This window comes from Lactuca sativa, chromosome 4, assembly GCF_002870075.4.
Source record: "Lactuca sativa cultivar Salinas chromosome 4, Lsat_Salinas_v11, whole genome shotgun sequence".
Taxonomy (NCBI): domain Eukaryota; kingdom Viridiplantae; phylum Streptophyta; class Magnoliopsida; order Asterales; family Asteraceae; genus Lactuca; species Lactuca sativa.
In genome coordinates, this window is record NC_056626.2 from 75,716,061 (window position 1) to 75,788,149 (window position 72,089).

Consider the following 72,089-nt stretch of genomic DNA (forward strand, 5'->3'; position numbering starts at 1 on the left):
CATCCAGAGTTGTTCGAGGAATGGGACTTCGGGGGCGAAGTCTGGTTCTAGTGGGGGAGAATTGTAACACCCCGAGATTCAGGTGCATTCTTTCACCCTTATTCTTTGTCAATTGGTCTTAATTAGTCCTTGAGTGGTGGGAACCTAGCAAGTGAGTACGCTGGGCGTACCAGAGGGGTACGCTGCGCGTACTCATGCGCTTAGTTTGGACGCGGAGTCGCCAAGGTACGCTGGGCGTACCTAGAGTTACGTCGGGCGTACCCGGCCCAGGTGCAAAAACCCTAATCCGTCTTGTGCACTATTTAAAGGGTGCTAAGGCTCATTTCTCAGCCTCCATATCAGTGAGTGAAACCCTAAGAGAGAGCCTCTCATCGTCCTTAGTGTGTGTGAGTGTTGTTGGAGCTAATTGTGTTTTGGTGACTTAGTGAAGAAGAAGGAAAGGAGCTCTTGGAAGCTAAAGCTTGAAGTGTCAATTTTGATTTGAGATCTACAGAGAAAGGGGCTACACTTAGAGGTATAAAGTTCAAAACTTTCCTCTTCTTTTGGTTGTTGTTGCATGTGCCATTTCTAGGGTTAAAAACCCCAAAGGTGGAGACTTTATGAGTGTAAGGTGCTCCATGGTCCGAGATCTGTCCCTTTTCAGTGGTATTAGTGATTTAGAACCATAAAGTTTCCATCTTTGTTGTTAGTTTGAGGTCATGCTTGAGTAATAAGCCTTCTAGAGTTAGAGGATGGAATATTATGGGAGTTGGTGGCTTGTTCAGCCATGCAAAGGCTTAAAGTCATCAACTTTATGGATTAAGAGGCTTAGATGTGGTCAGATCTAGAAATTGGACGTGATTCTTAACTGTTTAAGACCTCAAGAGCTAAGGGGCTGAAGCTGGGGAGTACGCCGGGCGTAATCCCAGTACGCGCCGCGTACTGGGTGGCGTTCCCTGATTATGAGAGGCAGCCGAGTACGCTCAGCGTACACATCTGGTACGCGCAGCGTAACCCGAAAAGTTGACTTTTGGTTGACTTTTAGGGTATGGTCTATTGTGGGGCCTTTTGAGTTGTGAGAGGGGTAAAATGGTCTTTTACCCTTATGAGAGTGTCATAAGAGGACATAGTCTAGCCTTTGAGAGTTATATTAAATAGGGTATTTATTTCATATGATTAGGCGGAGGCTAGACCAGCATTTACCGGGACAAAAATTTACCGAGATACCAGAGGTGAGTCTTCTCACTATACTTTACCTAGTGTGGTAACAGATTTATGTGACAGTGTATGTTAGAGTTATGTGCTAGTGTATTTGCATGTTATTTATGTGTTGTGATTTGTTGTATGTGATATGCGTGATTCATAGTTTTTACAGAGTAGGACCAGTGGGTCCATAGAGTTAGGACCTTCAGGTCCATAGAGTTAGGGCCAGAGGGCCCACAGAGAATTGGGGTTGGAGGTTCCCACTGAGACACATTGACCAGAGGGTTAACAAAGTTATAGCCTCGAGTGGCTAATATATGTTAGAGTGGTATTTTGGGGAACTCACTAAGCTTTATTCTTACAGTGTTACGTGTTATGTGTTTCAGGTACCAATGATGGCCGCGGGAAGGCGCCGACATGATTCGTACACACATGGGATTTTATGTATTTTGATCTTGGGGGATGTTTTGTGAAACAAGGATATGATACAATGACATTTTATTAATAAATGTGATTGAAAAATGTGTTTTGAAAATGCGTAAAATTGTTTTAATTTTTACAGTGTTACAAAAATTATCATCTAAGGTTATAATAAACATGTTACAACATAAAACTCATTTTTGGGCTATTTTTGTCAAATACACAAAAGTTGGGTTAAAGGTTGTCATTCACGGTTTTTATAAGGACCAAAAGGGTCAAAACAATTAAAATAGAAGTTTTTACGAATATTATGTTCTTCAAAGGACTGTAAATGTAAATTGTAGTCTATTGGGCCAAACTTTGGGCTTTTCAGCCCATAGGCCCAAATTTGCGAAAAAAAATGGGTTTTAAGGGACTAAAATGGTAAATTTCTCAAAACAGTGGGTAAAAAGGTAAATAAATCTACTTCAGGGTTTAAAATGACCCTTTTTGCCAAAAAGGATAAAAAATGCAAAGTTTTTGGATTTTGGGTCAAATTTGTAAAAGTTGCGAAAAGTCTGGACTATAAATGAAAATCTTTTTACTAAAAGGGCTGAAACTGCCAACAAGTAAACTTTGGGCTGAAAACGTCTTTTAAATAAGTCTTTGGGTCAAAATATCAAGAAAAAATAGTTTAAGGACCTAAAATGTCATTTTTTTATAAAAAGGGACTAAAAGTGTCATTTTACTTAAAGAAGGGTTGAAAAGGTCAAACTCATATTTTTGAGTCAATTACTTTATTATTAAAATATTGGGTCAAAAATACCAAAATACTAACTAGGAAATTTGAAATGGAAAAGTATGCATATACTTTTATTAATTTAACTATTGTTATAAAACGATTGACAAACTTCGTGCCTTTGCGATTCAACAATTGGCCAATCAGACCTTCCGACAATTATACCATACTTAAAACAAGTAAATATTCAAACTGTTGGGCTTGAAAGATTCAAATCATGCCTAATGGGCCTTCGTGACCCATTAAACGTGACTTTTGGGCCTAACAATAATAATATATGTTATTTGGGCCTCCTGTGACCCAAATTACATGCTTAAGGGACCCTCAATGGCAACTACATGATGTTGGGCCTTAGTGGCCCACTAGTATTGCTAGTAAGGTCCAAATAAATCATATTGCGAAGTAGGCCAACGCGCCCTTCGTATCCTCGACAGCCTTAGATAACACACGCGATTAGTGGAACCTCGCAGTCCTCTTCTCCTCGTCTATTAGGCTTATCTTCTATTCAAGTAAACAAAATCAGGACGTTAATCAAGGGTAATCAAATTCGTTTAGATTAAGTGAGTAATACGGGCGACACCTTTAAGTGTCGGTCGTAGTCTGTAGTTATAATGAAAGTCTCCTGGAGGGAGAGTGAGAGTTTGTGTATAGATCTATACGGAGGTGACTCCCCCACACCTCAACTGTTCGCTACAGTTAGACTCGGCCAGTTTAGGGTGACAAAATCTTAAGATCAAATCTGGTGTTCACTAGAATGCCAAGACAGACGAACTATTCATTATCATGCATGGTTATAACGACTCACATAATAAATCCAATAATATCTGAGTAATCAAGGGAATTCATAATCATTCGTTGTGACGGTATAATAATTCGAAACAATCATATTATCTTATCGGAAAACATCGGGTTTTTCGGGGAAATCAACACTATTCACTTGTATTTTCAATAACTATAATGCAAAACTTCTCATTTATACACGCTTTGAAATCATTCATGCATAAACCTATGGATCTTCACACTTTTGTATAAACAATTGTCGTTTCAGAAAGTATCGGATTTTCTGGGTTTTATAAACTGCACAAACCATTTTCATATCAACCCTGCTTATGAACTCACCAACATTTCATATGTTGACGTTTTCAAAATAACTTGTATTCTCAGGTAACAGATAAGCTGAAGAACAATACCAAGTGTGTTAGGATGTTATGTTTTGAAAACTCTCAAACAATTTATGTTATGGATATGTAATATTTAGACAATGTACTTGATGTGAACAAGGTCAGTTGTAATGTATTAATGCATTGTGATATTTATGTTATGTTTCATTTATATTCATTGTGATGATATTCAATTTAAGTCACGCGAGCCCTCAGACGTTTTCGCCGTCTGGTTCGAGGGTGTGACATCTAATCATGGTCTGCTTCTTTAAACCTCTTCTCACATGGCCTTTCTTTCCACCAACATTCCATTAACGATGGGTACTCCTCTGATGCTTCCTTGATTAACTGCTACGCTAACTTTAGGTACACCGATGTTGCCAACAAAGTGTTCGATAATATGCCTGAGAGAAATGTTGTTCTCCGGATTGCCATTATTGGGTGTTATGCTTTGATTGATGATGTTAAAGAAATTTCACAAATATTATCTAGAATGTTTGTTAGTGGATTGAACCATAAGAAATTTACACTTTGGTCCAGAAGGCGATCAAGAAAATAGAATTTGATTCGGGCAATCCAAAAGGTGATTTAACGGGGAAGAAGATAAGAAATTTACACTTTGGTCCCTAGAGTTTCATAAATGTGGCAATTTTGGCCGTGTTATTTAAACCATAGCTGATAAGGGACCAATTACGAAAGAAATTTAAATCATAGGGATCATTCTTGTAATTTAGATAACTAGTTAACGGATGAGTGGTTAAAAACTAACAATAATGACTTAATTGACATATACAGTAAAAATTAAATGACCTATTGTGCAAAAAACAAACAAACAAACAAACATAAATGGTCAAATCGAACAAACTCATAACTCTATTGTGTTATAGTAACATTATCCCTGATTGGTATCCAAACTATATCTAAATTGTTGAATCAAAATAATTTTATTTAAAATTTTATGTTTGTGGGGATGCAATATTGATGTTCCATCATGTTTCATTGACACAACAAATATGATATATTCGGTTTGAAAGTAGGCAAATAATTTTATTGGAAAATCGGTTGTAATTGTTATTTTGTTAGTTCAACCACTCTAGCAACTAAATTTCAACTGATTACCATGTTTGCTTAAAATATTGCATATTTTAGTCATGAAATAAAACATTATTTTGGGTTTCATATCAAAACAAATTCGTTACATTAATTAGGAAAAAGAGTAAACGAAGTACACATTTAATCCTCAATCTAGAAGTAAAAACTAAAAAGCATGAAGTTATTACTTTAGTTGGTTTGATTTTAGACTTGCATACACACATATACAGATTATAAACCCCATTACCAATATCGTGCAACATAGATTATAATTCAAACAAGATTCACAAATACACCGGGAGCATGTTTCAAAAACATTACAATGGAAGTTTGCAACGAAGAAGTTCAGATCAAACTTAAATGCTGCCTTGCCCTAAAAGTAGATTCTAATTCAATCATTGATCATTGCCAGTTGCACTAAAATCAGAAAACGGTGGTTACATTCACCGGGGATTAATAAATATAGTTCAGCGAATCTAATATCACAATAATTTGGGGCTTTGAAGGAAGAAAACGAGAAATCACGTAAATCAAGGTAGTAGTTGGAGATGAAAAGCACAGTAAATTACAGAACAACGAAACATGAACATTACAGAAATCTCGACAATCAGATCTCCAGATCCCTGTATTTGTGTCGAATCATGTAACAAAAACGTAATTATACTGAATCTAAGGAAGAGAGATGATTATTACTTTATTAGTATTACATTAGCAAGCGAATATATGAGAAGGCAAACGCGAAGATTCAGATTTAGAGAAGCAGGTGTCGTCAAGGACGTCGCTCTGGCACCATCGGCAATCGGTGTTTTTGGAACACAGAGATCTCGACACAATTTCTCCACACTCTTCTTGGATCTGCTTCTTCTTCTTGTGTAAAACGACACCGTATAAGGGTGTTGTTCCAAGTAGCAGGAAGATGATCAGAATAGGGACCAGATGCGAAGGCCTGAAAGGAGCAGTAGTAGCCATTTTTGGAGAGAAGCAGGGTTGAGATTTGATAGGGGTTATATGCTTATGCAACTCGAAGGACCAAACACGATTTAATCAGAACATTAGGGGGTAAAAAGAAATACCTCAAAATTCAGAAATTTAGATTGTAGAAGGACCAAGGAGAATTTAATCAAAACATGGGGGACTAAAAAGGAACAAAAAAATATAAATTTAATCAAAAAATGGCCCATGCAGGTCTCGAACCTGCGACCTTCGCGTTATTAGCACGACGCTCTAACCAGCTGAGCTAATAGGCCTTTTTGTTTATATTGTTCACACTTAAAAATAAATAGTAATTTTTTATGTTGATAATTAGTTTATCAAATCACTTTCACAATTTTTTAATTTTACATCTTTACCATGATCCTTGTTGTTTATACGCGAAATACAATTTACACATGTAATTCTGTAAACTTTCGTATCTTTTAAAAATTTTAATTACTCCTTAATAATAATAAAAACCCATGCTTTTTGTTCGTTCCTTTTGAAAAACATCATATGCATCTAACAGTTTCAACTTCCAAGGCAAAATGCTTTAGTTGTTGACAGAATTTAACACTAAAAAACCTATACAAAATTTTGGTAGATGTGAATTTATGAACATTATATTATAAAAAATTACAAACAAATTTGATTATATGACACCAAATAAAAAATAAGGTCCACAAGCTACTTCGGACTTACACGGGTGTTTCGCGATGAATAATTATTTACAGAAACACCCCTCGTCCACGGAGCAATAACAGGCGTACAACATAGAAGAATAAACAACTCTACAACAAACATCACAATACTAACCCACACATAAATCGTCCCTTTCCAATACCACAAAATCCGTTTAAAAAAAGGCGGTTGAGATTCAAGCTTCAATGAGGCTTCATAGATTTCCGGTACACCGGCACCACGTGTGAATTCGGCTCGTTGTTCCAATATTACCCTCAAACAAGAAGTGGGGTCGTTTCCTTCTGTGTATCCTCTAAATTTTATTTTTAGGGTTTGTGATTCTGATGAGTAGCCAGTGATGAGAGGTGCTAAGTTTAAAAAGGTTAAAATAAGTCGGATCGGTTGGCTTTTGAATTGGAGCATACATGGTTGTCTTGTGCTTGCTAGGCGGTTACCATTTTTAGAAAGAAAATCTATCCTCACCTTCGAGAAAAAAAAAAATAATAAATTTTGGGCCAAATGCAAAACATAACAATGTACTTTCATCTGCTTCTGTAAAAGGGTTATTCTTCTTTACATATCATGTCAGATGTAAATCAGGTAAAACAAAACTCTGACAAGGAACCTAATCCACATTCGAATTGGAACTCCCATACTGTATTATCCATTATACCTTCCGAAACCAATTGTTTTTATTTATAGCATTGTACTTTCAAAAAAAAAATCTTATTACGACATTATACTTAGAAAAAACTTACCCAATTATAGAAGTGAAAATTTGTTTGAATCTAAATTGCATTTCCATATAAACAAAATCAAGGAAAGTACTTTGCTATTTTGTAATAGGATGAAATGAATGTATGATTTTATTATATACCTGAAAGATTCCAAGATCTCGATTGTAGTAAGATTCGGGCAATGTTAAAGAAAGAGTAGCATGGACTTTGTGATAAAGAGGGATAACCCGTGATTCATCACTACACCCAGGCTCAATCAAATCAGTGCATTCAAGAAAAGAGGAATCTGGGCAAGACATTAGGGGTACAAAAGCCATGGGACTATCTTTTGTGTAATCAAAATGCAATTCTTGTGTTATTTGAATCGGTTCTTCCATTATGCACTTCAAGGTGATGCCAGAAACAAGAAACGCAAAAACTAATAAACTAATCAGAATGAATCCTACATAAACTGACCAGAAGAATCCCCACCCGAATCGACCACATAGCTTCCATGTAGATTCGTGTTTTTTAATCCACGTGATGATGGTCGATTTGAAGGAATTGCAACAGAGACTGAAGATTTTGGAGATGTTTCCTAGTATATAGTATTTTGCACGACTTGTGATCCTAAAGGGATCGAGAACGAACAAGTATGAATAGTAGATTAAGGATATGGGAAATGTGACTGAAGTGACTAACAGATTTAATTGAAACCCTATCATTTTGATCACTAATCCCGCTAAGGAATAAAGAAAATTCGAACCAGAAACGGGTGAATTTGCTGTAATGGATTCATCGTCGATTCTTTGATCATCATCACTAACACTCGTAATTGCAGAATAACCACTAGTAGTGTCTTCGTTTAACGACTTAAGATGACTGCTTGAACTCGAACGAAACCTAGTGGATTTCGATTTAGTTTTTGATTTCTCATTATCCTTCGTACTGGAGGAAATTTTGCAATCATTCCTGGGAGAAGTAGCGGAGTCATGAGAATTCAAATCTCCCAAACTGTCAGGTTTATTGAAGGAATAAAACGAGGAGATTTCTTTCAAACTCTGCTGGGAATCATCAAGTTGCGTGTGATTAAGGTCAGCGGAGGTTGAAGAAGATGGCGTTTCTTTTGATTGGATTGGACTGGCAACATTGATATTATTAAGGTCGGAGATTGATGAAGATTTGGCGATGAAAAGGGGGTTATCGGACTCAAAATTGTCCCAGGAATCGACAAAGAGGGATTCTTCGCAGAATTGAGTATCGGCGTCTTCGATGTTGTTGTTTATGGTCGATTTCGTGTTCTCCTGTTCCATTGTAATAAATCAAGAGCTGGAATATCGTGCTAGGGTTAGGGTTAGAAGAGGATACATTGGAGAAGAAAGAACGAAAGGAGTAACGGATTCTGGTACGATGTAGAAAATTATAAAAAGTTTGTCTCGAACTTCAGAAAAAACAAAAATAATAGTAATATGATATAATAATAATCTTGTTGTTTTCAAAGCCACTTCGACCTTTACAATCGAACAACACGTTTTGACTAAACTAGTAATAAAAAAGCTAATTCTATGTTTCTTTACCCACATGAATACTAGCATTATAGCTTCATGAATCACAAGCAGCCTTTGATGCCCACCAATCCTTAATTTACAGTCTAGCAAGTCTCGACATGAGCTATAAGAGCAATCCAATAATCACCACCATTTACACACTTGTAGCCATACTTCACTTGAGACTGGGCAACCCACAAAAATATAATCCAAGATTCTGGAGCCACGTTACACATTTTACACAAGTTTGTAGAGCTGATACCAAATTTGAAAAGATTGTCCATGGATGGAAGTTTGCCCTTACCAGCTCTCCAAGCAAGAATGTTTATCTTCCCTGGTACGAGTGGATTCCAGGTCCAATTTCCGTCGCTATAGGGAAGGATAATATTGTTAATATGGGATCTCAACGATGAAACAGTGAATAACCCAGAAGGGTCAAGTGACCAGGTCCATTTTTGTGAGTCGTCCACGTTTGACACTTGTTGGAAATGGTTCAAAAAAGACACCTGATCTTTATCTAGTGAGTTTTGGATATTGACAATTGTACCCCAACAACCATTTCGCCTTTTTGTTGCCGTCGGCCTAGACAAGCCACCATCAGGACCGTGTATGGACTTAATCACTACCGCCCAATTGCTGTCAGGAAAATTCTTCAATCTCCACCACCATTTCCCCAACAATGCTATATTTTGCGCCTTTAAACTACCGATTCCGAGCCCGCCTCTATCTTTTGCTGCAAGGATTTTGTCCCAAGCTATCCATGCCATTTTCCTTGTTTCCATGGAGCCACCCCAAAAGAACTTCATATGGATTTGTTCAACTGTTTTTATTACCTTCATGGGCGCCTTGTAAATCGAAAAATAGAAGGAGCCTAGACTGCTCAACACTGATTTGCATAGATTCAGACGCCCCCCAAAGGACAAAGTGGAAGCTTTCCATCTTGTGAGCCTCATCTAAAATCTTTCAATGATTTGTCTCCGATGTGTTGTTCTTGCCATAGAGACGCCTACAAGGAGGCCTAAATAAGTAAAAGGTAGAGAGCCAATTGAACAACTGAAACTGCGAGCCAACATCTCCAGCTCACAACTGTGAGTATCAAACCTGTACAGTTTACATTTGGACAAATTTATCTTCAAACCTGATGACAACTCGAAACATCTTAAAATTCTGATCAGGTTCTTTAAGTTCTCCGGTAACCAGATACCCATGAACACTACATCGTCTGCATACTGCAAGTGAGAAATGACTGGACCGTGACGGGGTAATTGTATTCCTTCGAAAACGCCATTCTCTTTTGTCGATTCCATTGCAATATGGAGGCCTTCGGCTGTAATGATAAATAGAAAAAAGGGATAAGGTATCGCCTTGCCTTGCCCCACGCTCAATACAAAATTCTGAAGTTGCTGAGCCATTGAGAAGCACTGACACCCTAGCTGACGATAAACATCCTTGAATCCATGTTCGCCATTTAGACCCAAAGTGCATTTGTTGCAGGATTGAGTCTAGATACCCCCAACTCAGACTATCGAAGGCCTTCTCAAAATCCACTTTAAAAGTGAAAGCTTTCCTTTTATTTTTCTTTATCTAGCTAATTATTTCGTTTAGTATGAGGGGCCCATCAAGAATGTGTCGAATCTTGATGTAAGTTGTCTGAGACTCACTAACTACTAGATGCACCACCTTTCTTAATCTCTCAGCTAGAACCTTTGATATTGTTTTGTACAAGCAGCCAATTAGACTTATGGGGTGAAAGTCATTAATTGTTATTGGATCTTGAACTTTAGGGATGAGGGTGATAAAGGATGAATTGTAGCCTTTATCAATATACCCGGTAGCTTCAAAGTGCTTCACTGCTAGATAGAAATCACCACCAATCACCCCCAATGTTGTTTTAGAAAGGAAAACGAAAATCCATCAGGGCCTGGTACCCTGTCCGAACCACATGCCTATATGGCCGCTTTAATTTCATCCAACGAGAAAGGATCCTCTAAATGCTTAGCCACCTGTGGGGGAAGCTTCTTAAACTTTGGGCTAATAAACTTAGGTCTTGATTTATATGGCTCAGCAAATCTTCTAGCGAAATGATTAAATACCACCTCTTTGATTGCAGCAGGGTCGCTTATCCAGAATCCACTATCCTTAATACCATTTATCCTCTGCATTCTTTGATGCTTATTTATCAGACCATGAAAAAAAAAGCATTATTTTCATCCCCCTCTATAGCCCATTTGGTTCGAGATTTTTGTTTTAAATCTTCATTGCGCCTAGATTCATTTTCCATGATTTTTTGGTAAGCATTTTGTCGATCTCTAAGGAGTTATTTGCTGATCTGGCCCGTCTCAGCCAAGAGATCTATACCATTGATCTTGCTCGTAAGTTCAACCTGCTCTCTTCAAAAATTTTCTATAGTCTCTTTCCTCCATGATTTGATATGTTCTTTTAGATTCCTTAGCTTACCTGCAACAAGGGATAGAGGAGATATATGCAGGCGAGAGTTGGAAGACCTGCTAAATGACCACCCGTTTCTAAGTACCCCCTCAAAACATGGTTCTTTCAACCAAGAATTAAAAAACTTGAATGGGGATGGACCGAAATCAAGCTGATTGGAGGATAAGAGTATTCAGTGATCAGAGTGCACTCTTGGCAATGTTGTGACACTAAGGTTTGGCCATGAATCGAAAACATTGGGTGAGACGAGGTATCTGTCGAGTTTGCTATGTTTATCACCAACTTTGCTCATGTAAGTAAATCTTCTACCCCCCATTTTAACTTCCAGCAGTCCACTAGAGTGTATAAAATTGTTGAAATGAAATGCACCATTATGGCAGAATACCGAACCTAGTCTTTCTTCAGGCGGTCGAACAACATTGAAATCACCAAAAACGAACCAACATAATTCACTATCTGAGTTTATGAGGCAACTTACTCCACAGAATCCTTTTCTTTGCTGGTTCTTGTGGAGCATAAACATTGACAAAGCAAACTTTTTTCCTAAGTCTAAGCCACGTACCCCTGATGACAAGAAAACCTTCCCCTTTAATAGAATCGGTGACATTGAATAAGGAAAGGTCCCATATGGAAGCAATTCCACCAGATAGTCCTATAGGATCAATGACCTCACATTGGAAACTTGGAGAACCCCAAATTTGTCTATCGAGCTTCCCTTTAACCTCTATGGATTTAGTTTCCTGCAGCCCAACAAAGAATGAACGATTTTGAATCAGAGAGTCTCTAAGCCAACAACTTTTTATTTTGCACCCAATTCCACGAATATTATTGGAGAAGATATTCATTGATCTACAATTGTCACGCCCCGGGTTTTAATCATCTTCTTCAGTTGTTCTGCTTGATTTCCAACCTGGAATCCAATTGATTCTCCTACCGCAATTGTTTTGGCAACTTCCAAGGATGTATCATTCGAGTCCATCGACTGTGTTTGCGAGAAATTTTGCTGCAAGGCACAAGTGGCCATGGACGGAAGCTCCTGCGATTTAGATGCGCCATTGGGGATATATGAAGGGAATTTAGATATGGGGGAGGAGACGTTGCGAGAATTCTGAATCACCGGGGAGGCTACTTTATTGTTTCCACTGGGCTTCTCTACGGTGAAGGATGAGTTTGAGTGGGAAGGGGCTTTATTTAGGTCCAACGAAGGATTGGGTTGAGGGGATTTAATCAAAAAAGGAGATTGGGCCCTCCTTATAAAATGGCCCAATGGAGATGACCTACCCGGATGACCATGCGACGGTACCGCTTCTCTTCAACATTCCCCAGAGTTTGACGCAGGAAGAGACTCCTCGACAACTGAGTCCAAGATTTGGGCATGCGACGCTTCCCCTACCCCATCATGTTTTCCAGACCGGTGTGACTTCACCGGAGAAGATTCCGGTGACCTAATGCCCTCTTCCGATTGGGCAGGAACATCACTATTGATACTCTCGTTTTCTCCGATGTCACCTTCATCCCACCACGACATCTTCTGGTAAAAGTCATTTAATGTAAGGACTGGACTAAGCTTTAGGGATTCAAAGATATCTTCCATGATAGTGATCTGCTAAGGCATTCCATCCACCGTAATTGTAATTGAGGAGCTAATGATACCAGGGTAGGATGTGAGGATTCCCACCCTCCCAAAAGCCAAATTTAGAGAATATGTACTACATTTGTCTGGGATAACCAGTGATCCCCAAGTATTCGCAATGGTGCTAAAAGCTTCTTCACACCATGCGTGTTGGGGCACTCCCTGAATCATGAGAGAAGCAATTTGTTCATTGAAGTTGAATTCCGCTGACCATTCAGAGAGATTTTTGAACCATGGTTGCCATATTTCTCTTCCATTGTTTAAGAAAATTTCCTTATCTTTTATATTATCAAACTCTAAAAGCATTTTAAGTCCCCCCCAAATATCTTAATTGAATCATTGGGCATCCTTCAACTTCCTGGAAAGCTTTTACATTCATAAGTGCTTGGAAGTTTTCTACTTCTCCCACCAAGGTGTTTTCCATGCATTCTATTGCTCCAGAATGAGATTCCATCTTTATGATTTTTCTTGGTGTTTTCGACCCTTCAATCCCTGTGATCCTTTTCCCTGATCCATCATTGACAGTTGGTGATGTTCCCCTAACAGCATCGTCGAAAGACTTAGCTTGTTTAAACTGTTGCATTGATGGAATTTCTTGTGTTACTGAGGGATTACTTCCTCGATTCTCATGCTTATTCCGGTCGAACCGCGCTACGTTGACATCTATCTTCTGGGCCCCAATGTAAATTACACTGAGTCTTTTTTCAAAGGAGGGAATTTCCTGGACACGAATGAATCTGACAAATCCAAAAAATTTCTTCAGTCGGTTTATCTTCTTAGCTATGTAGACATCCACAACAGTCCCATATCTGTTGAACATCCTCCATAGTGCCGCTTCGTTCCAATCAACAGGGAAATCCTTAAAATAGAATGTGACAACTTTCCTGTTGATGTTAAAATCTCTCTCGTACTTCTTCCTCCGATGAACTTGGCACCAGCCTTCGTTTTTCTCTCTCTCTCCATAGTTGGTAGAGCGTACATCAAGCGAGAGGACCTAATTTCACACAAGTATCCCTGATTCGTTCCGTATCTCGTCCAATGTGATTGGGTGCAGAGGTAAGAATCGGTTTGGTTTATGGGTTCATCGGTTTCTTCAAATTGGATTTTTCAGTTTGAAATTTTTTAAATCCAATTTGAAAACCAAACCAAATCAAATTTGAATTCTTCTAGACTAAGCTAAAAACAAAATTTGGTTTGGAAACCAATGAAACCGAATACTTTTATGAAAAAAATTCAACGTTGCGGTTTTTCAAACATAAATTACAAATTTTCAAACATAAAAATCTAAAGTATTTATGATTGGAATGTGAAATTGAAAACATAAAGTGAAATGTGCATGTGAATCGCGAACACGTTAGGGTTATGAGTCGTTAAAACTAAATAGTTAAAACCCTAAATTGGATCTAATAGCATCAGAATAAACCTCAATATACACGTGGGTATAAATGTGTATCTAGTCAAAGTCTATAGTTAATAGTCAATAGTCTTAGCGTATGTATAGGAGATTATATATCTTCCTTAGTTAGTATCCTCCTGTATATATACATGTACTCTATTTTTGTATCATACATACAATTTACAACATTATATGGTATTAGAGCTCATCTCTTGATACTCGATATTCTTGATTACTTGCTTCCATGGCTTTGAATACCTCCAATCTTCTTCATCTTGTTACCACCACCAATTCCTTTACCCTAAATTTCCAGATTCCAGCTATCAACATCAAGCTGGATCGCAACAACTATTCCTTCTGGCGTACAACGGTCATATCAGCGTTAGAAACCTTTGATCTGGAAGATTACGTCTTGAATCCCAAACCACCAACTAAAATTGTTGATGTTGCGGCTATTCCGGCAACTCCTGCCACCGCCACATCTCCGGCTGTCGCTGCTATACCAGCTACCACAATACCAAATCCAGAATATGCTGCTTGTAAAAAGAGAGATCGATTGGTTCTTTTGTGGTTCAAGTCGACACTATCAGACAATCCCTCCGCTCTAGTTGCCCGCTCACCCTCCTCTCGAATTGCGTGGTAGACACTTGAAAAACTCTTTCAAACCCAAACTAGGGCTTGTCGTTTACAACTCTAAACTCAGCTTCAAACCCTTACAAAAGGGTCAATGACAATGATTGAGTACATAGAATGGAAACGATCGATTTCTGATTCTTTGGCTGTCGACGATGAAGATCTAATTGGATATATTCTCAACGGCCTTGACTCCTCATACGGAGCATTTGTTACTGCTTTTATGATGAAATCAGAGGTATTAAATGTTGATTATCTTGTTGGCTTATTGTTACAGGAAGAAGCTCGATTAGAGCAAGAGCACCTCCGTCTTGCTTCTGTAACTCAGACATCAGTAGTCGCACTCAATGTAAATCGCTCAAATTCCCGTTCATCTTCTTCCTACAATGGCTCCAGTTCAGGATTATCCAATGTTGCTCGAGGCACATATTCACGGAAGAAGAAATCCATTTGCCATTTGTGTATGAAACCAGGGCACAAGGTACTGGCATCGTGGAAATCAGACTGACTTTCCATCACGCAAGCCAAACCCGAGGAATAACTAACGTCAAGCTCACTTGACATAGCATCATAGTCCCTCGACATTCATTGATCCTTCATGGTACTTTGACATTGGGGTGACTGATCATGTCTCTCTTGATATCTCAAAGCTTAACATTGCAGATGCGTACATTGGGAGTGACAAACTTCAAGTAGGCAATGGTAAAAATTTACATATTTCTCATGTTGGATCTTCTTCTTTGCCTAATCTCAAATTACCAAATGTGCTAATTGTTCCTGCACTCACTAAAAATCTTCTTAGTGTGTCCAAACTAACTGATGATAATGATGTTTACATAGAGTTTTGGCCTAAATCTTGTTCTGTTAAGACATTTAAGTGCAAAACACCGCTCCAAGGGGATAAAAAGGAAGGTTTATATCGATTACCATGTCGCATTTTCCGTTCTTGACCAAAAGCTCTCAATAACATTCGAGTCTCTCTCAATGGATGGCATAAGAGGGTGGCTCACCCACACGAACAACTTCTTCGTCGTTTAGTTTCTATTTTTAATCTTCCTGTTTCAACTAATAACTTTCCTAATGTTTGTGACTCTTGTCAATTAGGAAAAAGTCATAGGTTGCATCTTCCAATTTCACATGTAACCTCTTTAAAACCTTTTGAATTGGTTTACTCTGATGTTTGGGGGCCCGCTCCAGTTTTCTCAATGAACGTCAATCGATATTTTGTTTTGTTTATGGATGATTGTTCTAAATTTATATGAGTTTATTTCCTTTCCCACAAATCACAAGTTTACTCAACCTTTTTACAATTTCGCAAAATGGTCAAAACTCAGTTTTAATGTGATATAAAAAGCCTACAAAGTGACTGGGGAAGAGAGTATCGTAATGTTTCTACCTTCCTCAAGTCTCATGGTATCATGCATTGAGTCTCTTGCCCTTATATACAAGAACAAAATAGGGCCATTGAAAAGACGGAATCGAATCATTGTGGAAAAACGTCTCACCTTGTTAGCACAATCCTTTATTCCTCATGTTTTTTTGGGAACATGCTTTCAAAACTGCCACTTATCTAAACAATACTATTACCCCTATTTTAAACTACGAGTCCCCATACCAACGCTTGTATAAAAAAATTCCAGATTATGCTTTTTTTAAAATGTTTGGTTGCTTGTGCTATCTGTATTTACATCTTTAAATTCCTCACAAAATATATTTTCTTTCTAAACCGTGCATTTTTTTAGGATATAGTGCTTCCCACAAAGGGTACATCTGTTATCATCCACCAACATCAAAAATATACATCTACATACATGTAATTTTTGATGAAGTTGTATTTCCATACGTGCCTTCATCGCCTACTCAAACTAAGGCCACTTCTTTTAATACGAACTCTTTGCCAAATATTGTTGCTCACATACCAAGCCCACATCCTGCAATTAACACTGGCCCATCTACACATCCACCTATATCTTCTCCTTCTACTTCTCTCGAAAGCCCAATCATCCAAAGCCCACATCCTAACTCATCCCAAAACCCTATCACTCCAACCAACCAGACATCAATGACTTCAGTTGTTCCTTCTCCTTCCGCTATTCTTTCTACTATCTCTTCTCCAACTCGTGCCATACCATCCTTTTTCCGTCCTTCTGATACAACTCAGCATCCCATGGTTACTAGGGCCCGTACAAATTCGCTTAAACCTAAGATGTTTCATACCGCTATTTCATCCCCCTATGCCATCGAACCTTCTAATTTTTCTCAAGCAATTAAGCATAAATGATGACACGATGTGATGAAAGTAGAGTATGAGGCTCTCATGAAAAATCATACTTGGTCCATTGTTGAATGTCCCACTAATTCTAATGTTGTTGGTTGTAAGTGGATCTACAAAGTACAGAAAAATTCTAATGGGACAATTGCAAAACACGAGGCACGACTAGTGGCACAAGGTTAGGTTTCAGTCAAGAGGCAGGGCTTGATTTCTTTGACACATTCAACCCTGTTATCAAACCTACAACAATCAGACTAGTTCTCTCTATTGCCCTTTCTAGCGGCTGGAGAATTCGGCAAATAGACATCAACAATGCATTCTTAAATGGGGACTTATTTGAAGAGGTGTACATGAAGCAACCAAAAGGTTGTGAAGATCAATCTCGACCTAATCACGTGTGTCGCTTACACAAGGTTTTGTACGGCCTTAAACAAGCTCCAAGTGCTTGGTTCAATAAGCTCAAAAGCTATTTAGTCACACAGAGGTTTCGAGCATGTCAATCAGATACCTATATGTTTGTTCATATTACACCAAAATCTACTATATATGTCTTAGTATATGTTGATGACCTAATTGTTACAGGTACTGATGATGTCAAACTAAACCAGTTCATCACTGATTTAAATCAGATGTTCTCTCTCAAGGATCTTGGCGATTTGAACGTCTTTCTTGGCTTACAGATTCAAAAGTCAAAATCCGGTCTTACCCTCTCCCAACAGTCCTACATTAAACATATTCTCAATCGCTGCAATATGTCTCTGTCATCTCTAATATCTACTCCTGTTGATCCATATAAATGTCTTACTAAAGTTGGAGATCTTTTTCATGATCCTAAACTTTATCGCCAAACTGTTGGTTCTCTATAGTATGCTACTATTACAAGAACGGATATCGCCTACTCTGTGAATCGTGTTTGTCAATTCATGCACTGTCCGACAAATAATCACTGTTAAGCAGTAAAGCGAATTCTACGCTATCTAAATGGGACAATTCATTACTGTTTGCATTTTTCCCCAACCAATGCAAAAGGACTTGATGTGTTTTCTGATTCTGGGTGGAATCCTGACCTTGATGACAACCGATCTCAATATGGCTTTGCTATTTTCCACGGTTCCAATATCATAAGCTAGAGCTCTCACAAACAACGTGTTGTTGCCCGCTCCAGCATAGAGGTTGAATACAAATCCTTGGCCTACACTACAACAGAATTAATGTGGCTAAAGCAACTCATCACAAACCTTCATGTACCTATTACAACACCTCAATATACATGCGTGTATAAATGTGTATCTAGTCAAAGTATATAGTCAATAATCAATAGTCTTAGCGTATGTATAGGAGAGTATTTCTATTCCTCAATTAGTATCCACCTATATATATATATATATATATATATATATATATATATATATATATATACACACACACACACACACACTCTCTCTATTTTTGTATCATACATACAGTTTACAACATTATAGGATTAAGGGCTAAAATGTATTTTACTTTATATTAATTCCTTGATATTTTTATTTAATATATAAAATATAAATATAAGTTTTAATTAATTAATTAATGCAATTTAAATTTTCGGTTCTTGGCCTAAAGTTTATGAGACCAAAACTCAAACCAAAAACCAAATTCAAAATTCGGATTGAATATGGTTTGGTTTGAAATCGATCTCTGTTGGATTTGGTTTTCGAGTTTTTTGATTCCGGACTAAATAATTCCCAACACTAATTGGGTGGATGTGTGTTTTTGATTTTTATGTAAATGACCATATACGATAAGGGTGAAGGGGGATTGCTAGGCAAACTACCCCTGGGGTGAAACTCGAAGGGAAAATGGTTCAATCGATGGAAAAGATGGCGAAGAGGCGTCGGTCTCCAGCGATTTCAGGTACATGGACAGAGGTCTGCTCCGACAGCTTTCTGTTCTTCTTCTTCTGGTTCGCTAATCCAACAAATAATGGGAAATAATGGCAACACAAGATTGAAATTGGGAAGTGTTTGGTTTTTTTGTTTGTCAGGAAAGGAGAATGACAAATGAGGCTATGATTGTGGCTAACAGGTAACCTTCTTGATTCCTTCATTTTTTTTTCTTTTGTTTTTCTTGACATAATCGATATACCTAAGTGGTTGTTTGAGGTTTGGTTTCTGATGGAAAACTGCAAGGGAGATGGAGGTATTTGTAGTGTAGTGTTAGAGTATTCTAACAAGTCGAAGAAGAAGTGCACGCAACCTGTTCAATTTGATGTGCAGCAACAAGGAAGAAGAAGAGAGAAGTGATGTTGGTAATTGACAGCTTACAATGACAAAGGAAACACAGGAAACACGTTTCCTTTGTGTGGATTTGTTAAAAAAAGATTTGTTTATTTTGTGTGCAGTTTGGGTTTATGTGTGGTTTTGGTTTGTAAGAAGTAATGGTTGTCTAATTCTTTTTCTTTCTATTTGGTAGTTTAAAGAAATGAATTTGGGGGTATATTGATGTATATTCATGTAATATACATATATGTATTTATTTAGGAACTTATAAACAATTTCCTTATATATATATATATATATATATATATATATATATATATATATATATATATATATATATATATAGAGAGAGAGAGAGAGAGAGAGAGAGAGAGAGAGAGAGAGAGCTAGATTCAGGTATTCTAACTAATTATTGTGTGAATGTAGCGATGGATGTGAACCAAACCAAATTTAAAATAAAAATAAATAATTAAATAAATAAATAAGGGTAAATAGGTAACCTGATAATTAGTTTCCACAAATAATATCCTATAATTATGGTAACCATTGATTTCATCTACGTAGGTTTTCTCCATCCATCGTCGGCTTTTTAAATTTGATTTGAAGACCACATCAGAAATCGATCCTAACACCATACTAATGAGGTTGAAGGGCACATCCGACAGCCCCCAACCATTAGAGCATCACTATCACATCTCCGTGAAACCCCAACGTACAATCCATTGACGCCATCAACGACTACAACCTCTGAAGCCTGTACAATTTCATTCATCGAGTCAGCATGGATTCGGTCTTCTTTGAAGCCTTTGATCGCCTAAATTTAAAAGAGGGGGGGGGGGGGGGGGGTAACGACAAATATGTTTCTGACTAGGGTTTGTTTCCCTCTTTTTGTACTCGACGACAGTAAGACGGAACAAAACGCACACCTAAGACCTCCTAATCTCACTGGCTCCTTCTTCGTCTCTCCAATCGGCACCTGTATGGTTTTGTAGGTACGTTGTTCTGAGTCGACTCTTCTGTTGTTCCTATGCCTTCAAATATTTCTCTGCTAAATGATGAGTTTGTTTGCCCTAGGCCTATTATGAAAGGTAAATTTCTCTCCACTTACGATTTATATTACCATGGATGAAAACAATTATGATCAAATTCATTTGTTTGTTTATTTGTAAAAACTTTCTACTTTGACTTGGAAGAAGTTAAATTTCAATGTCTACCATTTGGTTAGGCTTTGGTGATGCTGTATGTGCTTCCATTTCGCCAGATCAACAAATCCTTGATGTTGACACCGGAATAGGTGTCATAGAGTTGTATGAAATTAGCGAACCCATTACACTTATTCGTTATGTTTCCTTACATGATTGGGGGTAAGTTTGTAAATTGTAATTATATCATGGAATTCATTTTTGAAGTTTGTACTTTGTAATGAATGATTGTTTTACCCACGTTTGTTTTTGTAGATATTCAATGGATGATACTGGTGCGGTTAGTTCTTTTTCATGAACACCCAATAGTTCTACTTTTGCAGATGGATGGAAATTAAGAGGGCTTACCGTTTGGTCTATCTCTTGTTTTCGTTTGATGTCTATAATCCGTCGAATTGGTTTAAATTTTGTGTCATCTCCAGGGGTAAAGCAAAACCCAGATGGAAATTATGAACCTTTAATGAGTGGGACCTCATCTATGTAGTGGGATGAATATGGTTATAAACTTTATGTTGTTAAAGAAGACTCTTCAGAGAGAATACTTGCGTTTTCTTTTGGGAAATGTTGCCTTAACAGAGTGGTTTCGGGTAAAACCCATGTTAGACAAGTTATCTATGGTGAAAAAATGTATGAGAGAGACTGAAAGGTGGATATTTTTCCAACAGAATGCATACGGTAATTGAATCTTGAATTCCAATTCTGTCGTAATGAAATCACGAATTTCATTTATGTTGGAATGGAATATGGATATTTTTTCACTGATTTATGCATGTTCTACAATTCTTGGTTATTGGTTTTTGTGTAATTCACAAGTTTTCATATTTTTCCAAAAGAATTTAGTTTTTTATTTTTATTTGCTAATGCATTATTGGATTCTAAACTACAATTGAATTTGTTTTCACAGAAGTTAATGCTTGAAGAACATACCACAATATTGAAAGTGATTTTTAGCAACATTATTCTTTTAGAATGTATTTGTATCTTTGTTAGAGTTTGATGTTTTTTTTCCTGATTTGAAAGTGTTTTTAGTTTTATTCTTTAAAAATAAATGTAATTCTTAGCAATTGTTAACCGTATTCTATAAGAATTAATGTGATTTTTGTTTTTATTCTTTAATTGATGGTTCAAGAATTTGTTATTCTACAAAAAGTTTTTAAAGTCATGATAAAAAAAATAGGTTCAAGAATATTTTTATTATTTTATGATTCAAGAATAATTTTATTTTTGAATATACTCATAAACATATTCTGTCAGCATATCCAAATTAAAAGAATTATAATTCGTAAAATCGGATTTTTAAAATTAATAGAATATATGATCCCTTAAAATATGCAATTTTCTTTTATTAAATATATATTAATTGACTAAAATACCCTTGTAATTAAATTAGATGGTATTGTTTAATTATATTAAATTCAATAATATTTATTAACCATTTTCTAAAAATAACTAAAATGATTGGTCCACAATCATTCTTAAATCCACACAATAATTAGTTAGAATACAATAACCTAAGCATATATATATATATATATATATATATATATATATATATATATATATATATATATATATATATATATATATTTAAACTCATATGTTAGGAAATGTAAAATTGTTAATTTGTTAACCTTTGTCACTAAATTTTAAATTTGACACATATTAATATATGTTTATGAGATATATAAAGAATTGAAGATTTATACATAACAAGTGTCCAAATTTGTCATAATCCATATTTGGAAGCAAAAAATCATCTGACATCATATAATAATTGAAATAAACTTATTTATTTCACATGTACTAAAACTAAAAGAGTCAGATTATCACGAGATTCACAGTGAATTGGTCGGTTATAATTTTTGCCCTAAATTCTGGGATGTCACACGCGGGGAGTACCTCGGCATACGTTGGGCATACTGATCAGGATAGTCACGAGTGCTCTATTGAGTATGCTGGGCGTACTCAAATCAGACCAAAACCCTATTTTAGGATCTTGCACCCTATTTAAGCTCCTTATCTCATAACCTAACCCTAATATCTTTAACCTCCATCCCTCTAAACCCTAGAAATCGATCCTTAGCCCCCATTTTAATGATTCTTGAGTTTCAAAGTAATTTATGTGTGTTTTTGGTGCTTAACGAGGAAGAATGAACTTCTTGAAGAGTCATTGCTTGACTTGGAGCTTTTGGATCCAGACTTTGCTCACCTAGTTCTAACTTTTGGAGGTATAAAGTCTCAACCTTGACAACTCTTTCTTGTAGATCTAAATAGGTGATACTTTGTTTTGATTTTGGTCCCTTTGTGGTGGTTCTTGTGAGTAGAAGTTACTCCCAAACCTTTGAGCTTCATATTTGGCCATTGTTGGGGTTATGGAGTCATAAAGTTTGGATCTTGATGATTATAAACATTCCATGCAAGATTTGGCACTCTTTTGGTGAAGCTTGGGAGTTATTGTTTTGATTTGGGTCCCATTAAGTCATGCTAAGTCATAAAGTCATGAACTTTATGACTTAAGAAGTCCCTTTGATTCAGATCTATAAGTTTGGACTAAGGTCTTAAGGTATTAAGAAGTTTTTTTGGACATTTTGGAGTGATTTTTACCTTTGGAGTTCATATTTGGTGTTGGGCTTCATTAAGCCATGCAAAGGCTTAAAGCCTTCGACTTTATGGATCAAGTCACTTATATTTAGCTATTTCGAGGTTTTAGACGTCTTGGCTTAATGGATTAAGAGCTAGAATTGTGAGTTGGTCAAACAGGAGGAGTATGTTGGGTGTACAAGCCTGTACGCGCAACATACAAGCTCTTAAGCCAGTACGCTTAACGTACAAGATGAGTACACCCCACTTACTTAGTAGAGTGGGATTTTGGAATTGGGGCTTCGGTTTGGGCCATCTTTTGGGCTTTGTTGTTTTGGGCACTGTTGGGCCATCAGGTTTTGGGTTGATATTTATTTGTGAAGGCCCACTATGGATTTGTGCCCAGTTTGAAAATTTGGGCCATGGATTGGGCCTTGGGTATTTTTTGATTTTTGGGCCTTATGGATTATTAGGTTTGGGCCTAAGTCTTGGTCTAAAAGTAGGTGACGGGTAAATTGGTCATTTACCCTAGTAATGGAGTTATGGGTATGGATTGGGACCCAAATGTTGATTGGGTGTTGTTTTGATAGTTCAGGGATCTGTCAACCAACAATTACAGATCGTCTGTGTGTTTCGGCAGTGTGAGGTAAGTCTTCTCGCTGGGTTTAGCGGGTCAAAGGCACCAATGACAGCCCATGGTTTTTATGTTAAGATTCTAGATGTTTGTTCGACTCTTACACGTGTTATTTGATGATATGCTTACCAAGCAATTCCCGATGCCAGACAGGGCCTGATGAGGATATCATATGCTAGTTATCAGTATGTGTTTTTATGATTACCGAACGAGGCCCGATGTCGGGCGGGGTTCGATGACTATATGGGATGCTATAGTCTTTGTGATTATTGCATGTGCTAGCCAGGTTATATGTTTATATGATTATATGGTTAGATGATTATGTGTGTATCGGGCGGGGCCCAATGTTATTCGGGGCCTGGTGATTGATAGATCTGTAATCCAAGCAAGGCTTGATGCCGGGTGGGGCCCGAGGCCATGTGGGACTCGAGATCGCGCGAGGCACGATGGAGGGCGGGGGCCCAGTATGTGATTTATGTATGTGTGGTATGTGGTATCTTGGGAAACTTACTAAGCTTTGTGATTACGGTTTTTAGTTTATGTGCTTTGGTTTTCAAATGGAAGAGTTGAAGATGATTGTAGAGCACACACCACATGTATCTGCATTCTGTGAATTACTCTGATTTAATGATGTTTTGTTAAATCTTGACTTTCTTGGTTTGATGGAGATCTTATGTATTAACGATTTATTAATCTAAAATGAAAAATTTTATGTCATTATTTTTGGGACATTACACAAGTGGCCGAAAATATAGGGTATCAACCATATTTATAGTGTAGTCAGGAAACCCTAAATAAGTCCAAATCCAAGATTATCTTAAACCGGGTAATTATCCATTTTCCTGATTATCCATTTAAGACTGTTCTAGAAACCCTAAGGCACTAGAAAAACCGTCCACAACCTATGGAGGGTTCTAGATTGCCTCTTGCTCAACTATTGCACAATTACAACTCAATCCCTACATTTTTAATTAATTCTTTTAATCCCAAAATTAATTCTAATTAATTTCTAATTAAATATTAATTAAATATTACCATTTATAATTAATATATTATTCTCATAATATATTAATAAATTATTTATTTCAATTTATTAATCAAATAATAAATCTACCTCTTTCTCCATAATCATCCTATCTAGTTGCAAATTTTGAGGGCAACCCAAAATGACTATGCTACTGTCAATTCAAGTATATACCGATTATAGTTATGAGATTAGACATCTAATCCAATAGGAGAATCTTTGGAACCGAAGAAAACAACTTAATTCATTAAGTTGTTGAAAACCCAGTAGCCATGATGTGGAAAAGGTCACCACGACGTGGCGGCTGGGTTGGTCACGACAATTTTTTTGTATCGACACCACGATGTAGTCAAGGATGACCACGACGTGGCGGTCCGTCTGTTGACTTTTGGTTTAACCAGTTTTAACCAATGGTATTTTGGGCATTTTATTAATTTGGGCCATGATTTGAATAATAGGTGTCGGGTAGAGCCGATATTCGGAGCAGGGATTGTTTAGCTTTTGCTCGGACTGAGATGTGAGATTTCCTCACTGTACTTGTAGGTCGAAGGCACCAATGTCGGTCCACTAGATTGTGTATCCTGGTTCAGAGGATGTTAATATATTATAGTGATATGTAGATCGGTATCCAGGTATATATGATGTAGTATGCAACAGTGGTATGTGAGTTTGATAACTGATTATATGCTTATTTATTGCTGGATATATGTTATATCTTATGTATATGTCGACATAGTATGGTTGGGTTGAGGTAGTAATGCTTTGTGCGATAGCCAACAAACCCGGGAGCAAGCCAACCATAAGTTGTGGGCCCTGAGGGCAAGCCAAAGTTAAGATGTGGGCTCGAGAGCAAGCCACATATGAGCTGTAGACCCGATAAGCAAGCCAGACTCATACTGTGGGCTTAGGGGTAATATAGTCTTTTTGCTCTGGACCCAATATATGCTGTTATATGTTTTGTGGTACTTTGGGGGAGCTTATTAAGCTTTGACTTACAGTTTCAGTTTATTGTTTCAGGTACTTCAGATGACCGTGGAAAGGCGAAGACGTGATCATGCACATCTTTCTATTTTTATGTTATTGAGTCTTAAGAAAACTCTGATTTCGGATAATACTTTTGAAACAATGGATTTGTAAAAACTTATAGATGAAATGAGTTAGTTTTGAAAAGTTTAAATTTTATGATTTTTGGAGTGTTACAATTTTTTCTAAGTAACATTTCTCAATTTAAAGTAACTCCTTGCTCTAGTTCTCATACTCGCCTCATATCATTTTATATCTTCCAAAGTGATACGTGGTCAAGAAAAATAAGTATTATAGACAATGACAAAGCTATGACGATGGTGACTAATAATGACTGTTCATCAGAGAAGAAGCCGACGACAAATTAATAGAGAGAGGACTGTGGATCAGAGGCTGCCCGACAAAGAATGTGTCATCGGAGAGACAGGTAGCAACAACATCGGAAGAGGCTGAATTAGAAAAGGGATCCAAAGAAAAAGGCCATCTGAGGAGAGGAGAAGGACCATTCGAGGAGGAGACAAAAAGCTCAGAGGCAAGAGCCGTCCAAGGAGGAGGCAGAAGCAGACAAGATAGTAGAAGAAACAGAGGAAGGAGCTTTGATTTGGTGTCAACAGTTGTGTTATTGTTTAGGAGAAGAAAGAATAAAATGAAAAATAATGAAAGTAATGAAGACACCTACGACAACTATCATAGATTGTCACCATAGGTGAAGGACGGTGACTGTGGATTGTAGACAACAATAGAGTTTTAACTTAGAGTTTTGATACCATATTATTTATAAAATGCTTTGATATTGCTTGATCATAATTGATATTTAATCTACTCTAATAAATGAATGTTTTTTTTTTGCCACATGTCCCTTTCTCCTTCATTTGGACAAATGACATTTTTCTAAAAATTTTAAATTTTTTATTTTCTACTTGTCATTTTATGTATTTTTCATTTTATTAAATTAAAATTTCATATTTAATATATAAGGTAATATATATGTAAGGTATTTATTAGAAATGGTTTATATATGTAATGTATCTGATACATTAAAGACTCATTAATTTTAATAATTGAAAAAATTTCTCATTTTTCTTATAAGTTCAAACTTTTCAAATTGTTAAAATTTTATATTTAATTTTTTAAAATAAACTAATGTAATACATGAGTTTCACACCTAGTATCATATAAATAAGAATGCAAAATGGCTCTTGGCCTAACCTAAATCGTAATGGGTATTAGCTTAACCTTAATCACTTACACTTTTAATGACTTTTTATATTATGAGTTACTATGATCTCTATTAATAATAGATTTATACATTCAAGAATCATATGCATCCATTGATTATTTTAGATGGTGTCGATTTAAAAGAACAATAACATAGACACCATGTTTATTGCATGATACAAACCCATGAAGTGATACACGATCTCGACAGTAGACTAATTTTCATGATTTCTTTTTCCATTATGCATGTTGCCACGTTTTCCTTTTCTTAGAAATGTCATGCTAGCTATTTCCTTCCAGTAACTTTGCACGTCTTCAATTCCTAGTTAGTTGCAATCTTTTCTTTAAATACCTTGTAATTTGCATTGAAGAATATAGCAGAAAATTGTCTCAATTATCAGTTGTTTAGTTGTTTATTTAGCTAGTATCTTCTATCTCCTATATCTATTTCTACAGGGGACTCGCCATCCATAATTTGGCTGTATCATTGCTATGGTCAATAATAACAAAAATACCCCTTTTAGCTTTCGGAACGGGGAAGACGGGACCATGGGGACGTTCAGACAATGTTTTTTATGAAATTGATAGGATGCATAAGTCATACATACTGATATGCGAAAGAAAGGGCGTATAACAATTGACTGGAACTTGTGTCAACCCTCTTAACAAGCTTACATATCAAGTGGTTTTGATATTAATTTCCAGGCCGGTGCAATGTACTATAAAACGTAACAAAAAGTCAAATTAGTCATCAAGGCAAAACCACGTTGAATTATTTTTCACACACGTCGTATAGCAATTGGCCGTAACTCGTGTCAACCATGCCAAAATCATTATTTTGTTTTTGCACTCCCTATTGTTGACTTAGTTTTCAAAAATACCCCCCTAAGTTGAAATTGTCTGAAATAAACCACAAACGTTACGGCTGTTGATAAAAACACTTGTGACTATGATAAATCTACCAAAACCTTTTAAACTTACCCTTTTTTTTCCTATCAGTTGCGGAAGTTAGTATATATTCTATTTATTCATTATTATACACATTCGTTTAGGAATACAATGGTTAATGGGCTTGTAACATCTTATTCTTAATTTTGAATACACATTGATATCTTCAAAAATAAATATTATAATGGAAATGTTAAGTATTACTAGTGTTAGTTGTATACTTGACAATTTGATAAACAAAAAGACTGATGAAGCATTAATAAAATACATGTTTTTGTGTATGAGTTTTGAAAATTTGTGTTTCATGTCTATCCGTATAGACACATATTTTAGGTTTGTGTTTTTTGTCTTACATGTGCCACACACAAATATATCTGTTTAAACATATATAATAAACATATAAAATTCATGTGATACAAACCCATATACGTCACGACTAAAATCAATATTTTAAGTTTCTAAAGAAACAAATATCAACTGTCAATCTTACATTTCAATCTAAAATTTTCAACTTTGTCAATATCTTCTATTGCTCGTTAACGCTTATAGAGTTATAGGCATATAAAGTTATAGGTATGCTTTATACTTACAAAATTGGCGTGTTGATTTTTTGTTTCATTTAAGTATTTAATGGAGTTGTATATTTGTAATGAAAGAAAAAAAATCTTAATGGCGACTAATAGGGTGAAAGATTTTTTTTTATTTTTATTTATTTATTTATTTATTTGTAGTTTTTGTTTAAAATTTGAATATAAGGATATTTCTATGGTAATATTTATTTAAAATTTTTAAAATACAATAGTATATAAGTTAGTGTACAATGATTTTATATAGATTCATTCAAATCCATGTTTTCATAATACACGGTTAAAAACATGTTTTGTTCCATTCTTATTACTTGTTTTACGGTTTAATTTTGGTAAATAATAATCTACAAACTTCAAATAACATATAATGCTTCATGAGTTAAGATTATTAATAACAATAACCATAAACAAATAACACCATGTTAATATAATATCAAAATTATTTGTAAAGTTTTGCTAATCCATATCTTCTGTGCAAATACATTTGAAACATAATATCGGTTACGAAGCTTAAAATGTAATAACCAAGACATAAAGGACATATTTTTAACTTTCCTCAAACATCAAAGGTGCTTTCTGTAAATTTACAATTTGAATCCTAAATAGCGTTCCGTGGTGGATCCAAACTATCTGTGTCCTTTAAAAGACTTCGCTTGCGCAGCGCAATTTCGTTCATGTTAAACCAACTCCTCCCTACCCTCTTCTCCTGTATAAAACCCTAGGGGTCTCTCCCCAAATTTCAATTAGATCTTTACCATTTCAACGCTGTAAGTTCTCGATCTATCTTTCAAAAATCTACGTCTATTCTAATTCTGTACTTTATCTGTGTTTAATTACTTTCATTTTGCAGAAATCAATTACGATGTTTGAAACTTGATATGATAGTATTTTACTACCCGATCTGTAATGATTTTTTCAATTGAAATGCGTAATTGTGTTTTCAATTCGATATGTGGTTTGTTTTTGTTTGAATTTGCTGGTTTTATGTTTTGGATCTTGGTATGAATGTATGTACGCATTTGATTTGTTCTTACGTTTCAATCGATTGATTATCGTTGAGTGGATGGAACTTTAATTGACCTTCAATTTGTGGTTTCTAGTTAGTTTCTATTATTCAATGCTTTGCATGTCGATGAGACGAGACGATTTGGAAGTTTATTGAGCTGAAAGCGTAAAAATGTTGATATTTTATGCCTTTTGAGTAGATGATACTTGCAAATTAATCGAAAGGGGTGTAATGAATTAATTGATATCAGCGGACTCATGTTTAAATCATTTCTTTTGGGGGGTGCATGTGTTTCTTCAAGTCTAGGAAGGGTTTTTATCATAGTTGAATGTCTAGTTGTAATTGATGACGCAGTTGGAACAAAGTATGGATTCTAGGTGTTTCTCAAGATGTTGAAACACAGTTCTTAATATACAATCTCCAGTTCCAATGTTAAAGCCAATTAAGACTTTTGTAATAATCGTTTGCTTGTTACTTATACTTTCTTTTGCCAAACAACTTGAAACAGCTACTTCACAGTTCTGATTTCTCAAAATGGGAGGTGGTTTTAGAGTATTACATCTAGTCAGGCCCTTTCTTTCCTTTCTACCCGAAGTCCAAAGTGCAGACAGGAAAGTTCCCTTCAGAGAAAAAGTCATATACACAGTGATCTCCCTTTTCATCTTTCTAGTCTGCAGTCAGCTTCCTCTATATGGCATACACTCCACAACTGGTGCAGACCCTTTCTACTGGATGCGTGTTATCTTAGCCTCAAACCGTGGAACTGTCATGGAGCTTGGAATCACTCCCATTGTCACCTCTGGACTAGTCATGCAGTTATTAGCAGGATCCAAAATCATTGAAGTTGACAACAATGTCCGTGAAGATCGTGCACTACTGTAAGCATTACATCTTTCTTTCTTTAACCTTCTTCAAATCTTCTTCAAACCTTCTCCATCTTTAAACTCTTTATTTTTCCAGAAATGGTGCACAGAAATTGTTGGGAATCTTGATTGCTGTTGGTGAGGCTGTTGCCTATGTTCTATCAGGAATGTATGGAAGTGTTGGTCAACTTGGTGTTGGAAATGCCATTCTCATAATCGTTCAGTTATGTTTTGCTGGGATTATTGTGATCTGTTTGGATGAACTTCTACAAAAGGGATATGGTTTAGGGTCTGGGATTTCATTGTTCATAGCTACCAATATCTGTGAAAGCATTATCTGGAAAGCATTCAGCCCTACAACAATTAACAGTGGACGTGGTGCTGAATTTGAAGGAGCAGTGATTGCATTGTTTCATCTTCTAATCACTAGATCTGATAAAGTTCGAGCATTACGTGAAGCTTTTTATAGGCAAAATCTGCCTAATGTGACTAATCTGCTTGCAACTGTGTTGATTTTCTTGATTGTTATATACTTTCAAGGGTTTCGTGTTGTTTTGCCTGTGAGATCTAAGAATGCTCGTGGGCAACAAGGGTCTTACCCCATTAAGCTGTTTTACACCTCCAACATGCCTATTATTCTCCAGTCTGCACTTGTTTCCAACCTTTATTTCATCTCTCAGGTATTAAACTTTTATCTTATTCTTTATATCATTACTTGTTGAATTGAATAATTACTTATATTGTTGTTGTTCCTTTTTCAGTTGTTGCACAGAAAGTACAGTGGGAACTTTTTGGTTAATTTGTTGGGAAAATGGAAGGAGTCTGAATACTCTGGTCAATCTGTCCCTGTTGGTGGTCTTGCTTACTATGTTACTGCACCTTCAAGGTAATGATTGAGATTCCATTCCATATTTCGATTCCATTCCATTCCATTCCATGATCTGTGATATGATTTATTGTTTGTTTGCATGTGAATATCATCAGCTTGGCTGACATGGCAGCAAATCCCTTCCATGCTCTTTTCTACTTGGTGTTCATGCTAACAGCCTGTGCTCTCTTCTCAAAAACATGGATTGAAGTTTCTGGATCCTCTGCAAGAGATGTCGCCAAACAACTCAAGGTAATCTAATAATAATACTAACAATAACATAAAACCTTTCTATGCCAAGGGCATTTGCGTCTTTTGCACATGCAAGAGATGAAGAGTTAGGCTGTGTTTAACGCGCCACAGCTAGCTGATAAGTTAGCTTATTTTTCGAGTTTTTTTTTTTAAGTTGTCATGTTTGGCAAACCAAAAAATAGCTTATAAGCTAACTTTTTAAGACTAGCTTTTTATGTCATTTTATATTTTTCAGCTAGTTTTACCAAACATCATTTTATTATCGGCTAGCTTTTCAACTATCAGCTGACTTTTTATTTAACAGTTAACCGGCTGGCTTTTGAGCTAGTACGGCAAACATAACGTTAGTTCTCACATGACATATCATCACACCTTTTGTTGGGACAAAAGTTGCAATTTTTATCCCGTTGACATGAATATCAGTATGCCAGTATCTGTAACGTATTGGTTTTGCAGGAACAACAAATGGTGATGCCGGGACATCGGGACTCGAATCTTCAGAAGGAGCTGAACCGGTACATCCCAACAGCAGCTGCGTTTGGGGGAATGTGTATTGGGGCTTTGACTGTTTTGGCAGATTTCATGGGAGCCATTGGATCTGGTACTGGAATATTGCTAGCTGTCACTATCATATATCAATACTTTGAGACTTTTGAGAAGGAGAAGGCCAGTGAACTAGGTTTATTTGGCTTTTAATTTTTTCTTTTTCTTAGAGACAACCACTTTTACCAAACCTACTTTGGTTTGTAGGGAGGGACTTGCAGTTTGAACCTATTAACTTTTTTTTTTCTTTAGTCTTTGGGTGTTGCATCTACAATACAATGTTTTTTCTCTTATACGTGATCGTTTTTTTTTTTTTTTTTTTTAGCATCATACATAACAGCAAAAAAATAGCAATAGAATAAATAAATGGGCTTAATATGTGATATAACCAAGAAGAGAAATTCTAGAGATTTATATCTAACAACAGAGCCCAATGAAAATTTCAAAGATATCAATTAATCAAGTAACGAATTTATGGATCTTATAAAACAAGGTTGTAGTTATTAGTTAATGAACTATCTTTGTTAATATTTAGTACAATTTTCTTATTTTTTGTACACAATTTATTATAAAACGTATGTTTGTTCAAGAAATTCCATTTTGATCGGTTATGTAGGACATTAGGTCTAGTTGGTTATCCTTCCTGTTAAAAAACCATTATTAAATTTATATTTCTGTACACATTTTGCTATTATTTTTGTACATATTTTTAATTACTTTAGCGAACACAATTCCATAAAAAATGATAACATATTTTTATTTGTTCATTTAAAAAAAAACACTTCAAAACACATAATCTTTTTATTTTCCTCCTCTCTAAAACATCGTTACCCTCCCTTTACTGCAATCGACATTTTACCTGCTTGCTGCTGCTTACACGTTACTTTGTGAAAGCCACCATATCCCAATATCCTTCTCTAGGCTCTTTCTTCTCTAATCCTATGACACCTGTACATACCTCTGTGAAAAGGATTTTAGATTAGTTTATTGGTGGTGGTAAATGTGCCGATAGAAGACAATCTTTGTTGTTGGAGATGGATGGTGGTGGTTGGAGTGGATGGTGTTGGCCTGAGTATATTACAAGACATAGTTTAATGTTAAATGGTATAGAAAAAAAGTTTAAATAGTAAATAATGTACTAAAAACATTATGGTATAATACCCAATGAAAATAGTAAGTTTTAAACCGTCCAAATGAAGTTAATGGTAAATCGTGTAAAAAATAAAAAACTAAATCTGTATCAAAATAATAAATTCACTATCCTACAAAATTATTTCTCTAAAAACATGTAATTCTTGTCACAAAAATGTTTTGCATAACTACTTTTAATCAATATAATAGTTTCTTTGTTTATTTACTTTCACAATCAAATGATGGAGTTAGATAAACAAAGTTTCTTATTCTGTCCTTATAACTTATAAGACTCTTTTATGAAACTGCTAAGCTTGGTTGGTGATTTTTATAATTTTCAATTAGTTGACATAAAGATAATAATGAACAAGATGTATGTCTTTTTTCATCGTCAAGAAATTACAGCAAAAGGTTGACATGTAACCATTTTTGGAAACAAAAAGTGATTGCACTTGATCAATGTAACAGGTGAAACAAACATATGAGTGAAATTCCCACCAAAACATTAACTTTTGTAAGTTAGCCTTTTCAAGTCAAATATAAGAAAACATCTCTTTATTGTAAGTATATTCAATTGAAAAAGTCTTATATTATTTTCTTATTTATTTAAAACGTTCCATTATTTGAAATATGTCTATTGCATTTTCTCATGGTTTTACTTTCGAAAACATGACTAGAAAGGTGTGCCATGGCACAAGGTTTGGTATAGCCGTCTCAAAAACATTCAAGGCATGTTTGGTTGTTAAGAGTGTTCCTAATAACGTGTCAAGACGCAAGTTGTTTTATTATTTTATTATTTTTTTAATCGGATATAAAACAATTGAGTTTTTGTTAATTTTTACATATTAAATGTTGATATAACACTTCTAAAAGTTTGATATACTTAATAGTTAATATAAAAGAAATCTTTAGAAAAATTTCAATATTTTGGGTCGGTTTATTAAAAAATCTCAAATTTTATTGTTAAAATAATTCAGTGTTTATTTTATTTTAGTATGCACGTTTCTTTATTTTAAGTAGAATAGTTCAATAATAAAGTCAGGGAGGGACACATGGGTCATGGTTCCTTAGTCTTTGGCAAGTAGTTGATTAGTTCCTTATTTTTCTACTTTTATTTGAGTTTAAATAGTCAGGGGCAAAGTGTACGAAACATCACTTCTATTCCAAGTTCATGAATAAAAAGTGCAGCTTTCTGCCTCTACTCTGTGTGTGTTTCCTGTTTTGTCCCACTACTCCTTTTAATCTTTCACCCACTGTGTAGAATAGTGAAAGATGTTTTCCAGTTTTGCCCTTCTTGTCATTCACAAGTTTTTGTCCCTTGTGCTTGTCACTTTCTTGTGCCCTGTTTCTTATCTTGAAAAGACCCTGCTGACCCTGTAGAAATACCAACATTTGGTATCAGAGCATTCCTGGTGTATGCCAAAATTTCAGCCTCGTGAGATAGAAATGTCAAAAAGTAATGGAGAAAAGATGGACAGGTCACACTGCATTATCCAATGTTGTCAAGGTCAAATTATGCAGCTTGGGCAATCAAAATGAGGGTGTTTATGCAGACCAAGGTGTTTGGGAAGCTGTTGAACCTAGAAAAGCAAATACAGTGGTGGAAGTGAAGAAGGATAAATTGGCATTGGCAACCATTTATCAAGGAATACCTGAGGATCTATTGTTGTCATTGGCTGAGAAGAAAACAGCCAAAGAAGCATGGGATGCCTTGAAGACCATGTTCATGGGAGCGGACATGGTGAAGACTGCAAGGATTCAAACATTGAAGTCTGAGTTTGAATCACTAAACATGAAGGAAACTGAAGGAGTAGATGAGTTTGCTGTGAAAGTGACAAACATTGTGAGTACTATGCGTACTTTGGGAGATATTGTAGATGAATCCTATGTGGTGAAGAAGCTACTTAGGGCAGTACTAGCCAAGTTCCTTCAGATAGCTTCAACCCTTGAACAGTTTGCTGACCTGGATGAAATGACAGTTGAAGAAGTGATTAGGAGGCTTAAAGACCATGAAGAGAGAATGAAGGGGCATGGTGATACAGAGGAGAGAAAACTTCTCTTAACCCACCAAGAGTGGGCTGAGAGATACAAGAAGAAAGCAGAAGGCAGTTCAAGGTCAGTCCCAAAAGGCAACCGTGGTGGGTCATCACGAGGAAGAGGAAGAGGCCGGAGCAGGGGTGGTCCAAATGGTGGTCGTGGCAGAGGTGGCTCTCACCAGCAGAAAGAAAGAAGTTACAATGTAGGCCATAATCAAGATAAGAGTGAAATACAGTGCTACAACTGCCAAGAGTTCGGGCACAATGCAACCGAGTGCAAGAACCCGAAGAAAGAAAGAAACCATGAGAGCAACTTGATCCAGGAAGACAATGAACCAGCCTTATTGTTATCATCATTTGAGACCAAAGAAGAGACAGGAGAGGTATTCTTGAATGAAGAGAAGGTGAGCCCGAAGCTAAGATCAAATGGTGATATTGTGAGTGACTCAAACATGTGGTATCTAGACACAGGGGCCAACAACTACATGACTGGAGAAAGAAGTAAGTTCCAGGATCTAGACAAAACTATCCAAGGCTCGGTGAAATTTGGTAACAACTCAAAAGTTAGAATCGAAGGAAGAGGTATGATTATTTTCAAATGCCAAAATGGTGAGCAAAGGAAATTAAGAGAAGTATATTACATACCTGAGTTGTGTAGCAATATTATAAGCCTTGGCCAACTCTCAGAAGGAGGAGATGAGATTAGAATCAAGGAGAATTTCCTGAGAATCTTTGACTCCAGGATGAAATTACTTATGAAGGTACAAAGGTCACCAAACAGACTCTACAAAATTAAACTCAAAGAGGTCACACAGAGATGTTTTGTTGCTGAAATCAATGATCCAACCTGGTTGTGGCACACAAGGTTGGGTCACGTAAATTTCACTGCCTTGAAATCAATGTCAGATAAGGGAATGATAGAAGGAATACCAAAGATGGTCATACCATCCAAGCTGTGTGAAGGCTGCCTGATTGGAAAACAAACAACAAGATCGTATCCATCTTGTACAAACTTTAGGGCCAAGAAGAAGCTTGAATTGATTCATGGAGACCTATGTAGTCCAGTTTCACCCCCACACCAGTAGGAAATAGGTACTTCATGCTCTTGGTTGATGATTATAGCAGGGTAATGTGGGTTTACCTGCTAAAAACGAAAGATGAGGCTCTTCAATCGTTCAAGAATTTTAGAGCTAAAGTGGAGAATGAAACTAGAGAAAAGATTAAAATTCTAAGAATCGATAGGGGCGGTGAATTTCTGTCAAATCAATTCACCACCTATTGCAATGAAACCGGAGTCGATCGACATTTCACTTCACCATATTCCCCACAGTAGAATGGGGTGGTGAACAGGCGTAATCGGACGGTAATTGAAATGGTGAGGAGCAATCTATTGACGATGCAAGTTCCACACACGTTATGGGGAGAAGCAGTGAGTCACGCCATATACATGCTGAATAGGTTAAGTACGAAAGCATTGAATGAATCCACACCCTACGAGATGTGGATTGGTCGTAAGCCTCACGTGGGTCACTTGAGGGTGTTCGGATGCCTGGATCACATGATGATTCCCAATAACCAATTGAAGAAGTTGGACGTAAGAAGCAATCGTGTCGTACATCTGGGAATTGAAAAGGGAACGAAAGCCTACAGGCTGTTGGATCCGAACACTGGGTCGATTCATTTAAGTAGAAATGTCGTGTTTGAAGAAGGTCAGACATGGGCGTGGGACAGATTGACAACGATACAAGGAACACCAGGTATAAGCTTCACTATTGAAGGTTTCAATTTTGATGATGAAGACTTCATCGAAGGTCAAAATAACGAGGAGGAGATAGGATCCATTATAGTCACGCCTGATGGACCGGATGATAATCGTTCTCCAGTCAATGTTGACTAGACTAATAGTGAGTCACAGCCCACTTACCAACTGGATTCTCAAACAGGCCCACACGATAGTTCTTTGAGTCCTACAAGCCCGCCATCTACACCAAATGCGCCGATCTCACCAAATACGTCCAGTACCACCTCAAGTTCCACTGGTGGTGGTGCACCTAAAAGATATCGTTTTCTCATCGACATATATGAAGCCACAGAACAATTATTGTTGGCTCGAGATGTCGATGAGCCATCCACGTACCAAGAAGCAAATAATAAACTCGAATGGGTTGATGCAATGAAGGTAGAGTTAGCTGCGATTGAAAAGAACAACACTTGGGAATTGGTCGAATTACCAAGAGGAAGAAAGGCAATAGGCTTGAAGTGGGTCTTCAAGGTAAAGCGAGACCCGAAAGGTAACATTCTGAAACATAAAGCCAAAATCATAGCTAAAGGGTACATGCAAAAACAGGGCATCGATTATGAAAAGTTTTTTGCTTTGGTAGCAAGAATTGAAACAGTACGAGTTATCTTGTCCCTTGCAGGCTCAAATGGGTGGCATGTGCATCACTTGGACGTGAAGTCCGCATTCTTGAATGGGTACTTAACCGAAGAAGTTTATGCCTGACAACCTCAAGGCTTTGAGAAGAAGGATTAACTTGGGAAGGTGTATAAACTCACTAAAGCCCTGTATGGCTTGAAACAAGCTCCCAGAGCTTGGAATTCATGTTTAGACAAGTATTTGAAGAAGTTGGGTTTTAAGAGATGTGCTCAGGAATATTCAGTGTATACAAGAACAAAAGATGGTGGCACTTTGATAGTTGGGGTATATGTGGATGACTTGCTTGTGACTGGAAGCAATTCAGAAGATGTGAAAGAATTCAAGAAGGAAATGAATGTTAGATTTGAAATGAGTGACTTGGGTCTGTTGACATACTACTTGGGGATTGAAGTAGACCAACAAGAGAATGGGATTACATTGAAGCAAGAAGCCTATGCAAAGAACATCCTGGTCAAATCACGCATGTTTGACTGCAACCCCACCAAGTGTCCAATGGAACATAAACTCACTTTGACCAAACATGATGATGCTGAGCTGGTAAACCAGACTGAGTACAGAAGCATCGTTGGTTGCCTAAGGTATCTCACTCATACTAGACCTGATATAACATTCGCTGTTGGTGTAGTTAGTCGTTTTATGGAGAAACCCACCATAAAACATCTCCAGGATGTAAAGGGGATCCTTAGATACATAAAAGGAACTTTGAATCATGGTCTAGTCTACACGAAAGTAGAAAAAAATGTCACCATTTCAGGTTACACTGATAGTGACTTAGCCAAGGATGTTAATGACAGGAGAAGCACAGGGGGAATGACATTCTATGTAAATGGAAACATGGTCACATGGGCATCTCAAAAGCAAAGAGTAGTGTCACTTTCATCATGTGAGGCAGAGTTCATTGTTGCCACTATGGCAGCTTGCCAAGGTATATGGCTAAGAAGACTTCTCACTGAAATCATAGGTCAAAGAGTACCACCTATGACATTGTTTGTTGACAATCAATCAGCTCTTGACCTTATGAAGAACCCTGTATTCCATGGCAGAAGTAAGCACATTGATATCAGGTTTCACTTTATCAGGGAATGTGTAGAAAATGGAGAGAATACTGTGGCACATGTAGGTGGAAAGAAACAAAAGGCAGACATATTGACTAAACCACTAGCAAGAATGAAGCATGAAGAGATGAGAAGTTTGATTGGCATGAAGCAGATTGGAAACACTGAATTAAAGGGGAAAATGTTAAAATAATTTAGTGTTTATTTTATTTTAGTATGCACGTTTCTTTATTTTAAGTAGAATAGTTCAATAATAAAGTTAGGGACACGTGGGTCATGGTTCCTTAGTCTTTGGCAAGTAGTTGATTAGTTCCTTATTTTTCTGCTTTTATTTGAGTTTAAATAGTCAGGGGAAAAGTTTACGAAACATCACTTCTATTCCAAGTTCATGAATAAAAAGTGCAGCTTTCTGCCTCTACTCTGTGTGTGTTTCCTGTTTTGTCCCACTACTCCTTTTAATCTTTCACCCACTGTGCAGAATAGTGAAAACTGATAATTTCTTGATTGAAAACTAAAAATTTCTTGATTGAAAACTGAAAATTTCTTTCACCCCCTTTCATTAAGTGAAAACTGAAAATTTCTTGATTGAAATTATAAATAAGAATAAACGACATTAAGCTCCATAATACTAAGGATTAAAGACCTCTATAACGCATTATTTGCAACAAAACAATGACGTTAACATCATTTTGAACTCATCATCGTCCATATAATCGAATTTCCATACAAATTTACGTTACAAGTATTATAAGGTATTCAAATTATGTGTTGAACACCTTAGTACAATCTACCTAAAAGTAGGCTAAAGGAAAACCAACTGTTATGTTCGTATAAGAAACTATGACATCCCCATTTTCACGGCCAATTAAAACTTTTTCTTTATGCTTATTTAATTTAGAGTATTCGTTTATTGCGGGTTTTGTTCCCAAAACATTTATGAAGAAATGGTTTTTCATATTAAAACATGGGACGTCATAATTGATAGAAAACATAAGCATAAACTTGTCTTAACATGCCTTAAAACATCTTATTGTACTAATGGCCTACATCTCCTCAAATCTCTCATCAGATCCAAACATCACTTATCCATGTACCTTCGTATTGCAACCTGTGATACAAAGAAACTGAATGGGCTAGGCTTGGGAGCCTGATGAGCACATAGAGTTTTCAACATACAATATTATAATTAATTTGTTTAATTATGTATTTCGCATCAAATTAATAACCTGATTATCCATTTCACGTTAATCTCACTCCTTGATCCTAAACCGATGATCTCAAGGGATCTATCCTAAAGGATCTCCGAGTAAACAATACTGCCTCGGGGATTCCTTCACAATATGCGTTAATAAGACAACCATGGGTGAACAGAGTACCCTCATGAATAGTTCATTCATACCCACATGTTGTAGTCCTGTTCGTATATGGTTCCTTAACATATACAAGTCGGAGACCTGCCTATGTACAATTCAGTAACACTTACAGGTTGTAGACTTATCCGCGTATGATTCATTAATGCCTACATATCGTAGACCGATCCACATACAATTTATTAATGCCTACATGTCGTAAACATATCCGCATACAATTTATTAACACCTACAGGTTGTAAACATATAATGTATGATTGATTAACACTTATAGGTTGTAAACCTTCCTGTGTGTGGCTTATAAACATCTACACGTTGCAATCCTGTCCATGTTTCACCACACTTGTCTAGAATAGTCTGTGGTTTTCATTAATACCATACTAGGTGACTACATCGCTGGTACAATTGTACTATGAACTCTCATTATTTTCCTCAGTCATTACCATTTACCAACCAATATTATATAAGTATGAAAATACATATACGGTTAAATAAAAATCATAGCATATAGCTTCATCTAACACAGAAGGCCTTAACCATAGATAATAATCACACATAATATTTAATTATCTAAATACTTCATATCTATCTGTAAGACGAAAGTAACTATACACCCACTTGTCAAAAGTGTATGACATGTGATTTGGGCAGAGCTTCGCCTACGCCTTAACTTTTCCTTTGATATGACCAAGGTGTATACATCACTAAGTCTTAGTCTTATATTCTTGGCGACTAATGATATTCTACATTCCTCAACAATCCTAATGTCTACATCAATATCTATCAAGTAAGGAATAACCAGGTAAGATAATATCGGAGGTAGGGTCCGTTTGGTATACAATGTATACTATTTGGAAGTCTCACTTTAAAAACCTCACTAAATCTAGCCTAGACATAATTTTTGTAAGTAGATCAATCATTATTGACATGGAATCACTGCTTATAGGTTCATAATAACGATAATGAGCTTAAACATAAGTTACACTTAAAGCAAGGTAAGAAAAGCTTTACTTACAAAATTTTTAGCGAAAACTTGGAAATTGCTCGCGCAGAACTCCGACCCGAAAGCTCCTTTTCGTCGGGCTCCTAACTACTTCAGAGCGTAGCTAAAAATACTCAGAAGTACGTAAAAGTTGGACTAAGGACCAGAGAGATTTCAGAGTGAAATATGCGAAATGCTGCCACGTGTCATAAACTAGGTGGGCCATTCTGCTTGTCAGTGCGCGCCGCGCACACTGTCGGAGCACACGAAACTTTATTTTATTTTGTTTTTCAAAAATTCATCTCTCTCTCATACGAGCTTCATTTTCGATGTTCTTTATATCCACGTGTTTGCTTTTATGATTACTATGAATTTCATTTAGATTACTTAGGCTAATAAGGAACCTATCTAAAATTCACTTTTTACGACATGCTTTACCGTATCGGGTTGAATGCGGGACTTCAAATGATCATAACTTCTTCATACAAAGTCAGATTTATGCGTTCTTTATATGTACAAAATCATCATTGCGACTACTACAAATTCATGAAAATTATTTACCCTAAATAATTTGTTATCAGAAACGTTAATTTATCACATATTGATCAATTTCCTAAAAAGGCTTATATTATGTAGTCAGCAACGCGCACGACTAACGATTATCATATTCGAGGATTAAATTATTCAATAAAATGAATAACATTTATTATAATTAATCAAATCATGTAGCTCGAACTTACGGGCGTTACAGAAACCACTGACCGATTAAAAACTAATCAATACAATATTAGATTAGGTGAGGTTGTACGAATTATATAGAAGAATATGAGTTTTATCCTTAAATCTTAAGCATATATGAACAGTTCCTCCATTAATCAATTACTTTATGAACATAAAGTAGTTGATCCATGAAGGAATCGTAAAGTAATTTATCCATGGAGGAATTGTTATGTTTGATAGATTTTTTAGGTTACAAAAATATGTGGTGGAAAAACGTTAACCTTAAGTTCACATGCAACCTATTGGATCTAAGTTTTCTCTATTGATTTGCAACGAACAATTGAACATCAAGAACCCTAGGAGTACTCTACTATTTTAAATATTCACAAAGGGATTAGGGTTTACACACCTTTTGATTATTGATGTAAATAATCAATAAAATCCTTCTTGAATAAGTTCTAGAAAGAAAGTTGCAGAAATCTCGTGCTTCTGATGACTCACACCCAAAACCCTAAAATGAAGATGAGAGAGAGGGATGAGAAGGAAATTTCATTCCTAATACTCTTAAGAACGCAATGAACGAAAATTGATGACCTTGGGGTCCTATTTATAGTTTACGTAACCTGCAAGCAAAGAAGAATCTGAATTGATTAAATAATAGATTTAATTATAATTCAGATCATTTCCTTTAATACAACCAGAAGGCTTCCAGAAACCCTAGAAAGACTCCCAATATCGTTTAGCCCTTGGATGATTCTAGAATTGCTCATTTTTTTTCAACTATTGAACAATTATAATTCACCCGTTATACTTTTAGTTAATTCTAATTAATCCCAAATTAATTCCAGATTAATTCTGATTAATAATTAATTAATTCTAATTGATTTCTTATTAATTTTTTAACCATATAAATTAACAAATCAATTATTTAACTTCCGATCTCATGTTAATTTATCAATCATATAACAAATTAACATATCAATTATATATTCCCAATTAATATATTAATCACATAATATATATTAACAAAATATTTCTCTCTCTCTCTCTCTTTCTCCCCTAATAACATTTCTAGCTATTTCTGGTGTAACGTCGCAAAAATATGATCCAAAAATTTCATTTTTAATTTAAATAAAATAGTATTCCAAAAACATTAACCATACAAATCAAATGAAAATAAGTATCTCAACATCATAACAATCAGAGTGATATCTCAAAAGCGAAATCCATGTGGTGTGTGCGATGCAGTCAACCTGAGCTCTTCCCCTTAGAACTAGAAGTACCTGAAACAAATATTGAAACCCGTAAGCACAAAGCTTAGTGAGTTCCCCTAAATACCACATACCATACATAATAACATATCATGAGCCCCGCCATTATCGGGCCCCACCCGACATCGAGCCCCGCTCGGTAAACAGATCGGGCCCCGCCCAACATACATATAACATATATCAAGTAAACACATACATATGCAATAATCATAAAGATACATATCATACAAAATGGTCATCGGGACCTGCCCGGTAAGCATGTAAGCACATAACACATGCAAAATTCATGCAAACAGCTAGCATACAAACATGACATAAATATGGGCCGACATTGGTGCCTTCGACCCGCTAAACACAATGAGGAAACTCACCTCGTACTGCGAATCAAACAAATAATCCTTGGTTGTTGGTCCGAAAAATCCCTGAGCTATCACTATCAAATAAAATCCAATTAACATTTGGGTTCCAATCCATAACAATAAACCCTACTTGGGGTAAAAAGATCATTTTACCCCTAACCTAGATTGGTCCAAGACTAAGGCCCAATCTCACAATCTAAAAGGCCAAAAAGTCAAATAATCCACCAAGGCCTAACTATGGCCCAATTTCCAATTGGTCTCAATCCCCTCTCATGGAACTTAACCTAATGCCCAATAATGTTCCTGGCCTAAAACGCCCAAATTCAGATGGCCTAACTAAACCCCAACCTTCTAAGCCCAAAACATGACCCACACTCAAAGCCCAAAATCACAAAGCCACCTGACTGGGTACTGTTGGATTTGGTGTCTAAGCCCATAACTATAATTGATATATGCCTGAATTAATAGTAGCATAGTTCTTTTGGGTTGCCTTCACACTTGCAACTAGATATGATGGTTAATCGAGGAAGAGGTTGAATTTATCATTTGGAATAATAAATTCATATATAAAACGATTTATTAATATGTTATAGAAATAATATATTAATTAGAAATCATGTTGTTTAATTTATATTTAATCAGAAATTAATTTGGAATTAATTTTGGGATTAAGGGAATTAATTTAAAGTGCAGAGGTTGTTTTTGCAATTAATTAATAGTTGTGGTTTGGGCTCTTAGATCACCCTAAAGAGGGTTGGCCTAAAATCTTAGGGAGGCCCTAAGGATTTTCGTCCAAGGCTTATAGGAGATGGATCCATGGGCTGCTTGGGGCCTAAGCTGGAAATTAGGCTTTCCACCTAGAAATCCTAGCTTTGGGGCTAAGCAACCTAGCTATAAAAGGAGCATCACCCCTTGTGATTTCGGCCACTCGTAAAAAACCATAGAACAACCGAAATTTTGAGCAAGCTCCTTCTCTCTCCTCTCTCTCATAATCATCCTCTTGCCTTGGTGTGTTTGTGAGTCATTAGTGGTACTACACTTGTGGTGCTTGTTCTCAAAGTCAAGATCTTCAAAGGAAAATTGTTGTTATTACTAAATAACAATGAAGTTATGTTTCTAATCCTTCTTATGTTGATTTTGAAAATACTAGAAGCATATAGGGTTTCTAATTTTTGTGTTCAATGCTTGTATGTCTAATAGTGAAAACATAGATCCTTCAGTTAGGGTTGTAAGCACACATATGATTGTTTTCTATGTAGAAAACCCATCAGTGCTATCAGCGCGTATGATTTTTGTATTCAATTAGATTTGGTACAACTGATTGAACTTGACAAAATTAGGGTTTATGGCAATTAAACCCTAAGGCCTTTAATTTTCGCAAATTAGGGTTTAAGAACCCTATTTTTCGAAAATCCCTAAGGGTTTTTCAAACCTTTTCCTTTGGCAACCTTGGAGTCGAAATCTAGGGCTTCCTAATTTTAGGGTTTTCGATTTTTAGGCAAGGTTGAAAGCCTTGCCTTCCACTCCAAGCAATAGATTTCGAAATTAGGGTTTGGATAGGGTAGTTATATTTGGTAATTATCTTTTAATTGTTTACTAGATAATTAAAGAATGTTATAATTATCTTTCCCCATTTTCGAAATCTAAGAGGTAAATAATTAGGTTAAATTAATTTGTTTAATTTAATGGATAATCCTTAATTGGTTTAATAATTTCATTAAAAGTTTAAATTAAGGATAATTATTAAATCAATGTTTTTTTTAATTTTTAAAATTTAAATTAAAATGCCTATTATTTTTCGAAATTTTAAATAAATTTAAAAACCCTAGTATTTTGAAATGTTTAAAATACACCCTTATACTATATGTAATATTAAAGGTTTCAATATTTACTATACATGTAAGACAAGTCAGTCGAACTGCTAGTACGCCTCATTCACGAAGTTGATCTATAAGGGAGGTATAAGGAAACTGCTTATAAAATGGTAGTTGAATGGGTGTCCACTCTCACCCACCGCTTCCTTGATTGGTGGAGGGTCGTTAGATGAACAGGTTTGATAGCACACTTAATTCTCATTAATAAGTATAATGGGATAAATAAAGTAACTAAATGTTTTATAAAATTCTCAATCTTAGTTACTTTAGGAAAATGTGAATTTGATGCTAGTCCATGGAATTGCACATTGCACTTTATGAAATTCGTTAGTGGAGTGTGTGTGGTTAACCGACACACTAATATGGACTTATAAAGGGTGACAATGGGTGTCTCGTAAATTATCATTGATTAATGGAGTGTGTGCGGTTAACCAAACACATTAATTAGGTGATAAATAACATTGAGAATACCAAACTAATTTGCATGGTTATTCACACCTTGTTTGTGATCCTCGGTATCTCAGTCACAAATGGAAAAAACATAATCGAGATTAAACATGTCATTGAATAGTTCAATGAATCTCAAAAGATCTAGGAATTTCATTTAAAACCTAATTTGTTTAAATTTCGTTTTTCGTGGTAAAATTGATAAATCGTCATTTACCCACCTTTAAATAATCTGCAATTAGATTACGACATTCCTCTTCTAAATTGTGAATTATTTAGTTGAATCCTAGCCATAATATTTCATTTGGGTGTTATATTAAGGATTTTCTTATTTAATCAAAACTTGTCTTTTTTCTTTTGTAGATGTCAACTTTCAACAACGCTTTTGGATCCTCCAACAACAACTCCAACCACTTCTCGCTCTTGAGCACCTGCTCAAAAGTCACTTTTGATGGATCCAATTATAATGATTGGATTCACAACATGAATATGACTTTGAGATTCAAGGACAAGGAATATGTTCTCGAAAAAGAGCTGAACGAGATCAATGAAACTAAAGTTACTCTGAAGAAATAACTGAGTATAGGAGACACTACAATGATGCTACCAAAGTGGCATGCATCATTGATCATAAAAAGTGAATCATGGATTATAAAAATGATCCATGATTCAATTTTAATGATCCAAAAAAAATTTCCCAATTTTTTTTCTTTCAAATATTGTATTATGTTCGATTTTATTATTTGTATTTTTTTTTTAGTTTTTTAATTTTTTTTAAGATGCCCTGACGAGTCTTAACCGAAAAAGAGTCCTCACATGATTATATATATATATATATATATATATATATATATATATATAGGGTGAGGTTCAATAGAGAACCATAATTAACCAATGAACCAATATTTTTTTCAACTTTTAGAACTTATTTTTTATCAAAAAAAAAAAAAATACTAAAAATACAGAAATTATAACGTTTTATCATTTTTCCAATGATATAAAATTCGATTTTTTTTACGTCAAATTCACAATGTGAATCTTCGAAAATTTACAACTTGAATCCGGATTCACACGGTGAATCCGAAAAATATTTTTCACATTCACAATGTTAATATATGAATTTAGATATTTTTAGATTTTTTTTTCGATAAAAAATAAACTCTAGAAATTGAAAAAAAAAATTTGGTTCCTTGAAAAACTCATAATTATGGTTTTCCATTGAACTTTTCCATATATATTTGGTTCCTTGAAAAACTCATAATTATGGTTCTCCATTGAACTTTTCCATATATATATATATATATATATATATATATATATATATATATATATATATATATATATATATATATATATATATATATTCTAACAAAATCGTTTATAAAGATGAGTTTACTTCGTTTTCTTATTTTTTTCTCTAACATTAGCTGAGCTCATAAAAGGTAAAAAGGGACTTAAGTAAAACAATTATTCAGAGGTTTACAATCTACAAATAAAAGACAAGGTTACTATTTCTAATAGACTATAAGTCTGTAACTACTATCTTTACCAAAAAAAAAAGCGATGACAAGAGGGACCAATTGTCATATATATTCGATAAGTCTTGAATCGTAGCCACTCCACGGATATACCGAATAGACAGTCGTGCGCACCAAAAGAAGAAAACACTGAGGTTTGATGTAACCACGGTCCCACCTGTCATACAATGTTTCTTAAATAAATAATGAAATTTCACTTTATTTTGTTTCTTCTATTTGGGCTCATACGGTTGCTCTGTAATATAAAGCATCGATTACATGCTATTAATCAGTGAATTATCAGATTTTTGGTTTATGAGGATTTCGAATAATGTAGATGTGAACATATGAATATCTACGTACTAGCAAAGGGCTTTGAGTTCATATGAGGATTTCGAATAATTTTTGGTTTATGAGCATTTCCAACGTATATAACTCCAAAAAGAAGTTCCATATATTGTCATAGAATTCAATTTTTCTATATAATTTACTAGTTTATAACTTATACGAACCATAGTTAAAAAATTAAAATTTCATAGTAAAAACTTAAGATTATTAATCAATTATTTTAAATAAATTATTAATTAAGAGATAATTTTTTAGTTATATAAAATTATAATCATTGATTTAAATAAATATGCGAAATTATATCACTTTATAACATTTATTAATTTTATTTTAATTTTTATTGTAATTTTCATTTAATTTAATGTAATTATAGTGAAAAAATAGAAATTTAAAATTTGAAATGAATAATTAATAAATTGACAACTAACATGACATTAATTAGAAGACCTAATAAAATGACATATAACAAAGAAGAAAAAAAATATTTTATTAGAATAGGAACATTCTTTATATTTTTCGAATACATATAAAGGAAGTCATCAACAAAGTTCTAAAATTTCGTCATGTTTACCTTTTAGTTTCAAATTATTATTTTTAACTAAAAAGTCTTAAAAGCCGATAAAAGATTTCAATCTAACTATTTTCTTCCATATAGAATCGGTAACAAATTAGTTTTAGACTATTTCGTAAATTAGTCCAAAATATTAATATTTTTTTTATAAAAAAGTTTATTATTATTGTTGTTATTATTAAAAATATAAATAAATATATTATTTTTAAATTTGTTGTTATTAATATTATTAAATTAATACATATGTAAATACATTTTTATATATAAAAATATATTTATATGTAAAAGTAGTGTATATATATATATATATATATATATATATATATATATATATATATATATATATATATTAAAAACGTTTTTAAAATTCCTTTTCATTTGAACGTATTTATACATATTATTAAATACATGTATAAAAATGTTTAAATTAAAGAGAATTTAAAAAATGTTTTTTAAGGTATAAAAGTATATAAATAACGTTTCAATGAAAACAAAACTTTGAAGACATTTTCAAGGTATGAAAATATATATAAATAGATATCCAAAAAACATATTAATGAAAAACAACATTGTTAGGAAGTAAAACGGATAACAAGCAATACTAAAAACACACAAGACACAGTATTTACGTAGTTCGGTCAAGGTGACCTATGTCCACAAGCAGAAGGGGAGTATTTTTTATTTCAGATCTCTCAAACAGATGTTACAAGTATACTTTTCACATGTGTTGCCTAAAACTCTTGAATTCAAGTTACAAAATGACTTAGCAATCACCCCTATTTATATTTGAGGGATCGGACCTAAAACCATAGTGGGCGAAACCCATTGGCCCATGAATGGTGACAACCAATCACAATCTGCCATACAACATCTTCTAGAATATTCTTCCATGTCATACAACACATGTATGTCAGCAACACATTAGATGGACTACCTTGACCATAATGAAGCATCATGATCCACAGATGGCGCATCATGAACATTAATGGTCCAACATCTATCATGGTGGCACAACATGATGTATTTCTTGAGCATCATCATCTTCTAAGCATATGTGGATCAACATGGCACACCAAATGAATCAAGATAGCACATCATGTACCAAGATGGTCCATGATGGAGTAACATCTCCTCCAAGGCGCAACATCTCATCAAGATGGCGCAACTTGTCGTCTTTGCTGCAACTTCCTTTCTTGATGGAGCAACATCATCTTTATAGCTCAACATCTCTTTGGCTTAATATCTCATTTTCTCAAAATCTTCAATTGGCTCAACATCTCCTTGGCTCAACATCACCTTGGCACAACTCCAGACATGATGACACATCATGTTATCATTTGGCGCAACAATTATAAGGATGGTGCGACTTCCTTTTAAAGGGCGTAACATGATGCTCCATGTTACTGCAAGTTGCTCCAAGGTACTCCAAGTTTCTTCAAACCACCTTTTAGAAGATCCTTTCCTTTATCACTTGATCCGTTCCTTTGTCTGATGATCCATTCCTTTATCAAACAATCCATTCCTTTGACAAACAGTCCATGAACCCCAAGTTCTCCATTGAGTTCTAAGTGCTCCACTGAACCCACTTACTCCATGAGAATGCTCCAAATGATCAAGTGACATTTAATAATCTCCGCCTTGACTTGAGCATCCTCTGAAATCCACCTCGAATAAGAACTTTCTCTCCCATCCTACCATCAAGCACTGAAGGGGCTTATCTCTTACGAACACAACCAAGTCCAAGAAAAGCTTGAAATTATCCATATGCAACGACTTTGTTAATATATCTGCTGCGATGACCTTGGTATCAATCTTCAGTATTGAAAACTTGAATTCTTCCAGAATATCCCGAATAAAATTCAACCTGGCATTAATGTTCATTATCTTATCATGATACGATGGGTTCTTATCAAGACTCAAAGCACTTTGACTATCACAATACCAGACATGCTTCTCCACCTTCACACCAAGAGTTTGAATAAGCCTATGTAACCATATCTCATCCTTTATTCCTCCCGTCAAGCTTGTGCATATATATATATATATATATATATATATATATATATATATATATATATATATATATATATATATATATATATATATATATATATAGGGAATATATGATTTAGATTAAAAAGGCAGTCGGACAAGTGATTCTTCCTTAAATCCACAACCAGACAAGGAACATGAGTTAAAGTGGAAACACTAGTCCTAAGCCTATTGAATCTTTTATATATATATATATATATATATATATATATATATACACACACACACACACACATATAAACATATATTTTGGAAAAACAAAACTATAAAATAATTTAAGTAGTTTGATTCGGTTAAAAACAGTTTGAAATCATTCAGATGTTAACACAAGATTTTCTTGTGTTTTACATGTATTTCCCCCTTAAAAACATTGAAAAACAGTGAAAGCGTAGGGGTATGAACTCACCTCTTGTGCGGTTGCTTGTTTGGGTAGTGAAACGATAGAGACGATCCTCGGGCTAGCATACGTGAAAATAACGATATCATAATAATATTTATACACGATATCATATTTATATTAGCGTAATAACAATTTAAAGTGTTAGAAAACACTAAATTATTTAAGAAATACTTACAAAAACAATTGTTAAAATTGTTTGAGGTGTTCTTGGGTGTTCTTAGTGTTTTTGGTGAAAAACTTGAAGATATGAAGATATTGATGAATGTTCTTGGTGTTCTTGGTGAAAATAAGAAGATATGGGCAAGAAATCTCTTGAAGATATGTGGTTTATGGATGATACATGAGAGAAAAAAGGAGGTGTTTGCGGCCTAAAAAGTGAGAAATGAATTGGGTTTACGTTTGAATATGTATAAATAGGATTGAGTTTACGGCCTTAATGGGCCATGAGCTCGTGATTTCGGCAAAATAGTAGGTGATTTCGGTCCTTAGCAAACCGAAATCACCATTTTGAACCCACTCCAAAACCGTAAACCTAAATGATTTAATTACTTGGACCGAAAACTATTTGTTCTAGAACCCTAGGGCCGAAAACCATATATATAATGTATATATTTATGTTTTAGGCTTAATCTTTTGCCAATGTTGATTTATACTAATCTAAATTAGCTTAGGTTTCAATCCATACTTAGTTACTAGCTTACAAACATGCTCTCCGGGCTATAGATGATTCAATGCAACAAGGATTGCAATGAGGTTTCAATTGTACTAAGTTAGGGTTTAGACTTTGTTGGGTCTGAAAATTTTCGGTTGTGGCAATACAAGTAACTTCATAGTTTCATACATATAACTCAAAGCTTAATCTAGTCAATTTACAGTTCAAATAGAAAATTCACAGCTTAATACACTAAATTCGTAGTTTAAAAAAAATTCAAAGCTTAATGCAATCAATTCACAATTTAAAACACAAAAATGACAGCTTAGTACACTAAATTCATGTTTTAATACACAAAAAGTAGTATTCATATCCATATTATCAACTTAAAGCACTTATTACAATTAATACACAATTTAATATAAAAAATTCACAAACTAGTATAATAAATTCAAAGTTTAATTCAAAAAAAAAATATACATTCACAACTTAATAGCAGTTAAAGCTAAAATTAACAAAATTATATAACAAATGAAACATAAAAACATCAAATTCACACTTTAACAGAAAAGAAACAAAAAAAAACTATATCATAGAGATCAACAACAGATGCGAGTAGAAAAACATAGTATCAACTTAAAACTTTTAATTCATAGTTAAATACAGAAAATTCACTGCTTAATACAAAAAAAAGTATGCGTTCAAAATCATATTATCAACTTAAAAATTTTAGTACAATCAATTCACAGTTTAATACAATTAATTCATAGTTAAATATACAAAACTTATAGCTTAATATTGTCAATTTATAGTTTAAACAACAAATTCACAATTTTTTTTGAAAGAGCCAAAGCTCAACAAACAACAAATTCACAGTTAGTTGTGATATTTGTGTTTAAAATTGTGAATTGAATACACAGTTTAATGCATTCAATTCACAATTTTAAACACAAATATCACAACTAAATGCACAAACTTCATAGTTTAATATACAAAAAATATGCATTCGCAACTAAATTCACAGCTTAATAACTTACCAAATTTCATTGCGGCATTTCATCAAATACCTTGTGTACATCTTTTTTTTTTCAGAACTTCATTTTGTAAACACCATCAATGTAAACACCATACACACATCGGATCTAACCTGAAAATGGATAAACACATCAGATCTGATGTCGAAGTGGTGTTTTGACCAGAGATAAGAGAGACAGAGACGAAAACAAATTATAGATGAGAATGAGGCGACACATAACATATATGTTACAAATCCGACAAACATTTCGCCGGTGATGGAACAAATCAAAGAAAAAAAATAAGTTCAAGAGTTTTGGAACAAAACAAGATCAATATTAGCACATGTAAGTTGAGATGATGACTACGATTTGTGATTTTTGATGCTCCAACAACGACATCAATAGTGGGGGAACAGATCTGATGTAGATCTACCGATGGAATGATGAAATAGAAAGAAAAACCTTTGTATAATAACACAAAATTCTTAGATCTACATCAGATCTGAATTAATCTGGTGTAAATGAAGATAAATGCAGTCTCTAGTGGTTGTTTGAATAAAGAAGTAGATTAGGAGGTGGTCGGACATCTGGAGGCGACAAAGAGCTTCATACTCCGTCACATATATTATTCCGGTGAAGCGGATCGAAGAGTTTTTCTCGTGCTTCATCAGATCTGAAACGTTGGAGATCTGGAGAAGAAGCATATTCAGACTTCAAAATAGAGTGTAGTGTTTTCTAGGTGTTTTAGCAAAGCAAAGCGGATGATGGAAGGCGATAGTCGGTGCTGGTGAGATAGATGGCGGTGGAAGGAGGCGACGCTCGGTGGTGATGGTAGATCTAAAGTCGGGGGGTTCTAGATTTGAAGGCGAATGCACCAGATCTGAAGGTGAATGCTTCAGATCTGAAGGCGGTGGCTCCTGATCTGAAGCTCGTTGTATTCTGGCGACGACGACGGTGGTTGTGGTGGTCGGCAGCAGTAGGAGGTAAGAGAGAAAGAGAGGGAGAGATAAGAGAAAAGTTGTATTGTGAGATAATATTGATCAAATATGTCTGATAATTTAAGTTATAAGGTATAAATAGTGGTTCTTATGGTTATTAACTTTTTATGATTCTCATTTGAACCTTTAGCTATATATATATATATATATATATATATATATATATATATATATATATATATATATATAGAAAGGTTATATAGAAAATGAATAATTATGGCATACCTAATTCTGTATCAAATTACACAAATGGTCCATATGATTTTATTAAAATTACATGTTTAGTATATATATATATATATATATATATATATATATATATATGTATATATATATATATATATATATATATATATATATATATATATATATATATATATATATATATATATATATATATATATATATATATATAGTCATTATAATAACAACTTTTGAAACACACAATTAAGCATAATTACATTAAGGTGATATGGTCCATATTTTTTATGTTTAAGTATTAGTACCAATATCATAAATTTATTTTTTATGGTTTATGATATTTGAATTTTTTTCGGGTATTAAGATGATACCTCTTTGAATGCTCTTATTGTTTTGACAGTTTTGTTCCACGAGTTCATATTAAAGTTGATGCATATATGCTCAAGTTTCTTATTGGATGTTTATAGCTTTAGAAACTATGATCATCATTTCTTTTCCAGACATTACACACAAAAGATTTATGGTCATGACAACACGATTCGAATTTTAATGTCATATATTTTCTGTTGTACTATATATTGCCACCTAAAGTGAATAAGTGTAAAGTAACGGTTTTATGATAAAGTTTCAAGGTTTTGTAGACAAAAGAAAGATGGTATGAGCCTTAGACAACCAAAGTATAACATGAATGATGTAATGAGGATTGACTCTCAACTTATAGACAACATGCTAAAAAAGTTGTTATGTGTGTATGTGTGTGTGGGTGGGTGATGAGGAGGTTATGACCCTTACTGTGGGTTAGTATATAAGATTCATTGATGATGATTTGTCTTCAAAGGATAAGCATGTATTATCATGTTTGTTAAAAGACTTGTTATCGATCATGGTGGCCCCAAATATCATACAAAAACCTAGTCATGTAATTAAATAATTCAAATTATTGAATGGCAACCAATGATGTAATCCCATTTGAGTGGGCACAAACTTTTATTGTAATATATCATTGTTTTAGGTCAACCAAAGAATAAAGTATGATCGAAGTCAAATATAAAAATATAATATTTGTAAAAGATAAATTTAGTTCTTTTTTTTTTTTACTCGTTCATCCACACATCAATAATCAAAATCAATGGCTTCACTTGCATAATATAAAGTTAGGGCTTAATTTAATGTCACATATCTTGTTATTGCTATAACTATTGTTTCCGTTGAATGATAATTTTGGTATTTGTTATATAATCCAACAATGTTTTAAGTTATATAACAAACCATATATTATTATCTTCATCAAGTATTGTTTTGACACGCTACAACTAGTTGAAAAACTAATTTATTTTTCGAACTTTTTTAAATTGTTGAGTTTGACAAGCTAAAAAGTAGCTTTTCGAAAAACTATTTAGACTTGTTTTTTTACAAACTTTTTTAAAAGTTTTCAAATATACTCCTTAAATTATTATAAAAACAAATTATTTTAAATGTCCTTTTATGTCCTTTCATATTTTTTAGCTAGCTTTTTGTTAGTTTTACCAAACGTCATTTTTTATCGGCTAACTTTTCAGCTATTAGCTAGCTTTTGATTTAACAACTAGCTTTTCAGCTATCAACTAGTTTTTCAGCTAACAACTCGCTATTCATCTAATACGCCAAACATAGGCTTAGTTACATGATAAAAGCGATGGAGTTCACTAAATTTATTTTGGTATTTGTTATATAATCCAACAATGTTTTAAGTTATATAACAAACCATATATTATTATCTTCATCAAGTATTAGTTACATGATAAAAATGAAGTTATAGGATCCAAGAAGTTTCCAAACTTGCATGCAACGTCCAAAATCAAAGGTTTTTTTTTTATTTTTTTATTTTTATATTTTTTTTAATATAGTTTTTGGTCCATGATAAACTTAAAAAGTCGATTTTACCCTTTTATTTTTTTCTATTTTCTTTATTTATTTTGGTATTTAAATAATTAAAAATAAAAACTAAAATGTCACCCAACCTCTCTCTCTCTCTCTCTCTCTCTCTCTCTCTCTCTCTCTCTCTCTCTCTCTCTCTCTCTCTCTCTCTCTCTCTCTCTCTCTCTCTCTCTCTCTCTCCAGCAAAGGAACCCAAATTCATACTCAGGAGCAAACTAAGTTGGATTTTCAAGATTTGTAAATCCAAACAAGAATCAAAACATTAAATAAACGAATCAGATCTACAACATCAGATTATATAAATTTTGGTTTTGGCGAGTTTAGAAAGAAGTAAAATCGTTGCGACCCAATCTCTTCATCTCTGACCCATTTTCCTGTTCATCGCGTTTCACCATAAATTATAACCATTCTCACCATCCTGCCACTCTAGCTTCCACATCCACCACCAGATTTCCTTCCTCGTTATCATCCCTCATTAAAGAGGTGGTAAAGGTAGTTGTTAGGGGTGTGGCTCTAAAATACTAGCTTGAAAATAACCAGATGCCTCCAACGTCTGAACATTACGCAATGGGTGTTGGATATGAATTTTCGGTGAGAAAAAATTTACAAATGGGTTTCGAATTTGATGCCTGACGAGAAAGAATTGCAGGTGGGTGAGTGCGTCTCAAACTCCCATTTTAGGAATAATGATTTGCAGGTGGGATAAACATGTACTCGACAATGGTGGTCTCAAGATTGAGATTTCGCGACAACGATAATGGTGTGAGGTTCTCCATATCTGTAATATATTACTTGATAGAATCAAAGTTACCGACGATCGTCTTCTTCAACATCAACACCCACCTCCACCATACCTTTTGTGAATCAGATTTCAAGATCAGGTCGTCTGTTCTTCAAGAATCCATACAAACCCACACATAACAGGTCTCAAGCGATTCAAAGATAAGGGAATGAAGAGAATATGATAAGTGTATGATGTACCTTCTTTCTCTTGCTTGTTGGGATTACACAAAGAAAAGATGGGGCTTTAGATATGTTTATGAAAGCTAAAGAGATTGGGTAGATGACCACATGGGAAGAAGAAGAAAAATGCGGGTGGGGGTGGGGGTGTTTTTCTCTGATGTGGAGAGAGAGAGAGAGAGAGAGGGGGGGGGGAGTTGGGTGAGATTTTATTTTTATTTTTTATTTGTAATTATTTAAATACCAAAATAAAGAAAGAAAATAGAAAAAGAAATGAAAAAGGTAAAATCGACTTTTCAAGTGTATTGGGGACAAAAAAAAACTCAGAAAAACCTTAATTTTGGACATTCCATGCAAGCTGGAAACTTTTTGGATCCTATCCAAAGTTTTTTGAATACCACATGGATCAATCTTGCAGTTTTGTCTAAAGGAAATTTACTTGGCTTACCACTTATACAATTTGTCAACGTGGTGGACTATTATTTCCCAATGCAATTACTTTCGTAAAATTTAGTTTAATTCTTTTAGAAAAAATCATCAAAATCAATAAGTTTATATCTAAAATTTAATTCGACATTTTATTTTCTGTCACAAATTTGACACTGTATTTTCTAGTTTTTACAATTCTAACATTTAAACTGGTCAAACCGGTTTGCTTGCTGACGTGACATAATATCGTTTTAATTTTGATGACGTGACATACTGATGTGTCAAAATAAAAAAACAAAAGACAGTAAATTTCACTTTTTTTTTTTTTTTTTTTTTTTTTCAGTTTTGATACTAATTTTTTTTTTCAATTTTAACATTTAATTTTTTGTTCCAAATGGAACATTTTTTTTTTCAATTTTGTTCAGTTTTGATAATATGACACTCCATATTTTTGCTACAAATCAAACATCATTTTTTTTCTGTTCCATTTAAAATCCTATAATATATTTTTTTACATTCGAAACTGTATAAATATATTTTTTTCATTTAAAAACCTCAATTTGTATAAACACAAGGTTTTTACATTCAAACCATAATGTTATGTATAAATATGTATTAATTATAACCGTATGTTTCATGTATTATTGTAATGTCAAATGAAAAAGTAAATCTACAAGAACCAAAAATCATGAATATATATATATATATATATATATATATATATATATATATATATATATATATATATATATATATATATTAAGGATAAGACTTGGTATATGATCATGCTACAAACATATCATAAGATACCATTTGGACACATGGATAAGTTATTGGATGACTGTAAGGACATTCTAAGAGTACTTAGAAAAATTAGAATAATCTATATGAGATAGTCGTTTTAGAAAAAGATCTATATGTAAAGAGCTACAAAAGATACTAACTTCAACATAGATAGATATAATTCTGAATTATAATTGGATTATGATTTCATTATGGAATGAAGAATAAGTTTTGTTAGAATGATGTCAAAACAAAGCATAAGAGCATAGTCTATTATAAATCAAAATAAACTACTTTAGCAGCTGAAATCAAATATGATTAAATGAATGAGATCATTGAAAAACTATGTTGAGTCCTACCATTAGGACCATATAGAAATTTTTTGTGATTTTAAGAATATACTTAACTTAGCTAGGAGACTTTATATCACATAAGAACACCAATCATATTCTCCAAGATATTTAAGTATACTTAGAATAAAGTTAAATATGGAGATGATAATATTCTTAGATGTCACACAAATTAAATTTAGTCAGACCTATTAATAAAGTCTTTCCTTTAAGCTAAGTATGAATAGTCACACTTCAACTTTAAGACTTTGTTATTCTAGAAATAAGATTTCATTTAGATTTGGTATTTGAATATGGGAACATTAAGACAACAACTATTATATACTGTCTTAATATATTGGGATATGATCATCACATTAATACTTTTTTTGTTCTATATTAACATGTTTAATCCATGAATAATTTCATTATTCTAAAAGTTTATAGTCGGTTATAATTGTTGGAGAAATTATGAATTAAGACTAATATGATTTGGATTAGTTGACTCTCACTAGATGAAAGTAAGCAAATGGTTATAACCAAGTTTCATATGCACTTGTTAGAGAACTAGTATTGAACGGACCCGCATCAAGATCACATCATTGATTGCTTTTAGTAGTGATACTTGATTAAAAGGTACTAACTTTATATCATTAAGACCTAAGATACATAGTGGGACTAAAGTATAGGGAGTGTTGTGCTTTAATATTGTCAAATTTCGATCCTTAACCGGAAAGTTATAAAATCCATTTTTCAAGTATGGTATGAACTGTGCAAGAGACTTATGTAGTCAAGATGGTATTTGTTCCTCTTATGTGCTGAGAGTTAGGCATCTACCATGGTACCCGCAGTTAAACACCAAATGAGATTGATTAAGATCCAAATCTCATGTTAAACATGATGTTTATAACAAAGGGATAACTGATAAACTTACCTTATACATCAATTATAACTTTGAACTTTTAGGAATTAAATGTTGATAAATGGCATTCTTCGTCATGTGTTGTTCGGGAAGTGAAATGTTGTTAGACATTCACCATTGTCTATATCAATCAAAGATGAGTCTTGTGCATGTGGTAGATTGAAAGATCTTATAGGCCCAATAGTCATAGAATGATGTTGCTAATGACATATAATCATATAGGCTCACACCTTATAGCAAGTTACTAACATTTGATTATTTATTTGTATAAATTGATTATTAATAAATATAATCTTTGGTCAAAAAATAATCAAGGAAGTATCAACCAAATTATATGAAAGGTTGTGGTGTTGCAATCAATATGAATGTAAGAGATTGAATGAAAGTGAAATTGGTGATCTTTAGGGGGAACGCCCTTGATCATCGCTAGAATCTCCAACACAAAACCTTGGGAGGTGATAATGATGACCTACCTTCTTTAATCTTATTTATCAAAATGGAAATTACATAAATGTGTTTGAGAGTATAAGTACAAGTGATTCAGTTGCTCTATGTGCCCGTTGTGTGATTTACACATGTGTACTTATAGCCTAAGTTGACTAACTAGATGTTCGATATTCTCGGGATCTTTTTGATCTAGCCCTTACACGTTGCCTTGACTTGGTGACTTCGAATTTTAGGTTTTGACTGGAGCAATTCTTCAGTATAGATGTGATTAGTGCTGATATGTGAATAACAAATAGGAAATATATTAGTTAATCTTGTTAGGAAATAACATTGGTAATATTCAGGGTCCTGACTCGTTACAACATATATTTCAAGATCCTTATATTCCAGTTTAAGATCCGGGATCCTGGACATATTTTAGGATCTTGAACCCTAATAATAAATACTTATATTTAATTAGAAAATTATGATTTTACGAAAATAATATTTTACTAATTGGAAATGTATTATTTGTGAAAATAGTATTTAATTGAGAAATAACAACTTTTGAAATATGTCACAGAGTATGATTATTTATAAGTTATATTTATATCTCATTGAACTAGTTAGAGTTTATTTATATAAAAGGGGGTTTATATAAAAGTGATATATATATATATATATATATATATATATATATATATATATATATATATATATATATGTGTGTGTGTGTGTGTGTGTGTGTGTGTATGTGTGTTATAAATCAATTACATAAATGATAGCCTTTTATAAACATTGGGTATATATCTTTATACCTTGATAAGCATTTAGCCTCAAATGCTAATTTTAAGAGGTACAACACCCTATGCAATATATACAATCAATTTATGCATTACTCCATCACGATTACATGAATCTTAGTTGGGGTTGAAAAAGTATAGGTATTAGTTCGAGTTCTTATCCAACCGTGATTTAGTGGATTGATAGTTAAATACCAAGCTCCCCTTATTCTCGGCCCCTATCTCTACCATTTCCTTCTATATTTTACTAATATGGTCCTCCAATTCCACAAACCTGATCGCACTTCGCAACCAATCCAAAACCCTAGATCGTATATTCCATTTCCACCATCGCCTCCCTCTCCTGTCACAATCATCGCATTTGTATCCCCTTCTCCGCTACACCACCACCATCACTCACTGCCCTTTGATCAAAAGCCTTTGTACCCTACCACTTCCCTTCTCTTTTAGATTCTTCCCCCCCCCCCCCCCCCCCCCCCTGTAAAAAGGTTTATGTTTTATACTTTCTTATTTCCATTTGTTTGTTATTGATTTTGGAATCAATTTAAGTTTATCTTTGATTTGTTGGGTATTTTTAGGAGTAATTTCTCTAGTTCGATTTTAGGGTTTTCTTATCTGCAACGAAGGTTCCATTTCAGATTTTTTTTCTTAATTATTTATCTGCAAGTGTCTTCGGGTTTCCATTATTTTTATTATTTTTTTTTATATTTCATTACATACATGTGTAGAAGGTGATTTTTTTCCTAGGGACATGTATTATTCAGAAAAATTTAACCATGTAAAACTTTTTGTACCCTTTCCTTATTCAGATCTGTGTTTTCGGTCTCTCAATTTATACCAATCATGATATTTGATTTCTTAATCTCAACTAGCGTAATTTACTCTTATTAAATTGGTAAAAAGAGTATTGTATTTTGTTTTTTTCCTGTAGATTACCCTTATTAAATTGATATGTTAGAAGTCGGTTTGTTTAGCAATTTGATTAGTTGTATGTATTACTCTGATGACAAATCAGCAAAGAACCTGACAATATGAACTAAATATAAATGTATGTTACTTCCAATACTTAATTTGATAATGATATATATCTTTTTTTTGCTTTCTACAGAACATCAAGATCATACCATGGCTACAGCGAGCACAGTTGCTGCTAAAGAAACAATATACAAAAATTCAAAAGGTAGAACCTTTATTTATAAACATTGATATTTTACTTTGATGGTCAAACAAGCTATATTCAAAAAATATTATGTAAGTTTATTCATATAGACAATTCTACCTTCTATTTTCACCAAGAACTAACCTCTTTGGATTTTTTGAGATCAAGAGTTACATTACGACAAGGCTATAAAACAACAAGTTTTACTGTTTTTCATGGCCATTTTTTAAAACAACATGTTTCAAGACTATAAAACAACAGGTTTTACTATTTTCATGGTCGTTTTTTATTTAATGTCTTATTTATATGTCTAGGATTTCTATAAAATGACTCTTTTGTCATATTGTTTGTCTGTGCAGTAACCCAATAGTTCAGCAGAGCTAGAAGAAGAAATGATGGCCAAAATCTCAAAATTCAAGGTTTGTCCAGTTAACAAAAATGTAATAATAAAAAATACATCCATTTTATTCAATCTGTGACCCACAGTAAAAAGAAATGAACTTTCTTTTTATGAGTTGCTTTAAACAAAATAAACTTCTTTTTTCTTTTGTGACCTGCTGTAAGTAGCAACAAACTTTCTAAATTTCTTCTTTTGCTTAGTATTTTGAACCCATATTGTTGGAATCTAAATTACATATATATGCTTGAAAATTTTCATATTTGTACTTCTTCATGGAGTAAATTTTATATAATAAGTGTAATTAATCTTTAAAATAATTACAACCAACGAAGTTAAGATTTTATATTTTCATTATTTTTTTTAAATTTGTGTTTTGCTACACTAACAATGCAAGCTGAGAAACATGCCCCTTCTGACATGCAATGCAAAGACACACTTCTCCTTCAGACTTCAGAGTGTAATTGTAATCCCATGAGCAACACCTGAAACGCTAAGTATGAGCATATATCCAATTTACCCTTTCATGAATTTCTTTGATTAATTGGTTAACAAATGAGGTCTAAGACAAAGGGGGAAAGGAACTAAGGCCATGGTTACGCAATTGCTTTTAGTTTTGTTTCATATGATTGTTTTTAGTGTCAAAAAAGGTTAAGAATGTGGACTTTATTGTTTACGTAACTTGAGAAGTGTTTATGATCAATGAACTCATGAAAAATTGTTTATGATCAATGAAGTTCATCAATTACATAGAGACGAGTCAAGGTGACACAAGATTCTAATGAGATCTTCCATTTTTGAAAATTTAAAAGATCCTACTATCTAACTTTTTTAAAATATTTTGTATAGTTTTTTTTCTTCAGTTGGTTCACCAAGTTGAGCAAGTTAATTTTGGTATCCATGACTTGGACATGCAAGGAGTTTCAAGTTTGGTATTGAAAAGCCTATGCAATATAGGTCTTTAATCTTGTCTTTTGTTTGAAATTTATGTACATGTAGGTGTGAGTAATCGCTTATTATGACATGTGTCGCCTGTAGCATGTACTATTTTTTTTATCCATTCGTATTACATTTATATTCTTGGTTCTAGGTTCATTAAATATATTTTTAAATGAGATGATGTGGAAGTTGATTACGTTGGTGCTTTGCACTATTCTTGTAACACTCTAATTCAGGTATTACCACAAAAGCCCTTGAAGTTATTAACTATTGCATATTAAGACCTTAAGTACGTTGGGTGTACTTCATGAGTACGCTTAGTGTACCACGAATAGATTATTGCAGAGGGCCAGCACGTGTGCTAGGTGTACCAAGAGTACGCGGGACGTACGTGACTGGTGTACAAACCCTAATTTCCGGACTTGAGACCTATATAAGCATCCTTATCTCATTTGAGCTCCACCCTAACCAACCTCATTCACCTTCAAACGTCGCTAAAAACCCTAGAATCATTTGGGAGTGTGTTTTGAGCTTAAGGAGTGCATTTGTGGCCATTTTAGTGTCCATTCAAGAAGGAGGAGTTCCTAAGCAAGCTTGGGGTGGTTTTGGGCTTCAAAAATCTACATCTAGTTCACCTTGAGGAGCTTCTGGAGGTATAAAGCTTTGATCTTGCCATCTTATTCATTAGATCTAGCTAGGGTTTTCTATTTTGTCCCGTTGGTTGGTTTTGGACCTCCACTTGAGAGTTGAGCAACTCCAGAGGCTGAAATGGTTAGATCTGAAGTCCTTTGGTCCATTAATAGCATAAAAATGAAGTCTTGATGGGTGTTTTGACATCATGCATGGATTAAGACCCTTGGAAAGGTCTTAATGGGTTATTGGGAACATATGGGACATGCAAAGGCATAAAGTTGCCAACTTTATACCCTAGGACGTTTTAATGAGCTCAGATCTGATTATTAGACGTTAGGAAATTGAGTATTAAGCACGTAATGGAAGAAAGTGCTTAATCTGTTAGTACGCTAGGCGTAACTTAGCGTACGCAGCGTGTACGGCCAAGGGAACCAGTACGCTACGCGTAGCAGGGTGGTACGGATGGCGTATGCACAACAGATGACTTGGACTTGTTTTGGGCTTGTATGCTTTTGGGCCTTGATTAGTCATTGGGCCTGGTCATGTTTTGGATTGGTAGACCAACTTATCTGTTTTGGGCCAAGGTTTCTATGGTTGGGGTTTATTGGGACATGAAGCCCATTAATGATTTTGGACATGGACTTGGGCCCATTAACTAAGGAAGACCTTTTGGGCCATTGTGAAAGGACTTGGAGTTGGGTTTCTCAATTGGATTGTGTTTAGCCCTAACCTTAGGTAAAGTTATCATTATTCAGCACGGGAGGTTACAGACAGTTAGGAGAGCAGCTTTCGAATTCGTCGGACAGAGGTGGGTCTTCTCACCATATCAATGGGTCTAAGGCACCAAGGCCGACCCATTTATTGCTATACATATTGATAGTTGGCTATGTGATATGTCGCTAGGACATTTGTATGAAAGACCCTGGGAGGTTCCCGTGGCAGTATATTAAGACCATGAGGAGGTTCCCATGGCATCTCGTATAAGTCCTTGGAGGGTTTCCTTGGATTCTTAGTATGTTTAGTTGTTTATCTCGTATGATATTTTCATGACTTGTGTAGACCGCGTGGAGGTTCCCACGACAATTAGCCAAGACCACGTGGGGGTTCCAGTGGTGGCTAATAAAGACCATGTGGGGGTTTCCCGTGGCGCTTGGTGTAAGGCCTTGGAAGGTTTCCTCGACATCCCTATATGTTTATATGCATGGCTTATGTTATATATATATATATATATATATATATATATATATATATATATATATATATATATATATATATATATATATATATATATATATATATATATATATATATAGAATTTAAGGCTAATATGATATGTGTTATGTGGATTGTGTGTGGGGTATGCTCTAGAGGTCTCACTAAGCATTAGCTTACAGTTTGTGGATTTGTTTCAGGTACATCTAAGCCCAAGGGCAAGGGCAAGGCTTGATGGTGTCACACCCCAAAACCGGAACGGCGGAAACGTTCGGGGGTGGAGGACGTCATGTCAAGTATCATGAGATATGTATATGGTAAGCAAGTAATAAACAACCATTTCATTTCAAAAGAAAGTGTTTACAATGTGTTTTCACAACACATAGAATTCATACATAAATAACAAAACAAGACTTGAAGCTGTAATGCTTCATCTTCTAAATCCCCAGCACGAGCACATGTCTAATAGCCTCATGAGAATACAAGTTATTTGAAAGAGTTGATCAACAATTAAGCTGGTGAGTTCATAAGATTTTAGTGATGTGAGTAAACTGTAACGCGTTGTGGAAAATGTTTATGTAAAAGTGATGTAAGCTGTCTGTTCTATTTCGAAAAGTTCGCCTGTTCCTCTAGAAAATTATATATTTCCTACTTGAATGAAAGTTAAGTAAAATGACACTACAAGCCTTTCTATGGGTACTAAGTTGAGTACAAGCTATATATACTCAGAGTAAACAAAGAATCGATTGTGCGCATCTGCCCTAAGCTCACAACCCAACGGGGAACAAAAAGTAAGGCGGATAGCACACATTCAATTGGTTGTTATATCGTTGTCATATATAACCCTGGTGTATTCACTTGTTACTCATGGAGTTATTTGTAATGGTTCCTTTATATTTAATGAAAAGTTCTTTTAAGAAAACCTATATTTCTTATAGTAAAATATTGACCACAGTGACTACTTTTATAATAGCTTTGTTTATACTGCTATATATAATCTGATATCGGGTAGAAAGTTAATTGGGTGAATATGCCCTAAGTCCACAACCCAACGAGGACAGGAAGTAAGGCGGAAAACACAAATTTAACTATTTATTGGGTATTAGTTTTATATATAAACATGGTGTATAAACTAAGGTGTTATAGAGTTACTCACCTAAAGTATTTAAAATTGTACTGGCTTAATAAAATGGATTAAGCCCTTAACTGGGAAATTTCTAGTTTTGTATACCAAAAGTAATGACTTTGAAAAGTATGTTTTGTACGAGAAAAGCTATGCTTTGACTTTGTGTCCTATAACCTGATCCATACCTGGTACCCTTATGATGACTTAATGTCTACTAAGCATAAATATATATAGAATCGGGTAGATAAAAGATTGGGTGAATCTGTTCCAAGCCCACAACCAAAGGAGGACAGGAAATGAAGCGGAGAGCACACATCCTATTAGCTGTTGGAACCAATTGGTATATATTTATCCTATGGTGTATACATTAAGGAATCATAAGACTAGCATTATGGTCCTAACTTTTAAAAGTAGCCTTCTACCAAGACTTGATTGTTTTGAAAGTAGCCTTCTACCAAGACCCGAATGTACGACTATTATTAATTAAATCTAACCTACCTCATCGATTATGTGAATATGACACATGGTAAAGGTATTAATAATATTGAAACTGGAATTTTATATCCTTCTGTAATTGTCGTATTGACAGTGTAAGTACTATAGTATTTGTAATAAGTGACTACTTTTAGTACTATTTTGCCTTAATTGAGGGTTAAGGCATAATGTGATGGCTAGATCCAATGCTAAATGCTCCCTTGTCAAAAGATTCTAGGAACTACACGCGACCCCTGCATGAGTGCAAGCCGCGAACATCCACATTACTATGATCATGTATACCCAATATAACTATCACAATGCAATGTGATTCATTGGTATAGTTAGATCCTGAACTTGTTCCATGCTATAGCACCTTATTATGTTCTGTTCTATTATCGTATATTGATATCATATTTATGTAAATGTATTCATGTAAGCGTATCTATGCAAACGTATTTATGTAAACGTATTGCGTTAGTATAGACTCATGAACTGGACTGACTCTTTGTGTGCTTCATTGTATTAGAAGTAATGAATAGCATTCTCCTAAACTATACCTATAATAGTTTACTAATGTTCTACTTGGACTGTTACTGAAAAGACTCGTTTATCAACTAAGTTATGCTTGTACTTTAAAAACGGAGTTTTGTATAACTATAAAGTAACATAACCTTTAAAAGAGTTTTGAAATGTTTTGACAACTTATAAATAACATAAGTAACATATTGAAAGATGTTTATAAAAAACATTTACTCAATTATCATTGTGTTCAACTTGTATCCCCCCCTTAAAATAGTTAAAATAGTTAAAAGATTCATTACGGGGTATGAACTCACCTAATGTAGGTGATTCAAACGGGTATGCGCATACGGATGAGGAGTTCCACGAATGAAGTCCTGAGACACAACAAGTCCTAAATGAAATATAGGGACACATATTGACATGAATATAGTGTTTATCAACAACTATATGAAAGAAAACACCTTCCGGGACTAGGAAACACCTTGGTTAAGTGTTGGAATCACATGTGATTCATCAAAGGGAAGTGGAATGACCAAAACATGAGTTTAAGGCCTTGTGACCATCACTCATTGAGTTTACGGTCATAAACCCATGAGTTCACAGCCGTAAACTCATTACACTTTGACTATTTTGAGTTTTGAAGCCTTCCAAGTCATACTAAGCATCCATACTTCACGTTTAAGCCTTAGGGAGTGTTTGTGGCATCAATACACTCTTAAATTGAGTTTTCGGCCCATGGACCACTTTGACATGTGTTTGCGGCCGTAATCACCTATGGGTGATGGTATTTTGATTGATTTGAGTCCTAAACACATCAAGGTAAGGTGCTAGGCTAGTTTCTAGGCATAAGGAAGGAATTTAGGGCATCTTTGCACCATAAAAGGGAGTTTACGGCCCAAGAACATGCTTGGCCGTAAACTCTCTCCAAACCTTTGATTCTTAATGTTTTTAAGTGTCTAAAAATGAATCCTAACTAAATATGTAGTATAGGGAAGAGCACTTACGATCTAGAAGCTTGAAATGGTTTATATTGGCCAAGAACACTAGTGTGTGTTCTTGGTGTTCTTGGTGTAACTTGAATATCTAAACAAACATGATTTTCATGGATAAAATCAATGTAAGAAGCTAGTTAATAAGATGTATTAACTAATCAAGGGATAGAATACTCACTATTTTGAAGATCTAAGGTGAAAGTATTGATGATACTTGAGAGGATTTGGAGGAAAATCGGCCAAGGAAGGAAGAAATGACTAGAAAATGACCCTTTGCCTTATATATACTCATGAGTTTACGGCCGTAAACTCATGGTCTTGTGGCCGTGAACTCACTTAGATGGGGTTACGATTCGTTTTGCTACACGGTGGTTCTAGCGGGTACTTTCCAACACTTATTCCTTAAGTGTATTAGGCTCAAAACTCCTTAAATGACCTGCAACCAGGCTAGAACTCTGTACTAATGATTTTGACACTCACTTGAGTTGACTGACTGGGCTTATAAAATAAAAAATTTCGGGTTGTCACAGATGGCGTGGCGTGCACTCTCTCATTGGCATTTTATGGGACACTCTGATGGTTTTGAATAAAATTGTATTGGGTATGAAATTGAAACAATGGTTTTGCGATTTTATGATTTATGGAAATGTGATTTGAATAATTCAAAAATGAAAAAAGATTCTTCTGAAAATTGGGTCATTACAAGTTGGTATCAGAGTCTTGGTTTGAGGGATTCGGGCACACTCTCGGTTGTGTCAGGACTCAAACTAAGGAAGTGGTAACATTGTTTTCAAAATAAAAGTTAAAGCTTTTAAAAAATGGAAAAGATGAGAGTGCAATGCGCGTGATCGACCGAGCCCAGTAAGTAGTTCCCCGATGTATATTCGCCATACTATATAGATATTTGAGCTATGATAGTTATATGGATCTCACTATGTGTATGCTTTTAAATTGTCTACGGTTAGGAGCTTATAGCCTAAGAATGATTGATTTGGTCTTATTTTATGTTCCTCGTTTGGTTGTGGTCATAGGGTAGAATCTCTTATTCGAAAGTCTATTTGATCCTTTTATGTGTATAATTTGCATGCATAAAGGCAACCTGTTATGATTGGTCTGATTGATATGAGTAGAGCAAATCTTAGGACAACCTAGGATTTGAGATATGTGGTAGTCTGTGGGACATGATTTGGTTGGGACGAATTGGAGTCATCACGTAGAGCCTTGGGAAGGTATAGGTAGGTGTGAAAGGTAGTATTGGGCCCGTACTACTTAAAACACATGATCTGTACCCGAACCAATGTTAGATTTGATAGCTCCAAGGAGGACCGGTGTGGGAAGATCCCCTATATGGATATCCTGATCATTATGATTTATGACATTTCAATTCAACATGGTGGTGACACGATTTGGAGTAGGAGGGTCAGGATCAGGATCTGGATCCGGGGCTGGGTCAGGTGACACGACGAGGCCATTGAAGAGAGAATGCATGAGCTCATTGTAGCATAGGTTACCAGGGGCATGCTTGACGCGACCCCAGTGATATTTGGGACGATCAAGGAGGGTGTGATGGAGATTATGGAGGAGAGGCTTAGGTCATTCAGAGCTGAGATTGTTGCAGGACAAGTTGGGGCCCAAACTCCCTCGTTCCGGAAGTTCAAGGCGTGTTGGGCGTCGGAGTTCTTCGGGGTTAGGGACCCCATTGTTAGCCGCCGCTGGGTGGCGGATATCAAGAACGCCCAGCGCACGAGTTCTTGCCCGGATGCAGCAAATGTGGGTTTCGCTTCATGCATGCTGAGAAACAGAGCATGAGACTGGTGGGGAGAGGTTACTAGACAGGTGGGAGCAGCTGGTGTGGCTGAGATGACATGGGCTGAGTTTGTTAGACGGTTCAATTTGGAGTTCGCACAACATATCGAGGTGCAGTGGTTGGTGAAGGAGTTTCATGACGTTCAACAGACCACCGACACTGTGGCGGAGATCACCACCAAGTTTCGGGAGTGAGCATTGTTGATCCCACAGTATGCTATCGATGAGGACATGCGGAGGACGAGATATCATTCCATGCCGAGGGATGATATCTGAGAGTTTGTGAGCTTTACAGGGTGTACAACCCTAAATGAGATGGTGGACAAGGCCCGTGAGCGGGAGATAGAGTTGGACTTCCGCGCCAAGCGGAAGCCAGAGCAGGTCTAAACGGCTGGAGGTCAGGCTAAAAGGCCTAAGACCTCTGATTCTTCGGGTAGGGGCCATCAGGGTCGTGGTCGGTGTGCCAAATGTGGGAAACCGCACAATGGGGGTTGTCGGGGGTCGAGCCCGGTATGCTATACATGTGGACACCCGGGCCACACGAGCAGGGATTGCCCTAAGAAGGGATTAATATGTTTTCATTGCAACCAGGCTGGCCATTAAATGGCCGAATGTCCGAGGTTGCAGGGAGGAGGAGGAGCAGTGGTGGCGCCTGTCCCCACCACCTTGAGGATCACTGATGGCCGCCTTGTTAAGGTGGATACTCCAATGGTAAAGAGCCGTTCATTCCAGTTGGCTACCAAGGAAGCTCGGGCAGAGCCGGGCGTTGTGGCCGGTGCGTATTTATTCTTCTCTGCTCTATGTTTTTATGTATTTCTTATGTATACATCATACTTGTATAGGGACCTTTTTGGTCAATGGTATGTTGGCGCATGTTTTGTTTGATTCGGGTGCTACCCAATCGTTCGTGTCTCTTGCTCTTAGCAAGAAGTTCTGGGACACGCCAGGAACTTTGGATTCCCCGCTTGAGGTAGAGATTGCAAATGATCGTACTGTGAGTGTTACGAGGGTGTATCAGGATTGTGTCCTGAATGTGCTTGGCGAGAGGTTTCGCGTTGATCTAGTCCTGATACTGTTGCGAGGGTTGAAGGTGATTGTCGGGATGGATTGGTTGGGGGCCAATGGGGCCATGATTGATTGCGAGCGACAGTTGGTTAGGTTTCGAACCCCAAGTGGGGGGAGAACTGGTTATACATGGTGAGAGGGCTTCGCAGTTCGCAGGGGCAAACTCTCTGTTCGGCTGCGAAGGATAGGAGATTTCTGCTGCAGGGATGTATGGGATCTCTGGCTTATATCTCAGATACGAGGATTGAGACCACGACGGATGTGGGAAGTGTGCCGATTGTATAGGAGTTTCGAGATGTCTTTCTCAAAGAGTTACCAGGAGTGCCTCCGAAGAGGCAGGTGGAGTTTCGCATTGATTTGGTGTCGGGTGTCGCTCCGATAGCAAAGGCACCATACCGGTTGGCATCACCCAAGATGTAGGAGTTATCTACACAGCTTCAGAAGTTGCTAGACCGAGGGTTCATCCATCCGAGCAGTTCCCCGTGGGGAGCACTGATCCTGTTCGTGAAAAAGAAGGATGGATCACACAGGATGTGCAATTATTACCGAGAGCTGAACGAACTAACGGTGAAGAACCGTTATCCGTTACCGAGGATCGGTGATTTTTTCGATCAGCTGTAGGGTGCGTCTTAGTTTTCCAAAATTGATATTCGGTCGGGGTACCATCATATGAGGATTCAGGATGAGGATATACCGGAGACATCTTTCAAGACTCGGTATAGGCATTATGAGTTTGTGGTGATACCGTTTGGGCTCACCAATGACCCAGCAGCGTTCATGGATCTCATGAACAGGGTGTGTAGACCGATGCTGGATCGGTCAGTGATCATTTTTATTGATGATATCTTGGTCTATTCTAAGACCAAGGAGCAGCATGATCAACATCTGAGAGAGGTATTGGAGACCCTTAGGGTGGAGAGGTTGTATGTCAAGTTCTCCAAGTATGATTTATGGCTGCAGGAGGTAAAGTTTTTGGGGCACATCATCAACTAGGAGGGCATTTCGGTTGATCCAGCCAAGGTTGAGGTAGTGATGCAGTGGGAAGTATCGAAGAAAGCGTCTGAGATCCATAGCTTCTTGGGTTTGGCAGGTTATTCTCAGAGATTTATCCAGGATTTCTCCAAGATTGTTGTGCCCTTGACCTGCTTGACCAAGAAAATGTGACATTTCGGTGGGGTATGGATCATCAGTTGGCTTTTGAGACCCTGAGACGGATGTTATGTGAGGCTCCGATCCTAGTACTACCCGAGGGATTAGACGATTTGGTGGTGTACTGTGACGCATCGATTTCTCGGTTAAGTGTGGTACTGATGTAGAGGGGACACATGATATCTTACGCCTCGAGGTAGTTGAAATCTCATGAGGTAAATTACCCCACTCACGACCTGGAATTGGGGGCGGTGGTGTTTGCCCTCGATATTTTGAGGCACTACTTGTATGGGGTGCGGTGTACCATCTATACTGATCACAAGAGTTTGAAGTATTTGATGGATCAGCAGAACCTCAACATGCGACAAAGGAGGTGGTTAGATATGCTAAAGGATTATGATTGTGAGATCCTATACCATCCAGGGAAGGCCAATGTGGTGGCCGATGCTTTGAGCCTCAAGACGGCAGGTTCCCCAATTGGGAATGTTTGTTTGAGGATGACAGTGATCTCTCCATTGTTGGATATGATCAAAGAGGTGCAGGTTGAGGGGGTAAAGAAGGAAAATTGGAAGATTGAGCAGATTCTGGGACAATATCCTTTGTTTGTTAAGGATAACCAAGGTCTTCTGACACAGTGTGGCCAGGTGTGGGTACTGGCGACTGA

The 72,089-nt window shown here is 35.3% G+C and overlaps 2 protein-coding genes, 3 long non-coding RNA genes and 1 other non-coding gene across 12 annotated transcripts; 4 read left to right on the forward strand and 2 right to left on the reverse strand.

The window, feature by feature from the left end:
* Positions 1-5,805: 5,805 nt before the first annotated feature.
* TRNAI-AAU (transfer RNA isoleucine (anticodon AAU)) lies at positions 5,806-5,879 on the reverse strand. Its single transcript has one exon. It is a non-coding gene; the product is annotated as a tRNA-Ile (tRNA).
* Positions 5,880-6,225: 346 nt separating this feature from the next.
* On the reverse strand, positions 6,226-8,487 carry LOC111886787 (seipin-2). Its single transcript, XM_023883030.3, has 2 exons — positions 7,163-8,487; positions 6,226-6,768 (listed from the first exon to the last, which is right to left on the reverse strand). Exons 1-2 carry the CDS (start codon positions 8,312-8,314, stop codon positions 6,292-6,294), a joined length of 1,629 nt encoding a protein of 542 aa, XP_023738798.1. The 5' UTR covers positions 8,315-8,487; the 3' UTR covers positions 6,226-6,291.
* Positions 8,488-14,057: 5,570 nt separating this feature from the next.
* Positions 14,058-19,469, forward strand: LOC111886840 (uncharacterized). Of its 6 annotated transcripts, none has more exons than XR_008231595.1 (3): positions 14,171-17,444; positions 17,513-18,829; positions 18,960-19,469. It is a non-coding gene; the product is annotated as an uncharacterized LOC111886840 (long non-coding RNA). The 6 variants fall into 6 exon arrangements; XR_008231594.1 differs by having other exon boundaries at positions 14,171-17,414; XR_008231592.1 differs by having other exon boundaries at positions 14,171-14,664; positions 14,936-18,829.
* A 578-nt stretch (positions 19,470-20,047) lies between these two features.
* Positions 20,048-21,165, forward strand: LOC111886816 (uncharacterized). Its single transcript, XR_002848557.3, has 3 exons — positions 20,048-20,186; positions 20,420-20,558; positions 20,652-21,165. It is a non-coding gene; the product is annotated as an uncharacterized LOC111886816 (long non-coding RNA).
* A 7,879-nt stretch (positions 21,166-29,044) lies between these two features.
* On the forward strand, positions 29,045-32,235 carry LOC111886744 (uncharacterized). The gene is made up of 6 exons (XM_023882990.2): positions 29,045-29,177; positions 29,925-30,294; positions 30,377-30,959; positions 31,041-31,165; positions 31,264-31,399; positions 31,856-32,235. The coding sequence occupies exons 2-6, from the start codon at positions 29,951-29,953 to the stop codon at positions 32,093-32,095; spliced, it is 1,428 nt and encodes a 475-aa protein (XP_023738758.1). The 5' UTR covers positions 29,045-29,177; positions 29,925-29,950; the 3' UTR covers positions 32,096-32,235.
* A 27,835-nt stretch (positions 32,236-60,070) lies between these two features.
* Positions 60,071-62,619, forward strand: LOC111886853 (uncharacterized). 2 transcript variants are annotated; one of them, XR_006190438.2, is made up of 3 exons: positions 60,071-60,436; positions 61,057-61,128; positions 61,467-62,619. It is a non-coding gene; the product is annotated as an uncharacterized LOC111886853 (long non-coding RNA). The 2 variants fall into 2 exon arrangements; XR_002848583.2 differs by lacking the exon at positions 60,071-60,436 and having other exon boundaries at positions 60,443-61,128.
* Positions 62,620-72,089: the final 9,470 nt, after the last annotated feature.

Coding starts and splice junctions, on each gene's coding strand:
- LOC111886744 (XM_023882990.2), top strand. CDS start 29,951: ATGGGAGGTGGTTTTAGAGTATTACATCTAGTCAGGCCCTTTCTTTCC. Junction 30,960..31,040: donor ACCTTTATTTCATCTCTCAG/GTATTAAACTTT, acceptor TTCCTTTTTCAG/TTGTTGCACAGAAAGTACAG. Junction 31,400..31,855: donor ATGTCGCCAAACAACTCAAG/GTAATCTAATAA, acceptor TTGGTTTTGCAG/GAACAACAAATGGTGATGCC.
- LOC111886787 (XM_023883030.3), bottom strand. CDS start 8,314: ATGGAACAGGAGAACACGAAATCGACCATAAACAACAACATCGAAGAC. Junction 6,769..7,162: donor GAGATCTTGGAATCTTTCAG/GTATATAATAAA, acceptor TTTTTCTCGAAG/GTGAGGATAGATTTTCTTTC.